Source organism: Erithacus rubecula, assembly GCF_903797595.1.
Source record: "Erithacus rubecula genome assembly, chromosome: 6".
In the NCBI taxonomy this organism is placed as follows: Eukaryota; Metazoa; Chordata; class Aves; order Passeriformes; family Muscicapidae; genus Erithacus; species Erithacus rubecula.
Genome location: NC_136688.1, coordinates 59,927,265 through 59,997,650, shown reverse-complemented (window position 1 = coordinate 59,997,650; position 70,386 = coordinate 59,927,265). Strand labels below are relative to the sequence as shown.

The 70,386-nt window shown below is 53.2% G+C and overlaps 2 protein-coding genes across 2 annotated transcripts; one reads left to right on the top strand and one right to left on the bottom strand.

Moving 5' to 3' along the window:
• Positions 1–27,693: 27,693 nt before the first annotated feature.
• KLHL28 (kelch like family member 28) lies at positions 27,694–42,164 on the bottom strand. Its single transcript, XM_079307859.1, has 5 exons — positions 42,052–42,164; positions 38,328–39,223; positions 33,650–34,093; positions 30,094–30,302; positions 27,694–28,997 (listed from the first exon to the last, which is right to left on the bottom strand). The coding sequence occupies exons 2-5, from the start codon at positions 39,221–39,223 to the stop codon at positions 28,834–28,836; spliced, it is 1,713 nt and encodes a 570-aa protein (XP_079163985.1). The 5' UTR covers positions 42,052–42,164; the 3' UTR covers positions 27,694–28,833.
• A 232-nt stretch (positions 42,165–42,396) lies between these two features.
• On the top strand, positions 42,397–70,078 carry TOGARAM1 (TOG array regulator of axonemal microtubules 1). The gene is made up of 19 exons (XM_079309102.1): positions 42,397–43,881; positions 48,420–48,555; positions 48,999–49,133; positions 49,700–49,996; positions 51,124–51,740; positions 52,624–52,820; positions 53,802–53,902; positions 54,508–54,588; positions 54,851–55,014; positions 55,779–55,950; positions 56,084–56,218; positions 57,557–57,662; positions 59,029–59,134; positions 59,452–59,687; positions 60,336–60,491; positions 65,201–65,327; positions 65,470–65,588; positions 69,358–69,605; positions 69,877–70,078. Exons 1-19 carry the CDS (start codon positions 42,496–42,498, stop codon positions 70,047–70,049), a joined length of 4,692 nt encoding a protein of 1,563 aa, XP_079165228.1. The 5' UTR covers positions 42,397–42,495; the 3' UTR covers positions 70,050–70,078.
• Positions 70,079–70,386: the final 308 nt, after the last annotated feature.

Sequence of the window (70,386 nt, the reverse complement as noted above, 5' to 3'; positions counted from 1 at the left end):
GGAAGATCATGAGAAGTGGAGTGAAAACCTCCACCAGACCTGCTGGGCAACACTCTCCTCATCCCTTCCCCATCTTTTCCCTGTTTTCCCTCACCCTGCAGTGACCCTGGACCCTCCCAGAGGGACACACTCACACACCAAAGGATTTATTTTATGCATTCTACATTTTATATAGAGGAATATTCATCGACTGCCTCATCCTTGGATTCCCTCCCTCCCCTGGTGCCTGCAGCTCCCTTTCCCTGCAAGCACCCCTGTGAATCTCTGGAAATGCTGCCCTGCCTCACCCTGATCATTGCCAACCTTTCCAGGCTGATTATTCCTTGCCAAGGTTTCATTTTGTCCCCTGCAGCTGGCAGTGGCACAAAGCTCTGCCCCTGTGCTTGCCACTCCTCCCTCCCCATCAGCCAGGACATAAATCTCACATGTGAGGCACTGCCTTTTAATAATAACAAAAATAATATTTAAAAAATAAAAAATTGTCGTTTTTCTCCACATTAACACATTCTGGAAAACATCCTTACAAATATCTCAGGTCCACACCCATTAATCTGCAACAAAACTCATTAAACAGGATTAAGTCGTTTAAATGAGCAAATGTTTCTCACAGAACAGGTTGAGTTGAAGGAAATTAAACTCAGATCATCCTTGATGCCCCTTCAGCACCCACCCCTCCCAGGGGTTTATCTGCTCTTCCAGCTCTCAAGGAACTCTCTGGGAGTTTTCCTGTGAAGGAAAGCAGTGAGTGCAGGCATTGGGAAAAGCAGCAAAGCAGAAAAAAAGGTATTTTCTGGTTGTTTTTCCAGCTGGTTACACACAGACCCGTGGAGAGAGCTGATCCAGGAGGGTTCAGCCAGGAGGCTGAAGGTAAAAGGAACATTTCCAGGAATAATGGCTCTTTCTGTGGCTGAGAAGGTTTTTTTTATTCACTCAGTGCTGAGGGCAGTGCTCCCCTCAATCCCACAGCTTCTCTTCACTATGAAATGGGAAATTCTAGATCTGGATCCCTTGGAAAAGCTGCACATAGACCCAGTTTTTGTAGGTAAAATCAGGATCTTCAGAATGCCCATAGGCTGGGATGGAACACCAGAAAACTACCACACATATACATAATATATTGAGTATATATTAATATATTTAATTTACTTTTATGTATGTATTTTATATTTGATATATTTACTAGAATATTTCAGTTGGAAGAGACCTACAACGAGTGGCCACAGTTGGACATTGGGGCTGCAGCACCTGGGACAGTGGGAGGTGTCCCTGCCATGGGATTCAAAGTCCCTTCCACCCTAAACCAGTCAGGAATTCTGTGTTTTTATGTGTACACCACCACCTCCCCCCTCTCCAGGAGCTCCCCAGCTAAAATCTGAGCTGGACAGAGAAAATCTCCACTCAGCAGTTCCCCATTGCTGTGCAGAGCTGGGAGGCTGCAGGGAGCCAGGAGACCACGGGATCACAGAGTTAATTCAGCTGGAATGGGCCATAAACCACCCAGGAAAAGAGGAGTGTGCCATGGCAAAACCGGGGCTGTATGTATTCCAAGAGTGGGCAGAGCATCCATTAATTAATCCCAAAAGGTTCCTGGGAGTTGCTGAGATGACTGTGTAAAGTGTTAGTAACTCCTCAGTTATTATTTTCCTCGGTTTGTCTCCACGACACATAAATGTTCTGATTGAACACTTAATGACCACAAAACACCTGAGCAGCACTTTTCCCCTAATAATGACACTTCCCATGTTCCTTATGGCCATCAGCCTGGAGCTGAAAAAGGCTGGAATAATCCCATTATCTATTGCAGCCGTTTAGTCGTAGCAATGGAGCATGAAATAAACACTTGAGATCATTAGCCCTGCTAGAGCAGCACAGCAGGAGCTGTAATCACCTCTAATCCACCTCAGCCTGGGACACGCCTCATGACAAACCCCCGAGGCAGCTGGATCCAGCCTGGGGTGCCACAGGTGCTCCTGGAGAAGGTTTGGGGAGAGAAGAGGCTGAATTTGGTCCAATTTCCATTGTGCTGCCCTTCCCCAGGGGACAGGGACAGGAGGAGAGGGGACAGGCTCAGGGTGGAACCAGCAGCAATTTCCCCATGGGAAGGGAGCTCAGGGACTGGCAGTGCCCAGGCAGGGTTGGATCCCCATCCCTGGGGTGGCACTCAGAGCTCTGGGCTGGGACAGGGTGGGGATGGGCACAGCTGGGTCTTGATGCTTTGGGGTTTAGCTTTGATATTTTTCAAACTCTCTGGTGACTGGTGTGTAACTCTGGAACTTCATGTTGGTGTTGGTAAGTTCTGTTAGTTCTGATCACAGGGTGGTTGGACAAGACAAAAAAATAATCCCTTCCCAGCTGGAGAATCAAGGACACCCAGTCCCCAAAAAGCAGAAGGGAAAAGGAAATGGAAAAGGGGAAAGGTTAAGGGAAAGGGTTGAGATTTCATAGCCTGAGGCTGTGGTTGGGCAATTGACCCCAAGATGAACCAAAACTTATAAAAGTGTAAATTCATGACCAGGATCCATCTGGGGTTTGATTTGGGTGCAGCCCTGGCTGGGCTCTTGCACTGCCCAAGGTGAATCCTTTCAATAAAAACTGATTTTATTCCTTTTGCTCTGCCTGGTCTCTGTTCCAGCTCAGCCTTTCCAGGCAGCAGCTCAGGAGGGCTTTTCCAACCTCAGAATTCTGAGATTCTTTTCCCTGTTTTTGTTGGATATTCCCCCAGCTCACAGCCTGCTCCTTCCATGGGAGAAGGTGACGCCAGCACCACCAGGGAAAGTTGAATTTATTGATGCAGCAAGCACGAAACAGCTTCAGTTCATTAAAGCAGAGGGAGGAAAATCAACAGTGGCAAAGCAACTGATTCACCCCAAGAGCTGCTCCCCTGGCTCCCTCCTCCCCCTCACCACAGTGCCCCCAAATTTCGGGTGGTGACACAGGACTGTGGCCACTCCCTGTGGTGCCAGGTTTGACATGTCTTGGGTTACAATCCAGGATGTGCCCAGCAATGTGAATTCTGTCCCATCTGCTGACCCGGCTGGGGCAGTGCCCCTGATCTCCTGGCACACATTCTCTGCTCATGGGCCATCTTTAAACCAGCTGGGCAATCATCTTTATCTTCCCACAGCCCATCCTCCCTCCAGCAGATATCTCCTGTTCATGGCCACTGAGTCCCAGGGCATGGCTGATAAAATTTCATCATCCCACTGGGAGATGCTCCAGCCAGGGCAGGAGCCAAGCCTTTCCTACCCAGAGAAAAACTGACATTTGGGACACCAAGGCACCTTCTTTCCACTGGATTCCAGAGGAAAACCAGACCCTTGCACATCATCCCTGGAGCTTCAGAGGAAACTGCCCCTTCTCCAGGAGCACTGCTCCAGCTGAGCCACATCTGCCCCTGCAGGAGGATGCAGCACCATGGAATGGGACTGTGCCACCACCCTGACTGACTGACTGTGCCAGCTTGGATTCTGACTCTGGCAGGGCTGGGATTGTTCTGTGTAATACTGTATTGCTAGTTTAATTGTCCTAGGAAAGAACTGTTATTCCTATTCCCATATCTTTGCCTGAGAGCCCCTTCATTTCAAAATGATAATAATAATTTGGAGGGAGGGGGTTTGCATTCTCCATTTCAAAGAGAATCTTCTGCCTTTATTGGCAGACTCCTGTCCTTCACACCAGGACAGTGTCCCTGGCAGGCAGCACTTCCCTGTTGTTTCATACCCATCTTTATTTCTCCTTTTCTCCACCCCTGGGTGCCCATGGTGGCTGCCAGAGGACTCCACAGCCCCATTTTCCCCTGGGAGAGGAGGTGCCAAAACACCCAGAGCAGCCTGGAGCAGGGGCTAATCCAACCTGAAAGCTTTGTCTTCCTTTTTTATCATCACTCTTCAACAGCCACCCGGCGATAATGAGAAAATTGCATTTGCCACCGAGGCTGTTGGAGGCACTCCAGGACAAGAGAATATTTCAAGATGTGTTCAGTGAAATGGATGCAAATGAGCTGCGGATGAAACTCGAATTGTTCCGTCTTGTTGGGTGGAAAATGTGACAGCTCCCATTGAGGATGGCAGGGATGAATTTGGGGAGGGAATTTGGGATGGGCAGGCTGGAGAAAAGGAGGCTCAGGGGGACCCTGCAGAGTCTCTGGCAGGAGGGACAGGGATGGGACAAGGGAACAGGCAGCACCAGGCCAGGTTTGTGTTGCATATTGGGAAAATTGGGAAAATTCCCTCCCAAAAGGGGCTGTCCAGGCTGGCACAGCTGCCCAGGCAGGGCTGGAGTCCCCATTCCAGGGGGATTTAAAGCCCTGTGGCACTTGGGGACACAGGGCAGTGCTGGGAATGGTGTGACTCAATGGGCTCAGAGGGATTTTCCAGCCTGAACAATTCCATGATTCTGTGATTCCATGAAGTTGTGATTTAGTTCCAAACTGTGCAGAAGTCAGACCTTCCCCAGCACTGTGGTTTAGGTGGGAACTCAAATTTGGTGCCCAGATCAGCCCTTGGCTGTTTAATTGTCACCTCTTCCCCCAGATCTGCTCTGGGCTGGACATCAAACCCACTGTGGGTATGAATTTGGGAGGAGCACCCTGTCCCAGGCAGGGCTCCCTGTGCTGCAGTAATTCCATCCCAAACCATGGAAAATATTCCTGTTCCTGTGCTCCCTCCAACCCCATCCCTGCTAGGGCAGCAAATGGCCAAAAAAAAGAGATTGGAACCCATTTCCATCCAAAAGCAAGGCTGATGTGTCCCATGCCACATTAAATATCCAGCAGTGGGAAGGCAGCATTCCATGGAAATGCCCCCTCTGGAGTGGAAGGGAGCAGGGTTTGTCAGCTGTGCACAAATGGCAATGTCAGGGCAACTGCAAGGGGAGCTGTTCTCCCCAATTCTGAAATGTCTCACTGGAAGGAAAGCACTGGCTCAAGATTTGCATATTTTATTGTCTATATTATATCTTTTAAATTAAATATATTTTTATTTATTTATGATATTCCATTTCTATTAATAATTACTCTTCAAACAGGCAGGAAGCATCTCCCAAGGCAGGGGCTGGAGCAGGGTGGGATCCCAACAGCAGCAGCCCCAAAAACACCCCAAGATTATCCAAAACATTGCATGGTGAGGTAGCAGCAAAAATTGCCAGAACCTTTGGAGGTTTTTCTTCCCAGAGCAGAATAAAGGATCTCCCAGGGCTGCCTGTGACATATCCAAGGCATTTCCATGGATTCCCTGGCTCACACAGGAGCAGGATCTCATTACCAACGTGCCCAGCGAGTCCCAAGGGAGGGCAGAGGAAAACAGAGCCCAGGCCAGGGGAGCAGGGATTAATGCAGATTTTGGGGTGAATCCCACAGGGCTCAGTGTGCTTCCAGCCCCAGCCCCTCCCCTCTCAGAGCAAAGGCAAGGAAGAAAAGGGTAAATGACATTTTACTGCATTTTTAAAGTGAAACTGCACGAGGAAGCAGGAAAAGGAGCAGAACCCAGCCCCTGGCAAACCACAGTGAGCTGGGGAGGACATTTAGTGGTGATTTCCCTTCTGGAGGGAAACAATATCAGAGATCTGCAGGGCCTGAGATTTGCATCTTTCCCTCCCTCATCTCCATTCCCCCTAAATCTTTTATGGGACCATTAGGAAATGTAGTGCACTACCAGCTCACCACAAATAAACTTCTGCCCATTAGCCAGAGCCTGGGGCTGTGCAAGGAGCCAGACAGATCCATCAGAGCCCTGAGCACAGATCTGCTCCAGCACAGCCTGGGCTGGGGAAAATTCAGCTTTTCCCTCTGAAATCCAACCCCAGACCTGACCCACAGCTCAGTCCCATCAGCTCCTTCTCAATTACTGCAGGAAAAGCTAATTGCAGCTCAGAGCCCAGTGCAGTGGCAGGAAAAACAGAATCCTGGGGTGGGTTGTGTTGGAAGGACCTCAAATCCCACCCAGTGCCATGGGATTTTAAGTTCCTTCCAATCCAAATAATTTTGGGAGGAAACAGTTCATCTTCTCCATGAAGAAACATCCCCAAACAGGACTGAGCTCCGATTTCCTGAATATTTTAAACCAAAAATTCTAATTTTTACTGCATCTCCATCAGGGTGGGGTTCTTGTGCCCTGCTGTTCACAGGGTGCCCATCCCAGAATCGTCATCCCAGACTGGTTTGGGTTAAAGGGACCTGAAATCCCCCCCTGGATGGGCAGGGACCCCTCCCACTGTCCCAGGTGCTCCAGCCCATCCAGCCTGGCTCTCCTGGCCCTGGGCTGCACGTGGAGCATGGGATGGTTCCAGGAGGGGTTGAGGATCACCCCAGGCTGCTGCAATCCCAGATTGTCCTGCTGGATCTCCCAAAGCCCAGCTGGGGCTGTGCTGGGTACCAGAAGCTCTGCCCCATCTGAGGGGGGAAGCAGCACCAGGATTTATTCAGGTCCTTGCAAACAAATCTTCATTAACTGCTGGAATTTGCACATGGAAAATCCTGTTCTCTCAAGTGCTGGGTTCAGTTTAATGAAGAGAAATGAGGCAGCCAGCACAGGCAGAGCTGGGGCTGAGGGATTTCCTTCCCTGGGCAGCCATTCCCTCCTCCCACCTCACTCCTGCAAGCCATGGTCAGTGTCACAAAATCAGGGAATGTCCTGAGCTGGAGGGACCCACAGGGACCATCCCAGCCCCTGTCCCTGCCCAGACCCCCAACAATCCCACCCTGGGATCCCTGGTGTCCAAACTGGAGCTGTGGCAGCCTCAGGGCTGTGCCCATTCCCTGGGGAGCCTGGGCAGTGCCAGCACTTCTGGGGGAGGGCAGAACTTTTCCTAATTAAAGATCCTCCCAGAGCTCTGTCCAAAGCTGGTGATGCCACCAGCCCCAGGGCTTTGTGCTGTTCCCATAAATCCATGGCTGCACCTTCCCTGGGCAGTTTGGAGCCCTGGCTGAGCTCCTGAGGACATGGAAACCACAAGTTTGTAGCCAGCTTAGCATCCATCATCCAGAATAAAGAAAAAATCACAGCATTATCTTTGCCTCATTTTCAATGCAGTCGGCAAGAGCGATTTCACTGCTCCAGGCCAAGCAAACTACACACGGTACAGGATTGCAGATAAAATATTGAGCTGCATTCAAAATTCACTTTCAATTTTAATGCATTTGAGCTTGAGCTGGCAATTCATGGGGAAAGAAATAATGGAGCTGAGCACCACGGTTGGATGTGCTCAGTGCAGAGCCTGAAGGGCAAACGGCTCCTTGGAGCTGCTGCTGCTCCCTCTGCTCCCCATGGAGACAGGAAAACTCCAGGGATGGAGCCCTCTGGAGCCAGGCTGGGAGCTGGGAATGATCCCTGGGGAGAAAAAGGGTCCAGGGAGAGCTGAGGGCACCTAAAGGGATCCAGGAGAGCTGGAGAGGGACTGGGGACAAGGGATGGAGGGACAGGACACAGGGAATGGGACACTGCCAGAGGCAGGGATGGGTGGGATATTGGGAATTCCTGGCTGGGCTGGGATTGCCAGAGCAGCTGTGGCTGCCCCTGGATCCCTGGCAGTGCCCAGGGCCAGGCTGGACACTGGGACAGTGGGAGGGGTCCCTGCCCATCCAGGGGTGGCACTGGAGGGGATTTGAGGTCCCTTTAACCCAAACCAGTCTGGGATGATGATTCTGGGACGGGGACCCTCTGTGGACAGTAGGGTACAAGAATCCCACCCCAATGGAGATGTAGTAAGAAGTAGAATTTTTTATTTCAAATAGTAGTTGGAGCTCAGGCCAGTTTGGGGACGTTTCTTCATGGAGAAAATGAACTTGTTCCTCCCAAAATGATTTGGATTGGAAGGAACTTAAAATCTCAACTCCACCCCTGCCATGGCAGGGACCCCTCCCACTGCCCCAGGCTGCTCCACCCCAATGTCCAGCCTGGCCTGGGCACTGCCAGGGCTGCAATGATGCTGGAATGGTGCTGGAATGGGGCTGGAATGGTGGAATGGTGCTGGGATGGTGCTGGGATGGTGGAATGGTGGAATAGTGGAATGGTGCTGGAATGGTGCTGGGATGGTGGAATGGTGCTGGGATGGTGGAATGGTGGAATAGTGGAATGGTGCTGGAATGGTGCTGGGATGGTGGAATGGTGCTGGGATGGTGGAATGGTGGAATAGTGGAATGGTGCTGGAATGGTGCTGGGATGGTGGAATGGTGCTGGGATGGTGGAATGGTGGAATAGTGGAATGGTGCTGGGATGGTGGAATGGTGCTGGGATGGTGGAATGGTGGAATGGTGCAATGGTGCTGGAATGATGCTGGGCTGGTGGAAAGGTGTTGAAATGGTGCTGGAATGGTGGAATGATGCTAGAATGCTGGGATGGTGGAATGGTGCTGGAATGGTGGAATGATGCTGGACTGATGCTGGGATAGTGCTGGAATGATGGAATGGTGGGATGGTGCTGGAATGGTGGAATGATGCTGGACTGATGCTGGGATAGTGCTGGAATGGTGGGATGATGCTGGGATGGTGCTGGAATGGTGGAATGGTGGGATGGTGCTGGAATGGTGGAATGATGCTGGAATGGTGCTGGGATAGTGCTGGAATGGTGGGATGGTGCTGGGATAGTGCTGGAATGGTGGGATGGTGCTGGGATAGTGCTGGAATGGTGGGATGGTGCAGCATCCCCAGCTGGGAGGGTCTCCCAGGCTCTCCCAGCAGCTCCCAGTTGGGATCCGAGCCCCTCCCCTCCTTGCACACAGCCAGCCCCTGCCAGCCCTCTGATGGAGCTTTCCCTTTTTTTTTAATTGAAGCATTTCTCATGCCTGCTCACACACCTCTTCCAGAGCCCTGATATTTATCTAACATATTGAAAAATCATTTTAATTTTCAGGACTTTTTTTCCTCCTCCCTCCCTCCCTGGCAACCTGGCAGAGATAACAAAGCCATGAACAAGCCTCATTCATTTCATGCATTTCTGAACATCATGGCAACCACTGTCAGAAAATTTAATCATGTTGCTTTCATAACATTTATTTTGCATATTTCCGCCGCCGCTCCGTGGAGCGTGGCCGTGGCAAACACGCCTTGCCTGAGGCACAGGCAGGATTCCATCCCAGTTTGGAACTGGGAGGAGCTGCAGGAGTGAGAACTGGGTGGGAATGGGGAACTCTCACTGCATGCTCCTCCTGGTGCTAAAGAGGAGCCAGGAACCTCCTGCTGATCCTGCTGGTGTGGCAGGGGATCTCCAGAGAGTCATGGAATGGTTTGGGTTAAAGGGGCTTAAATCCCCCCAGTGCCACCCCTGGATGGGCAGGGACACCTCCCACTGTCCCAGTGTCCAACCTGGATTTGGACATTCCAGGGATCCAGGGGCAGCCACAGCTGCTCTGGCAATCCCAGCCCAGCCAGGAATTCCCAATTCCCAATATCCCACCCATCCCTGCCCCTGGCAGTGTCCCATTCCCTGTGTCCTGTCTCTCCCTCTGGGATACAATCCTGGAGCTGCTGCCTCTGGTCTGGGACACGGGGCTCACATCAGCTTCACTTGCCTGCAGTTAGCAGCTGATAACAAAGGAAACGTTCTGTGCCTGCAGCACCATCTGTGCGCTCCCCTGCTCAGCACCACTGATTCATTCCCTCCTGAAGAGCTCTCTGCACTTTCTGAGGACCTGCAGGTACCAGTCCTCACTGCCAGAGCAGCTTCCCTTCCAGGCAATTCATTTGCCTTTGACATTTCCGAGTTCTCCAGCTCCATAAAATTCATTTCTGACTGGTTTCATGTAAATCAAATTGCTTGAGATTTCTGCCTTCACGTTGTAAGTGATCACATTAAACCACGAGATGCTCCTGGCCACAGCCAGACTAAAAATGAGATTTTGTACAGCTGTTCTTTTTGGTTAAAATAGTTGTCAGGATTTTTTGTGAACGTACAACTTTGTCATTCCAAAATGATTTTTCCATACAGTGTTTTGGTGAGATCCAGCTTGGAATATGGCATCCAGCTCTGGAGAAACCAACATCAAAAGGAGCTGCTGGAGACAGTCCAGAGGAATCCAGGGAGCTGCTCTGGACCAGGCTGGGAGCTGGGAATGTTCCCTGGAGAGGAGAAGGGTCCAGGGAGAGCTGAGGGCACCTAAAGGGATCCAGGAGAGCTGGAGAGGGGCTGGGGACAAGGGATGGAGGGACAGGACACAGGGAATGGGACACTGCCAGAGGGATGGATGGGTGGGATATTGGGAATTGGGAATTCCTGGCTGGGCTGGGATTGCCAGAGCAGCTGTGGCTGCCCCTGGATCCCTGGCAGTGCCCAGGGCCAGGCTGGACACTGGGACAGTGGGAGGTGTCCCTGCCATGGAATGGGATGGGATTGGGATGGGATTTGGGGTCCCTTTAACCCAAAGCATTGCAGGATTCTCTCCTGCTGTTGCACAGAGCTCCCCCCTCCCTCCTGAGCTGCAGCCCAGGGATGCTCCAGTGCCTGGAGGGGCTTTGGCAGCTGTGGAGAAAGACAGACCTGGGGTCACACCTGGGGAAACTCCTTAGGTCCAGGAGCACCTGGACCCTCCCTGTGATCCAGTGGGGTCACCCCACGGTGCACCCCGTGCCCAGTGGCCCCAGTGCAGCCCCTGGTGCCCCAGCTCCCCTCCCACTGCTGCAGTCCAGGCTGCCTGGGGCTGCTTTGGTGTTGCTGCTGCCTTTAATTACACAGAAAAACATCTCCTTGAGCTGCAGGTAATTGCAGGAGCAGCCTGGGCACTCGGGAACTTGGGGGAAATAAATGCAGGAGGCTAAATTAGTTCCAGCATTTTTAAGCTGCAGCAGTGCAAAGGCAAAAAAAAAAAAAAAAAAAAAAAAAAAATTTAAAAACCCAACCAACAGCAGGAGCAACAAATATTCCCAGAGAGCCTCGTTTGCTGGAGGCAGAGAGGGAGGAGGGGGCTGCAGGAGGAACAGGGAATTCTGGATTCACTTTCCAGCCAGGTCACAGCAGACCCCAAATCCAGGGTCTCCAGTGCCTGTGGAACCTACAGCTGCAGCCCCCCTGCCCTGTGCACACATCCCCTGCTGCCTGAGCCACCTCTGGCAACCAGAGCAGGTGTCTGGGTGGGTTTTGTCCCTGGGGTTCCTCCTCTGCCCCAAGATCCCCCCAGAGGGACATGAGGTGGTTCAAACCCTGGTTCTCTCTGAAGCAGCCAAAGAGAGATTGCTGGAGATGGTTTTCTCTTGTTCCAAGGATTGTTTATTGTTTCTTATCTCAGGCACCTTTAGCCTGGCCAGCAGGGTCTGCTCAGCCTGGCACCCATGGTGGGATCTGCCTGCTGAGGGCAGGGCTGATCTTAGAGAGTTTGTACTACGTGTTACATGTTTACAAAATGTTCCCAATACAATACAATTTTATTAAATGGCCCAGCCCTGACCCCATCCAATCCAAGAGTGCCAACGTGTCACCCAGCATGGATGACAGGGAGAAGAAGGAGGAAAAGGTGTCCACCCCCCAAATTCTCCATCTTGGCCACGTGTCCCTTATCATAAACATTCAAAAAAATCTATTTATCTACGTTCTAACAATCTAATTTACACTTCACTAATTTTGGCAGCTTGTTTCCATTCTCCTTGTGCTGACAACTTCCCCCAGGGGTTGGAATTCAGCACCTGTGACACCAGGGTCTCACTCAGAGTCTTTGAGACCCTCACCAGGGGGGTTTTGAGACCCCCAAGGAGGCCAGGGGTGCACCCTGGGCTCCCCCAGGTTTGAGCCCAGGGAATGCCTGGGTGTGCTCTGGGGCTGGGGCTCCTCCAGCCTCAGGGACCCTGGGGCTCTGTGCTGAGCCTGGGGCAGGGGCTCAGGGGGCTCAGGGGGCTCAGGGCAGCCTGAGGGCTCTGGGAGGCTCTTCCAGCCTCAGGGATCCCTGATTCTGCCTCACTGCCCCCTCCCCAAACGCTCCTGGGGGGGATTCCCTGCAGCTGCTGCTCCTGGGTTTTGCCATGGGGGGCTGGAGGTCCAGGGGATGCTGGAGCATCTCCCCTGGGGCAGGGGGGCAGTGGTGTTGGGAAGGATGAACCAGGAAAACTTTATAAATATGATTGCCTAGCTAAAGATTTTGAGAATATGGAAACCATAAGGGAGATTGACAGGAAAGCATCTTTGAGATACCAAACTTAGTCACTAAATAACTAGGAGACAATGGGGTGGAAAGTAATCCCCTCTGGATAGAACAATGCCTTCTGCTGGAGAGCAGCTCCAAAGGGCAGAGAAGACTCTGCTGGCTTGGCAGAAGGGCTCCAAAGAGCAGTTTTTGGGGTTTAAATATAACACATGATGGCAATGTAATGATTTTTATAGTCTGTGTGTAAATGCTGCAGGATTTGTATCTTGTATTAGACTGGTTAGTGGAAATTAGAATAGTCAACATAGAAGGAGATTTATTGTATTGTAAATGGGAAAATCACTCTCTTTTCTGTCTAACTTCCCTCTCTTCCCTCTCACCACCCCCACTCTCTTTCTGCCCTTTTCACCACACCCTGTGCAATAAACCACAAGTTTCCAGGCCTGGCTGTCAGAGATCTCTCCTCTGTCCCCACCATGCTGGCACTGTCCCCTGGTGTGTCTCCCACTCAGGGACACTGAGCATCCCTCCCAGGGGAGCTGGAGCTGGTGCCAGGGAGCAGCAGAGTGAGCTGGGGCAGTGTGCAGGTGTGCATCACATTATGCAACACTGGGATCACACACCAAGCACCTTTCTGCTTTCTCTTAGTCATGTTTTGGGGTAAAACACCCCTGAACATGGACTCTGACTATGGAATCTGATTCCTGGAGGGCACAGCAGCCCCTCAGGGCTGGCAGGGCTGGGCTCAGGGGCAGAGAGCCCAAAAACACCCCCAAACTGTGTGGGTCTGCCAGGGTGCAGCAGGAGCAGCTGCTGGCTCCAGTGGAAGCTTTAATTGTGCTCCAGGCTGAGCTGAAGGAGCCCAGGCTGAGTCCATTTGTCAAAGATCACAATGGCTTTTTTCCCTTAACCAGGCTCCTGCAGCAGCACAGTCCATTAATTCCCGTGGCTGCTTTCCCCTGCAGGCAAAGAGAATCCCTGAATGATTTGGGTTGGAGGGACCTCAAATCCCCCCCCAGGGACACCCCAGGGACACCCCCACTGTCCCAGTGTCCAGCCTGGATCCAGGGGCAGCCACAGCTGCTCTGGGAGCTCCAGCAGGAATTCCCAATTCCCAATATCCCATCTTAATCTCCCTCCTTTCAACTTAAACCCATTCCCTGCCCTTCACTGCTGTCCCTCTCAGAAATCCCCTCTCCAGCCATGCCATGATGCTTTCATGGCTCCCAGAGCCACCAAGAGCTCTGATTCCCCAGCTGAGCCACAAAGAACCATCAGACTGAGCAGGCACATTGCTTTTGTTCTCCTTTCCTGCAGATTTCCCCCAGAACAGACAGAGGCAGTGACACTGATTACTTGGTACATCATTAATATTTAACAGCTTGCCATAATAAAATATTTAAACTCAAATATATTGATTTTTAGCACGTTAATACAGTTGCAGCACAAACAGGATTAGCAAGGTCTCATATGCAGAACTTTAATTAAATCCATAAACCACCCTTTTTTTAATAAGCTCCCACACAAAACTTGACTTCAAATAAATGCTTTAGAATGGGCACAGAGGTTCTGCAGGACTTGGAGAGGTTTTTTTGGGACCTGAGCACATCCCAGAGTTCCTGATGGGAATTCCTGCCTCCCTGGGAACCCCAGCTGGCATTTCAACCTGCTCCAAGCCACCTCAGTGTTGTGTCCAAGGAAGAAATGGGAGTTTTATTGATGAATAACAACAGTGTGGCAGGGCCTGAAGGAGCTGGGCTGTGAGGTGCTCCCAGCCAAACCCAGCCTGGGATTTTGTGGCTGCCCAGCACAGGGAATGGGCTCAGGGATCACCTTCCATGGGGATTTATCCTCACCACCTGCAGGACACCCCAGCTCTGGCAGTGAAATATCCATTTTCTGCTGTTCCTGGAAGTTTTTCTGTGCTGCTCCCAGCAGAGGACACTCAGCTACAAAGGCAGCAGCCACACTCAGATTAAATCATGAAGCTTTTGGGGGCAAAAAGGCAATTTTAGCACCCTGCATTTCCCTGTGGCAGCACCTGGGACACCCAGAGGTCACAGGAAAAAGTCAGAATGTTTTTCTCAGTCCTGTTCCATCAATCCAAGCTGCTGAGGGACTTTCCCAAGAAGTTTCCCATCAAAACTCATCCCTGAAATCCTTGGCTCTCACCAGTGCCTGTGTGATGTCAAATCATCCTGCAGGAGCTGAATCCCAGCCATGGGATTGGGCTCTGGCCCCTGAAAAAGGGACAGGACAGAGGGAAAAGACCCAAACTGCCCCAGGGGATGTTTGGGTGGGAAAATTCCTTCATGGAAACCTTGTCCAGTCCATGATGGGTGAGGTGAACACCACCCTCAAATCCCTGAATTCCTGCCTCACTTCTCACCAGCTCTACACCAGAAATATTATTTCTACATTTCACTTTGCCTTTTCCAGGGTTGGGATTTGTGGTTGTTTTTTTTGGTTTGGTTTTTTTTTTCTAATAAAACAAAACAGTGGGGGAAAAAATGACCTTTTCAGGTTTTAGATGTTCTGGAAAAGAAAAAAAAACAAAAACCCAACTAAGTGATTCTGCTTTAAAAGCCATTAAAATGTTCCAATGGAGGAAGCTCAGGGATCTGTAATTATTACCAGTGGCAGGGGTTATTTTTCCTGCTCTTGTTAGAACCTTCTTCACAACTAGCAGCCTCCTTCCTGCCAAATGAGATCCTCTGCCATTGCTTCAGGGTTTGCTGTGAGGAGAATCAAATCCCTGCAGCTGGGAGGGAGACAGGGCCCAGGTTCCTGTGGGGCACAGCAGCTCTGGGTGCCCCAGTGAGGAGGGTGGGGGGCTCAGCTGTGGCCCCCCAATCACCCAGCACCATCCCAGGTGGGATTTCAGTGTTTTCCCCACAGTTCTCATGGTTTTTCTCAGTTTTCCTCCAGGATAGCAGGAATACCCACTGGGCCCTGAACCAGCAGCTCCACTGGGAGCTTTGCCAGGAGAGCCCCACCTGGCTGAACCTGCTGGTGACCCTGCAAATCCTAAAAACTCCTATGCAGCCCTGAGCAGCTCCCTGCCAGCACTGGGACAGCAAATCCCAAATACCCTCTGCCCTAAAACTGCTCAAACCAGACAGGGACAGTCAGGGGCTGCTGAAAATGCAGCATCCACCTCCCAGCACTGCAGAAATCACTTGCCAGTGCTCGGCTGTGAAATGGTGAATCTGCCCTGGCTGGGTTTGAGGGGATCAGGAATGTCCCTGAAACCTCTGAGAGACTCCTCCAGGTAAATCCTGGCTCCTCATTAGCAGCCAGTGTCATCAATCCAGGATCCAACCTGTGGATCTGCTCCATCAATCCAGGGCACAGGCCATGGATCTGCTCCATTAATCTGGGATCCACACCATGGATCTGCTCCATCAATTTGGGATCCACACCATGGATCTGCTCCATCAATCCAGGATCCACACCATGGATCTGCTCCATCAATCCAGGATCCTCACCATGGATCTGCTCCATCAATCCGGGATCCTCACCATGGATCTGCTCCATTAATCTGGGATCCACACCATGGATCTGCTCCATCAATCCAGGATCCTCACCATGGATCTGCTCCATTAATCTGGGATCCACACCATGGATCTGCTCCATTAATCTGGGATCCACACCATGGATCTGCTCCATTAATTTGGGATCCACACCATGGATCTGCTCCATCAATTTGGGATCCACACCATGGATCTGCTCCATCAATCCTGGATCCACACCATGGATCTGCTCCATCAATTTGGGATCCACACCATGGATCTGCTCCATCAATACAGGGCACAGGCCATGGATCTCCTTCTTTGGTTCTGCTCCATGCCTCTGGGTTCCACACCATGGACCTTTTTTTCCTCAGTCCTGTTCCACCAATCCAGGACTCATGGTCATGGAACTCCTTCCCTGGTCCCACTCCATCAATCCCAGGTGGATCTCCTTCCTCATTTCCACTCTATCAACCCTAGGCCCCTTCCCATGGACCTCCTTCTTTATTTCCCCCCAACCATTCCCAGGTCCATCCCACTATCTCCTCCCTCATTTCCTCCACCATTCCCAGGTCCATCCCACTATCTCCTCCCTCATTTCCCACACTGTTCCCAGGTCCATCCCATGATCTCATTCCTCATTTCCCCCATCAGTCCCAAATCCATCCCACGATCTCCTCCCTCATTTCCCCCATCAATCCCAAATCCATCCCATTATCTCCTCCCTCATTTCCCCCACCGTTCCCAGGTCCATCTCATTATTTGCTCCCTCATTTCCCCCACCGTTCCCAGGTCCATCCCACGATCTGCTCCCTCGTTTCCCCCACCGTTCCCAGGTCCATCCCTTGATCTCATTTCCCCCACCGTTCCCAGGTCCATCCCATGGTCTCATTTCCCCCACCGTTCCCAGGTCCATCCCACGATCTCCTCCCTCATTTCCCCCACCGTTCCCAGGTCCATCCCACGATCTGCTCCCTCGCTTCCCGCCCATTCCCGGTCCCACCCCGCGGTCTCTCCCGGCCCCTTGTCCCGGTGCTCCTTGTCCCTGGTCCGGGATGCAGCCGGGCTGCGGTGGAGCTCTGCCACCACCTGCAGGGCTCCCGCTGCTCCGCCTCTGCCCGGCTCATTCCCGAGCATTCCCCATCCCCGCAGAGGGTCGCGCACAGCCCGGGCACTCCCGGCCCCGGGAATCCCAGAAATGTTGATGGTGCCACCAAAGCCAGCCGGGGTGCCGGGGTGGGATGGCATGGGACAAACCTGCCCTGCCCGCTCCGGACCCCAATCCCAGCCCCAATCCCCGCAGGGCCGGGAACAGCTCCGAGGAGATGGAGCCCGCTGAGATTCCACTTCTTCCAGGGAAAGCCGGGGAAGGACGGGAGGTGGCAGGGGATGCCCGAGTGTGCCACCCGCACACCTTTGCCGTGCCCGGAGTGCCCGCAGGCTCCTGAGCTGTCGGGATTCCTGATTTCCTGGGAATTCCCCATCCTACCGCAAGCTTTCCCTCCCGTCTCCGAGGGACCCACACGGACAGCACCTGAACAGCCCTGTCCTTCCCTTCCCTTCCCTTCCCTTCCCTTCCCTTCCCTTCCCTTCCCTTGCCTTCCCTTCCCTTGCCTTCCCTTCCCTTCCCTTCCCTTCCCTTCCCTTCCCTTCCCTTCCCTTCCCTTCCCTTCCCTTCCCTTCCCTTCCCGGGGGTTCTGGGAGCCACGGGCAATCTTTCCCAAGACATTCCCTGCTGGAAATCAACCTCCTGAATGCATCCCGCATCCATCCCATACCCACCCCATACCCATCCCACACCCACCCCATACCCATCCCACACCCATCCTGGATCCCATACCCATCCCACACCCATCCCGTATCCATCCCACACCATCCCACACCCATCCCACACCCACCCCATACCCATCCCACACCCATCCCATACCCATCCCATACCCACCCCATACCCATCCCATACCCACCCCATACCCATCCTGGATCCCACACCCATCCCACACCCATCCCACACCCATCCCGCACCCATCCCATACCCATCCCATACCCATCCCATACCCACCCCATACCCATCCTGGATCCCACACCCATCCCACACCCATCCCGCACCCATCCCGCACCCACCCCACAGCAGGATCCCCCTGCCCTCATCCCCGCCCCGGGCCGGGCGCTGTCTGCAGAAATCCGGGCTGAGTTTTTATCATTCAGCACAACCTCATCAGCTCTCATCCCCCAGCAGTGACCTTACGCTAGTGCGTTAAGCCTACAGAAATAGCATTTGTAATTAATCTATTTCCATAAGATTAGCATGTCAAATGTCACAGGGATGCATGTAAGATCCCGTCGGAGCCTCAGATCCTCCTGTCCGAGTGGCTTTGAGCCCTGGCGGTGTCAGCGGGGGCGGGGGCTCCCCACGGACCCTCCCCCGCCCCGGGATGCGGGTTTCGGCTCGGGGCTGCCAAAATCCCGGTGCTGCTCCATCCCCGCGGCGTGGGCCGGGCCAGAGCGTCACCCTGGGACAGGGGACAGCCCTGCATGGCCGGGGGGAGCGGGCACCCTCACCCCTCCTCTGCTCCCAGCCCTGTCATCGATCTTCCCTATCCTATATCCTATCCTATATCCTATCCTATATCCTATCCTATATCCTATCCTATATCCTATCCTATCCTATCCTATATCCTATCCTATATCCTATCCTATCCTATCCTATCCTATCCTATCCTATCCTATCCTATATTCTATCCTATATCCTATCCTATCCTATTCTGTCCTGTCCTATCCTATATCCTATCCTATCCTATCCTATATCCTATCCTATATCCTATCCTATATCCTATCCTATATCCTATCCTATATCCTATCCTATATCCTATCCTATCCTATCCTATCCTATCCTATCCTATCCTATCCTATCCTGTCCTGTCCTATCCTATATCCTATCCTATATCCTATCCTATCCTATCCTATCCTATCCTATCCTATCCTATCCTATCCTATCTTATCCTATCCTATATTCTATCCTATATTCTATCCTATATTCTATCCTATATCCTATCCTATATCCTATCCTATCCTATCCTATCCTATCCTATCCTATCCTATCCTATCCTATCCTGTTCTATATCCTATCCTATATCCTGTCCTATATCCTATCCTCTCCTATCCTATATCCTATCCTATCCTATCCTATATCCTATCCTATAACCTATCCTATATCCTATCCTATATCCTATCCTATCCTATCCTATATCCTATAACCTATCCTATAACCTATCCTATATCCTATCCTATCCTATCAATGGATCACATCCCATTATCCCATCCCATTATCCCATCCTACTACGCCATCCCATTACCCCATCCCATTTTCCCATCCCATTTTCCCCATCCCATTTTCCCATCCCATTTTCCCATCCCATTTTCCCATCCCATTATCCCATCCCATTACCCCATCCCATTACCCCATCCCATTTTCCCATCCCATTTTCCCATCCCACCCAGTTCCAGCCCCGCCTCCCCAGGATGAGTCGATGCAGTCTCTGACCTCTCCCACCTCACCACGGCTGCATCCTCTATAAACCAGCAGCAAAATCACTCCAGGAGAGCCAGAGGGATTTGTTTCATCTTCCTCTCACACAGAAACATCTTGTACTGAGTCCTTCTTACCTGTAAGGAAAATCCCTTTTTCATTCCAGCACAAAACATTTTTAAGTTTAATTCTGTGTGTTCTCCCAGGGGTTGGTGGGAAACACCCCAGATCCCACCAGGGCTGTGCTGCCAATCCCAGGAATTCTCTGCTCATCCCAACATTTGCATTTCAGCTCAGCCACAGCTGCTCTGGCAATCCCAGCCCAGCCAGGAATTCCCAATTCCCATTATCCCACCCATCCCTGCCCTCTGGCAGTGTCCCATTCCCTGTGTCCTGTCCCTCCAGCCCTTGTCCCCAGCCCCTCTCCAGCTCTCCTGGATCCCTCCAGGCCCTGCCAGGGGCTCTGGGCTCTCCCTGGACCCTTCTCCTCTCCAGGGAACATTCCCAGCTCCCAGCTTGGCTCCAGAGGGCTCCAGCCGTGGAGCAGCTCTGGGGATTCCTCTGGAGGAGGTGATGGAAGTTTTCATTTGGATTTTTAAACTTTTATGGCAAGATGAAAAATCTCCAATTTTCTAAGCACAATTTTCCTCTCAGAAGTTCCCCCTTTAATTGGGTTCTCTTTTGAGTGCAGCACTTTCCTTTTGAGTAATTAAAAACTATGACCATTGCTAATTAAATTTAATAATTAAAAAGGAGTTTTGAAAGCAGGTTCCTCAAATAAGGCCATTTATTTCTTTTCTTTCTGCAGAATAAAAGAATTTTTCTATCATCAAATCCTCACTGAAGGTGATTCAGGGGGGAAATGCTCCCCTCTCTTTCCAGAGGGGGATTATCCCTAATCCTGGATTCTGGCACCTTCTCCAGCCCAGGCTAGGCCAGGTCACCCACAAGCCACCCCTGCACCCCTTCTGTCCCTGCCCTGCCATGTCCCCATCCCAAACCCCCTTTCCATCCCTTTGATCCTGCTGCAACATCCCAGAGCAAATCCCAAACCATCCCACATTGTGTGCATATCCCAGAGAAATCCCAAACCACCCCACAGTGTGTGCATATCCCAGAGAAATCCCAAACCACCCCACAGTGTGTGCATATCCCAGAGTAAATCCCAAACCACCCCACAGTGTGTGCATATCCCAGAGAAATCCCAAACTATCCCACATTGTGTCCCTGCCCCAGGGTAAATCCCAAACCATCCCACATTGTGTGCATATCCCAGAGAAATCCCAAACAATCCCACAGTGTGTGCATATCCTAGAGTAAATCCCAAACCATCCCACAGTGAGTCCCTGCCCCAGGGTAAATCCCAAACAATCCCACAGTGTGTTCCTGCCCCAGAGTAAATCCCAAACCACCCCACAGTGTGTGCATATCCCAGAGAAATCCCAAACCACCCCACATTGTGTCCCTGCCCCAGGGTAAATCCCAAACCATCCCACATTGTGTGCATATCCCAGAGAAATCCCAAACAATCCCACAGTGTGTGCATATCCCAGAGTAAATCCCAAACCACCCCACAGTGTGTGCATATCCTAGAGTAAATCCCAAACCACCCCACAGTGTGTGCATATCCCAGAGAAATCCCAAACCATCCCACAGTGTGTGCATATCCTAGAGTAAATCCCAAACAATCCCACATTGTGTCCCTGCCCCAGGGTAAATCCTAAACAATCCCACAGTGTGTGCATATCCCAGAGAAATCCCAAACCATCCCACAGTGAGTCCCTGCCCCAGGGTAAATCCCAAACCATCCCACAGTGTGTGCATATCCTAGAGTAAATCCCAAACAATCCCACATTGTGTCCCTGCCCCAGAGTAAATCCCAAACCACCCCACTGTGTGTGCATATCCCAGAGAAATCCCAAACCACCCCACATTGTGTGCATATCCCAGAGAAATCCCAAACAATCCCACAGTGTGTGCATATCCCAGAGTAAATCCCAAACCATCCCACATTGTGTGCATATCCCAGAGAAATCCCAAACAATCCCACAGTGTGTGCATATCCCAGAGTAAATCCCAAACCACCCCACAGTGTGTGCATATCCCAGAGAAATCCCAAACCATCCCACAGTGTGTGCATATCCTAGAGTAAATCCCAAACAATCCCACATTGTGTCCCTGCCCCAGGGTAAATCCTAAACAATCCCACAGTGTGTGCATATCCCAGAGAAATCCCAAACCATCCCACAGTGAGTCCCTGCCCCAGGGTAAATCCCAAACAATCCCACAGTGTGTCCCTGCCCCAGGGTAAATCCCAAACTATCCCACAGTGTGTGCATATCCCAGAGAAACCCCAAACAATCCCACAGTGTGTCCCTGCCCCAGGGTAAATCCCAAACTATCCCACAGTGTGTGCATATCCCAGAGAAATCCCAAACAATCCCACAGTGTGTCCCTGCCCCAGGGTAAATCCCAAACTATCCCACAGTGTGTGCATATCCCAGAGTAAATCCCAAACCATCCCACAGTGTGTCCCTGCCCCACAGTAAATCCCAAACAATCCCATTCCCATTCCTGTTCCCGTTCTCATTCCCATTCCCACTCCCATTTCCCATTTCCATTCCCATTCCCATTCTCATTTCCCATTTCCTTTCCCATTCCCACTCCCATTTCCTATTCCATTCCCATCCCATCCAATCCCATTATCCCATCCCATGAGCAGGACCCCACTCCAGTCCTGGCCTGGCCACATCCAGGCTCCTCTCCCAGGATTTCCCCCCTTCCCTCCATCCATCCCTTTCCCAGCTCTCTCCCTGGATTTGGAAGGATAAAAGCAGTTTGCTCCTGGCTGGGCATCAGCCTGAGCTGGGTTGGTTTGATCTGAATCCCCACAAACCCCTCGGGAAATGCAGGGGAAATTTATAAATTATCATCTCCAGCTCTCCAAATTAATCTGCACAAATATGTAAAGTACTTCTTCATTTAGGATTTAAAACAAGCAGGAAGGCAGAGACAGCCCAGCACACGCTTGGTGCATGCACGGGCACAGCTCCAAAGGTTCCCTTGGAATGCCAGTGCCATGTGGGGATGGAGCAGGAGCTCCAGAGGAAGAGGCAGCCCTGGCACAGGTGCCCAGAGCAGCTGTGGCTGCCCCTGGATCCCTGGCACTGCCCAGGGCCAGGCTGGAGCAGCTGGGACAGTGGGAGATGCCCCTGGAGTGAGATGGGATTTAAGGTCCCTTCCCACCCAAACCATCCCAGGATTCTGTGGCTTTTTGAGAATCATTTCCCTTTCTCCATGCGAGCAGGAGAAGCAGATTCCAAGCAGTGCTCCCGGGGCTGTGCTGAGGGCAGGGAGCTCCCATGCAGCTGGGAGAGCACAATTCCCAAAATGTGATCTGCAGGGAACTGAGGGATGGGGCAGGACAGGAGAAAACAGCCTCAGGTTGCACCAGGGGAGTTTAGATTGGATATGAGGGAAAGCTCCTTCCTGGAAAGGTTTGTCCAGCCTGGCACAGCTGCCCAGGGCAGGGCTGCAGTCCCCATCCCTGGAGGGATTTAAATCCACACCCTGTGCCTGTGGCACTCGGGGACATGGGCAGTGTGGCCCTGGCAGTGCTGGGAATGGCTGGGCTCCATCTCAGGGGGCTTTTCCAAGCTCAATGATTCCCTGATTCCATGGCAGAGCACCTGCCATCCATAGCCATGGACCTAAGGGAGAAATGCCCACACACAGCCTTGTTTGGATCAACTGAACCCACAGCAGCAGCAATTTCCCCATGGGAAGGGAGCTCAGGGACTGGCAGTGCCCAGGGAGGGTTGGATCCCCATCCCTGGGGGTGGCACTCAGAGCTCTGGGCTAGGGACACGGTGGGCATTAGGCACAGCTGGGACTCCCAGGGACTCTGGAATTCTGTGAGTGCCCCTCGGGCAGGGGTTGGGGGGGCTCAGGGGGTCAGGGCAGCTGGGGGAGCTGGAGCACCCTGTGCCCGTCCCTGTGCCTTGTCCCTGTGCCCATCCCTTGCCATCCAACAGTGTCATCCAACAGCGACATCCACCAGTGACATCCAACAGTGACACCCTGTGCCCATCCCTGTGCCATCAACAGTGACATCCAGCACGGTCAGACAGTGACACCCAGTGCCTGTCCCTGTGCCAGACATCAGTGACATCCAGAGCCTGTCCTTGTGCCACCTATCGGTGCCATCCAGCAGGATCCAGCAATGACATCCAGCGGGATCCAACGGTGCCATCCAGCGGGATCCATCGGTGCCATCCAGCGGGATCCATCGGTGCCATCCTGCGCGGTGGGACAGTGACACCCAGTGGCTGTTCCTGTGCCAGACATCAGTGACACCCGAGAGATCCGTCGGTGCCATCCCGGGATCCATCGGTGCCATGCAGGGCAGTGGGACAGTGCCATGCAGAGCGGTGGGACAGGGACATGCAGAGCGGTGGCACAGTGACATCCAGGGCGGTGGGACAGTGCCATCCACAGCGGTGGGACAGTGCCACGCAGGGCGGTGGGACAGTGCCATGCAGAGCGGTGGGACAGTGCCATCCACAGCGGTGGGACAGGGACATGCAGGGCAGTGGGACAGTAACATGCAGGGCGGTGGGACAGTGACATGCAGGGCGGTGGGACAGTGCCATGCAGGGCGGTGGGACAGTGACATGCAGGGCGGTGGCACAGTGACATGCAGGGCGGTGGCACAGTGACATGCAAAGCGGTGGCACAGTGCCATCCCGGGACCATCAGTGCCATCCCGGGACCATCCGTGCCATCCCGGGATCCATCCGTGCCATCCCGGGATCCATCCGTGCCATCCCGGGACCATCAGTGCCATCCCGGGACCATCCGTGCCATCCCGGGATCCATCCGTGCCATCCCGGGATCCATCAGTGCCATCCCGGGATCCATCCGTGCCATCCCGGGACCATCAGTGCCATCCCGGGATCCATCCGTGCCATCCCGGGATCCATCCGTGCCATGCAGCGCCCGCCCGGCCCCGCTGCAGCCCCGCCGGCAATCCCAAGGAACCAGCGGCTTTTCCTCCCCCCAGCGCAGTGACAGCGGCTGCTCGGGCCGGCCCCGCTCCTCACAATTCCCGGACGGAGGGACAAGGCACGGACGGGGGCTGGGGGAGCCTCAGCCCGGCCCGGGGCTGCGGGGCCGGGGCACCGACACCGGCACCGACACCGACACCGACACCGACACAGACACCGACACCGGCACCGACACCGGCACCGACACCGACACCGACACCGACACCGACACCGGCACCGCCCGGATCATCCCCGGTACCTCATTGAACATCCCCGGCACTGGCACCGGCACCGCCCGCACCATCCCTGATACCGGCACCAGCACCCGCAGCGCCCGGATCCTCCCGGTACCAGCACCGGCACCTCCCGCATCCCCCGGCACCGCCCGGATCCTCCCGGTACCGGCACCGGCACCTCCGGCATCCCCCGGTTCCGTCCGGGCCAGGCTCTGCCCGGTTTCCTTCCTCTGGGGATGGAGGAGTGAAATCCCTCCGGCTGCTCGGGCAGGCTGAGAGCTGGGAATGTTCCCTGAGGAGGAGAAGGGTCCAGGGAGAGCTCAGAGCCCCTGCCAGGGCCTGAAGGGATCCGGGAGAGCTGGAGAGGGACTGGGGACAAGGGATGGAGGGACAGGACACAGGGAATGGGACACTGCCAGAGGCAGGGATGGGTGGGATATTGGGAATTGGGAATTCCTGGCTGGGCTGGGATTGCCAGAGCAGCTGTGGCTGCCCCTGGATCCCTGGCAGTGCCCAAGGCCAGGCTGGACAATGGGACAGTGGGAGGTGTCCCTCTGAGGTTTTCCTGGAGCCTCCTCTCCTCTCCTCTCCTCTCCTCTCCTCTCCTCTCCTCTCCTCTCCTCTCCTCTCCTCGTCCTCTCCTCTCCTCTCCTCTCCCTCCTCCTCTCCTCTCCTCTCCTCTCCTCTCCTCTCCTCCTCCTCTCCTCTCCTCTCCTCTCCTCTCCTCTCCTCTCCTCTCCTCTCCTCTCCTCTCCTCTCCGCTCCGCTCCTCTCCTCTCCTCTCCTCTCCTCTCCTCTCCTCTCCTCTCCTCTCCTCTCCTCTCCTCTCCATCCCAATTCTCCCAGCCTTTCCATGGACATGTCCCATTTTCCAGAGCAATAATAAGTGTTAAAATCCCAGTGCTCTGATCCTGTGTGTGCTGGAGCTTGTCCATGTGCACTCATAACAAATGAAAGCAGGGTGGGGGTGAGAAACCAGGATTTGATCATAAACAAGCTGGAAAGGAGGGGGAGAAGGGGCAGCAGCCATGGAATGGGGACACTCCATGGAATGAGGTGGGAGCAGCTCCAGAGGCTCCAGCACTGAGCACCAAAGCCAGGATTTGCCAGGCTGATTTCACTGAACAGCTCCACATCCAGCACGGCCCAGCTCTCATCCTGTGCAACTCAAAGGCCACCTCTGTATTCAAAACAAAATCAGGATGTTGCTGTTAAAAAAAAAAAAAAAACACCAAAAACCAACCAGGTAAATCCACAAAACCACAGGGATCAGTTCTTGCTCCCAAGCAAAGCACTCTGGCCAAGCCTGAGTACAAAATTCCCTGTACAGTTATTAAGTCCTGCTAAAAATCTGAGTTTTCCTTGGGTTGAAAACACACCACACCACACAAGGCAAAAGTAAAAATAGGAATTATCATGCAGTTCTTTGTGTTTCAGGTCCATGGGAAGAACTGAAGGCAATCTGGGATGTTTTGCATTGTTTCATACAGTGAATGGGGATTTACAGATGGGAAGTTCACTGGAGCAATGTTATCCCCCACAAACAATATTTGTAACATGGACAAAAATTCCAACACTTTCTGGAAGAAAAGCATTCCTAGGAGGAGAGACTGGCAAGCAGCTTGTAGATTATCACCTTTTAAAAAGCAGAAATTCTGAGCTGTATGGACACAAATAAACCCATTTAACCTTTGTAAAGTGCAATTTGAGAGATAAAAACTGGCAAATTTGGAATTGTGACAGCTGCAGGTCATTGGTTTTGCAGCTCCCAGCCAGACATTCCCATGGGATTCCTGAGTTTTCTCACAGCTTTTCCTGATTTTGTGTCTGGTGTCCTTCTGCCCAAGCACTGAAGGGACAGGAGATTTAAGGAATTTAAGGGACATGATTCCTAAGCTGATCCATCTCCAGGAAAATTCTTTAGGCATCTCTCCTGCAGAGTAAATGAAAGTTTCTGCTGCTCTTTCCAATGAGGCAATGCCACATCCACAGCCAGGGGCAGTCTGGGGCATCATCACCTGCTCTGAGCCCATTCCAGTGGGAGAATTCCCCATGGAAAGGGGGGAACAGGGTGGTCTTTAAATCCCTTTTCATCCCAAACCACTCTGGGGTTTATCATTCCCACTGCCTGGGGGAAGGGAATGAAACATTTTGCAATTTTCAGTGCTTTGACTTCCAGAAATGAAAGATGTTGATATAAATAATCACCATAATAATAATTATCCACCATAATATGGAATTTTTGTTTTGCTTTAGAAGTTTTTTTAGTGATGGGTTTTGTTGATTATGGATTTTTTGTTGTGATCCATCCCTGGCAGTGCCCAAGGCCAGGCTGGACATTGGGTTTGGAGCAGTGGGACACTGGGTGGGATTTAAGGTCCTTTCCAGCCCAAACCACCCTGGGATTCCAGGATTCCTTCTCCTCCCTCATTCAAACGTGCACCTGCAGCCACAGAGCCCCTCCTGTCCTGCCAACAGATGCCCTGGAATAATTCCATCAGGTTTTTATTGCTGTCACTGGAATGAGTCCCTGTGGGTCAAATTAACAATTCCAGCATTTTCAATTTACATTTAAAGTCCTGCTGAGTTCCACCAAATCTGAAGACCTGCAGGATTTTATGGTCTGTGCAAACACCTGGGATATCTGAGCCATGTTTTATGGTGACAACTCCCTCCTGTACTGGTGAAATCCCAGTGACTGGAATGGAAGAACTGGAGCAGCCCTGGCTGCAATAGCTCTGCAGGAATTCAGGATTAATCCAGAACACTCAACCCTCCTCATTTAGCATAATCATAAATAAATTGATATTAAAGCAACTATTTCAAATATCACATCTTTCAAAATAACACTGTAGGGGCTTCAAAAACAAACACCAAACATGTTAAAATAAAAGGAAAGGAAACTCTGGAGGCAAAAAAAATCTTAGTGCCAGGCCTGGCAATGGGCAGACAGCACAGAAATTTAAGGTAATTTGGATCAGAAGACAACCCAAAATGTGCTACATTAGCTAAATTCCCTGTTAAATGATGGCTCTAACCCAGAGCAGCACCTTCTCTCTGTCTGGCCCAGCTCTCACTGAGGTCAGGGCTGTCTGACTGACTGTGGTTAACCCCAGGAGCTGCCCCTCAGCAGGACTCACATGTGGGATGAGCCCTGTCTGAACTCCCTGCACTGCTGTGGGAGGCAGAACTGCCTGAAGAATCTGGGATCTCCTTTTTGTGAGAATGGGAGCAATAAAACCAATGTAAAATACCCAAGAGGGAGCTGCAGGAGCAGGGGGGATGGAGCAAAGAAGAAACCAAACCAGTGGAACAATCCAAACATGCTTTATGCACTGAAATCAGGAACAGCCTCGGGGTACCCCTACATTTAGCACCACTGTGAGATGGGAACACTCAGAGGAAGCAATCACACAGCCTTGAAAAAAGGGACACAGGAGAAGGAAAATGGGCTGGCTTGGAGGTTTGATTGGGTGTCATGCTAGCAATGCTGCTGCTGTGATTTCTCCTCACATTCCAATTGAAAGCACACAGCAAGACTAAGTTCATCTAGCACTGGTTTCTCCACATGAAGAAAACAGAAGGGAAAAGTTAAAAATGCAAATTCTCTCCATCAGATCCAAAAACGTCCCGAGGAGGCAAAAAATTTGCTTTGTAAATGTGTCCAAGGATCATCCCAGCCCTCCTAGCAGGAAGCAGGCAACAAAGGAGAGTACAGGCAACATCCTATGGCATTTATTATGTACAAACCTTGAGATACAGAAACAAGGCAGCCCTTGAGTTACTGGTCATAAAAAACCCCCCGTGCAGACACAGCTGGGGCCAGCACCCCCACACTCACCCTGCACTCCCCAGCTTCCCCCAGCACGGGGAGCTCCACATTCCAGAGGAACAGACAGAAGCTCTGGGAAGGGTTGGATGGACCAATTCCCAACTGGATGCCAGCTCTCTGCCAAACCCACTGCCAGGAGGGGCAGCTGGCACCGAGCCCTGCACTGTGCCACGGAGGGGACAAAGGGAGCAGGACAGGGCTGCTCGAGCTGCCTGAGCAGGCTCAGGGCTGGGCTCAGGGCCGGGATCAGAGCCAGGATCAGAGCCAGGATCGGCTCAGGCTCAGCTCTGGGCTCAGCAGTCTCAGCTCCGTGCTCAGCAGTCTCGGCTCTGCCCAGCTCAGCTCCGTGCTCAGCAGTCTCAGCTCCGGGCTCGGCAGTCTCAGCTCCATGCTCAGCCCCGCGCTCGGCAGTCCCGGCTCTGTGCTCAGCTCAGCTGCAGCAGTCTCAGCTCTGGGCTCAGCTCCGGTCTCAGCAGTCCCGGCCCCGGTCTCAGCAGTCCCGGCTCCGGGCTCAGCTCAGCTGCAGCAGTCTCAGCTCCGGGCTAAGCTCCGGTCTCGGCAGTCCCGGCTCCGGTCTCGGCAGTCCCGGCTCCGGTCTCGGCAGTCCCGGTCTCGGCGCTCAGAGCGCCGCCAGGCCGAAGTTGCAGCGGCAGTAGAGCATCCCGGCCGAGTCCAGCCAGGAGTCGGAGATGGGCTCGTAGCGCTGCACCGTGTTCAGGTAGGAGGAGCCCGAGTGCCCGCCCACCACGTACAGCTGGTTGTCGATCACGGCCGCGCCCACGCCTGCGGAGACACACGGCATCAACCGGGGCATCAACCGGGGCACCGACCGGGGCATCAACCGGGGCACCGACCGGGGCACCGACCGGGGCACCGACCGGGGCACCAGCCGGGGCACCGACCGGGGCACCGACCGGGGCACCGACCGGGGCATCAGCCGGGGCACCGACCGGGGCACCAGCCGGGGCATCAGCCGGGGCACCGACCGGGGCATCGACCGGGGCACCGACCGGGGCACCGAGCGGGGCACCGACCGGGGCATCAGCCGGGGCATCGACCGGGGCATCAGCCGGGGCATCAACGGGGGCATTAACCGGGGCACCGACCGGGGCATCAGCCGGGGCATCAGCCGGGGCATCAACGGGGGCATCAACGGGGGCATCAACGGGGGCATCAACGGGGGCATCAACGGGGGCATCAGCCGGGGCCATCAGCCGGGGCACCGACCGGGGCATCAGCCGGGGAATCAGCCGCGGCGGCGGCGGAGACCCCGCGCCCGCTGAGCCTCGGTGCCTGAAGGCAACGGGCAGCCCCTCTGCGCAGCTCCCACTCCCTTCTGTGCTCTTACCACCCCTCCTCCTGTCCCAGTGCCCGTCAGGGAGACTGTGGGGTGGAATCAGGGAATGTCCTGGGCTGGGGGGACCCACAGGGATCATCCCAGCCCCTGTCCCTGCACAGACCCCCAACAATCCCACCCTGGGCATCCCCACCATCCCCTGGGGAGCCTGCGCAGTGCCAGCACCCTCTGGGTGGGGGAAGAACCTTCCCAAAATCCAGCCTGAGCCACCCTGGCCCAGCTCCAGCCCTTCCCTGGCTCTGTCCCTGTCCCAGAGATGGGAGCTGCACCACAGCCCTGCACCCGAGTCTGCACACCAACAGCATCCAGCAGAACAGTGACCTGCAGAAATTCATCACTGCTCAAACCACTGAAAAAACAGCAGCTAGAGCAGAATTACCACTCCCTCAAATTCCTGTTACAGCTCAGCCTTAATAAACGGAACTTGGAGAAACCACAACCCTTTCCCAGAGCTGAAGTGACCCTCAGCCCCAGGAGTCCCTGCAGCTGTCCAGCTCAGGGCTCCTTTCTGCCGTGTCCCACCTGTCCTGGGCTCCTTCATGGGCCGGCACACCGTCCACTGGTTCTGGTGGGGGTCGTACCGCTCGATGCTCGACAGGTGGGACACCCCATTGTGTCCCCCCACCACGAAGATGAAGCCCAGCATGACCCCCACCCCAAAGTTGATCCTTTTGTCAGCCATGGAGGCCACGGGCTCCCAGGAGTTCTTGCTCGGATCGTAGCGTTCCATGCTGGAAAGGAAACACAGCTGGGAGCTGGGAGCTGGGAATGGGGATTCACCCCTGGGGTGTGACAGGCACAGCTGGGAATGGGGATCCTGGACATTCCTGGGGTGTGACAGGCACAGCTGGGAGCTGGGAATGGGAATTCACCCCTGGGGTGTGACAGGCACAGCTGGGAGCTGGGAATGGGAATGGGGATTCACCCCTGGGGTGTGACAGGCACAGCTGGGAGCTGGGAATGGGAATGGGGATTCACCCCTGGGGTGTGACAGGCACAGCTGGGAGCTGGGAATGGGGATTCACCCCTAGGGTGTGACAGGCACAGCTGGGAGCTGGGAATGGGAATGGGAATTCACCCCTGGGGTGTGACAGGCACAGCTGGGAGCTGGGAATGGGGATTCACCCCTGGGATGTCACAGGCACAGCTGGGATTTAGGAATGGGGATCCTGGACATCCCTGGGGTGTGACAGGTACAGCTGGGATTTAGGAATGGGGATTCACCCCTGGGGTGTGACAGGCACAGCTGGGAGCTGGGAATGGGGATTCACCCCTGGGGTGTGACAGGCACAGCTGGGAGCTGGGAATGGGAATGGGGATTCACCCCTGGGGTGTGACAGGCACAGCTGGGAGCTGGGAATGGGAATTCACCCCTGGGGTGTGACAGGCACAGCTGGGAGCTGGGAATGGGAATGGGGATTCACCCCTGGGGTGTCACAGGCACAGCTGGGAGCTGGGAATGGGGATCCTGGACATTCCTGGGGTGTCACAGGCACAGCTGGGAGCTGGGAATGGGGATTCACCCCTGGGGTGTGACAGGCACAGCTGGCTCTGTCAGGCAGAATTACCACACAGGAATAATGGAATACAGAGGAAAGGGCTGGAGCTGATGGAAAATTCTGTTGGTACAACCCAACAGCACCAGAAATTGTGTTATCACCTGGGAAGCACCAGCCACATCCCAGGGCATTTCCACAACCAAAGCAGCCCAACAGTGCTGCCAAAAATCAGTTTAACCTGTTTTTATAATATATTCAGTCAAAGTTGGACTCAATGATCTTAAAAGACTTTTCCATCCCAGATGGTTCTGTGATATTTCCCCTGACACAGCAACTGGTTCAGCCTCTGCCATGTCCTCCCTGTCCCACTGTCCTGGATCTTCAGCTCACACCCTGAAACCAAGAGGCTCTTTCAGGATGCCTGGTGCAGTTTTTTAAAATAAAAATAAAATATGCATACCATAGAAATAATAGTCTATTAAAATAATATTATTAATATAATAATATATTGAAATAATATAATAAATTATTATACTAATATATTAAAATAGTATAATATTAAAATAATCTACTAAAATAATCTAATAATCTATAAAAATAAAAATTCTGTGGGAAACTGAACACACCACAGAGCTGAAGTGCATTTCTTTGGATAACACAGTAAATCCAAAGCTGCCTTGAGGTTGGCCTGAAACAACATTCAGAGAGAAGCCTGTGGAGAGTGTATTTATATTCCTCAGGAAAAGCAGCAAAGAGGCAGGAGAGGCTTCAGGATCCAATGAAATGGATTCTGGTCATTGTTAGTGTTTTTGGTCACTGTGCAGATGTCAGTCACCAGCACACTGATGGCTCAGGCTGTCCCTGCCCCAGGGCAGCTGCAGGAGCACAGAGGGACAGGACAAAGGGGAGAGGAGACCAGAGTTTGGGAAAGGGGCTTCATGGCCCAGTGTGAGCCTGACTGAGTGCCAGAGCTCAGGGGAGCCATGGCATGGCTTATACTCACCCTCCAACCATCAATAAAACCAAAACCATTCCCAGAATGAGGAACACCTGAGCTGGAAGGATCAAGGAGCCCAAGGATCCTTTTCCTAATAGAAAGAACCTTTTCCTGAAAGAAGCTTCTCCTAATACCCAACCTAAACCTGCCCTGACTCAGCCTGAAGTATAAAAAATGCAATTCATCATGACAATGCCTGCTACCACCCTGTTAACATTCACTGTGTCCTTTCCTGGGAGCACAGTTTCATCTTTACTCAGCTCTTGCACTTGTAGTCTATTACTGTGCTTCCTGGAGGGACATGCAGCTGATTTGTTCCCATTTTAATGATTCCTTTGCATAACTGGGTGTCCTGGACATCCACAGGGAACAGAGGAGTTGAAGAGCTTGGTGGTACCAGGAAACTCCTTGGGAATGCAAGGTCTGAAACAAGGCCTGGAGTCAGACCTCTAATCCCCATCCTGAATTCTGCTATCAGCAGTAACACTAAGATCCATCAGAGGATCTTAAATTTTATTTAAATAAAATAACTCAGTATTTATTTTGTGTGTAGTAAGCATGGGAAAACTCCTATTCCCCTCAAATCAGGACTTTCATGGCAAAACTCCCTAAAAATTTTACAGGCTTGAGCTACAAGGCTCAGGAATATGCAGCATGTCTTTGTTTTTACCTTTTTAGTAAAATCATCTTTTAGGTGATCTAAAAAAGAGCCCAAGCAAGGTGGAACACACCAAGTGAAGGAAAACCATGGATTTCCTGTTTGAATGATGGGATTGATGTGAGAGAACAGGGATTAATGAGGCCCATGGAGATTATTGAATTGGCTGCCTGGGGGGGCTGGTGGTGCCCAGGTGAACATGCACTGTTCACATGGACAAGGATTACAAAGCCTGCCCAGGGGGGTTTGCTGGTGCTCAGGTGGGCACAAGGTCACCCCAGCATGTACCTGTGCAGGTGGGCAGGACAAGGATTAAACAGGCTGCTCAAGGGGAGGTTTGCTGGCACTCAGAGGGGTCACCCCAGCACACACCTGCTCATTTGAGGCAGAACAAGGATTAAAAAGCCTGCCCAGGAGGGGGTTGTTGGTGCCCAGGTGAACATGTACCTGTCCAGGTGGGCATGACAAGGATGAAAGAGCCTGCCCAGGGGGGGTTGCTGGTGCCCAGGGGGGGTTGCTGGTGCCCAGGGGGGGTTTGCTGGTGCCCAGGGGGGTTGCTGGTGCCCAGGGGGGGTTTGCTGGTGCCCAGGGGGGGTTGCTGGTGCCCAGGGGGGGTTGCTGGTGCCCAGGGGGGGTTTGCTGGTGCCCAGGGGGGGTTTGTTGGTGCCCAGGGGGGGTTGCTGGAGCCCAGGGGGGGTTGCTGGTGCCCAGAGGGGTTGCTGGTGCCCAGGGGGGGTTGCTGGTGCCCAGGGGGGTTTGTTGGTGCCCAGGGGGGGTTGCTGCTGCCCAGGGGGGGTTTGTTGGTGCCCAGGGGGGGTTTGTTGGTGCCCAGGGGGGGTTGCTGGAGCCCAGGGGGGGTTGCTGGTGCCCAGGGGGGGTTGCTGGTGCCCAGGGGGGGTTGCTGCTGCCCAGGTGAGCACGTACCTGTTCATGTGGGCAGGCCCATAGCCCCCGATGGCGTAGATCATCCCATCCAGCACTGCAGCAGCGAAGCAGCTCCGTGTCCTGCTCATGGGGGCCACCAGCTGCCACTCCTTGACCTTGGGGATGTACTTCTCCACACTCCTCAGGTAGGACTGGCCGTCGTAGCCCCCCAGGGCGTAGAGCTGGCCCGCCAGCACGGCCACGCCCAGCGTGCTGCGGCTCTCAAACATCCTGGCCAGGGAGCTCCAGGTGTTGCTCTCGGGGTCCCAGCACTCCACTGAGCTCTCGTGCTTCCTGTAGCTGATGCCCTGGCACACGTGGGTGGCAATGCCCCCCACCACATAGAGCTTCTGCTCCAGCACACACACCCCAAACTCATAGCGGGGGATGCTGAGAGGGGCCAGCCCGATCCACGAGTCCGTCTGGGGGAAATACATCTCCATGCTGAAAGGGAAGGAGAAAGGCATCAGCTGCAATGGGACTGATGGCAATGTGACCAAAAGGGAGGAGAAAGTACACACAAAACACCCCAAACAGCAGCTGCAATGGGACTGATGGGAATGTGACCAAAAGGGAGGAGAAAGTACACACAAAACACCCCAAACAGCAGCTGCAATGGGACTGATGGGAATGTGACCAAAAGGGAGGAGAAAGTACACACAAAACACCCCAAACAGCAGCTGCAATGGGACTGATGGGAATGTGACCAAAAGGGAGGAGAAAACACCAAAAACACCCCAAACATCAGCTGCAATGGGACTGATGGGAATGTGACCAAAAGGGAGGAGAAAACACCAAAAAACACCCCCAAACTCATAGCAGGGGATGCTCAGAGGGGCCAGCCCAATCCATGAGTGATTCTGGGGGAAATACATCTCCATGCTGCAGGGGAAATACAACCCAAAGGGAGGAGAAAACACCAAATAAAACCCAAACATCAGCTGCAATGGGAACTGCTGGAAATGTGACACACGGGGAGGAGAAAATACAAAAATAAAACAAACCAAACTGGCCATGGAAATGGAAGAGAGGAAAGCAAATTAGAGAGAGGGAAGTGCACATTTGTATTTACAAATACACATTTAGAAAGTACAGCTTGCAGTTTATAAATATGTATTTTATGTGCAGTCTATAATTTAAAGAAATGTCAACGTAGCACAAACTAACCTGAAAAGTTTGTCTTTGAAACAGCTCATTTGTTTTAAACAGCATTTAAAATCTTTTATTTAAATCCTGCATTTAAACTCTACATTTGCCTCCTACATTTAAACCCTACCTTTAAATCCAAAAATGTAAATCCAAAAATAGCATTTTCTTTTAATTATACTCAGTGAGAACACAGTGGGTCTAGCTTGTCCCATATAAAGTCTAGCCAATCTACCTGAATATTTAATTAAGAAATTACCTAAATAATTAAGAGGCTATCTGGCACAGAGGAAACATGATCTGTTCAAAAACCATACAGGAGCATGAGGCCCCTGGAGAGCTAGAACTCCAGAAACAGGAGCTGCTCCAACACCAGAGAACAGAACACAGATTAAATATATTCTAAGTAATTTTGCTATTATGAAGCACCAAAAAATTGAAAATAATCCAAAATATATTGGTAGGATTCTTCAAGTCATTGAAGAAGGTGGGAAAAATGCAGAAGAATATCAGAGAATGACTTTATTCACTCCAACATTTTTTATGAAATTAAACCCCCTTTATTTTTTTAAGTCTATAAACCAAACAACTCCCAGCCCTGACATCTGGTTTAATATCAGTGACTATCACTGGGTAAATTAAATGACTTGGATATCTCTGAACACAGGGAAAAGAACACAGAGCTCTCCCCAGGTTTTGAAATGTGTGTCCCTCTGCCAGCACAGAAAAGGATCTCCCAGAGTATCAGCACTCACCCCTCCAATCATCAATAAAACCAAAATCATTCCCAGAATGAGGAACACCCTGAACTGGAAGGAACAAGGAGCCCAAGGATCCTTTTCCTAACAGAAAGAGCCTTTTCTGAAGGAGCTTTTCCTGCTACCCAACCTAAAGCTGCCTGAGCCAGGCTCAGTATACGAAGTGCAGAATGGAGCTGTGGGAGCAGCCCAGGGGAGTGCCTGGCCCAGGGAGCAGAGCTGGGCTGCTGAACATCAGGGCTCTGTGGGACCATGAGTACATCCACATGGGTTTGTGTCCAGCAGCACACACAGTCCAACCTGCAGCTCAGGGAATGTTCACCCATGTTCTGAGCAAACCCAGCCACACCAGCTTGAGGAACAATGTTGTTTTTCTCTCTTTTTTGTTCTTTCTGCTGCAGGCTGAGCCTCAGGGACTCTCCAGGAATGGAGGAGGCTGATTCTGGAGTGCAGGTGAAGGAGGGAGGGGCACTCAGCAGTTCCAGCACAGACACAGCAGCTGGGACTAAACCACCATCATACCATGAGCCAGAACTCCTTCAGGAAACCCCAGGATCCCTGAGGCTGCAAAAGAGCTCCAGGATCAGGGTCCAGGCTGTGCCCAGAGCCCACCTTGTGCCCAGCCCAGAGCTCTGAGTGCCACCCCAGGGATGGGGATCCAACCCTGCCTGGGCACTGCCAGTCCCTGAGCTCCCTTCCCATGGGGAAATTGCTGCTGGTTCCACCCTGAGCCTGCCCTGGCCCAGCCTGAGGCCGTTCCCTCTCCTCCTGTCCCTGTTCCTGCAGCAGAGCCTGACCTGGGGCTGTGCCCTCCTGCCAGGGACTTGTAGGGAAAAGTCCCTCTGAGCCTCCTTCACTCCTCTATGATTAAGTCTATTTTAATTCCAAGAACTTCTGAATTATCAGGAAGCACATTACTCAGACAGCAAGGTAATTTTTATGATTTGTTTGAAATAAATTATGTAAAATGAAAATACCTGGAAGGAAAAATAAGAACTGTAGCAACTTAATGAACCACGTTATTAACTCAATCAATAGAGTGAAAAAGCTTTCAGAGTTGTTTATTTTGTTTGCACAGGTGCAAACAAAACCCCCTAACACTGCATAAAATAAAAAGCACTTGGGGGTCATCCTTGTTAAAAAAAACTGCTGAAGAGTTTTTGTGGAGGAAAAGAACAACCACAGTCTGCAAACTCTGGAGGGACTCCCAGGTCTCTTCCAGGATCAGTGAGTGTGTTGGGAAGGATAAGGATGTGACAGGAGGGTCTCACAGATACATATGTATAACACAAAGATCTTGGAATGTAGAATCTGAAGAAGGAATGGAAATGAAAGCAAGTTTTGATACAGAAGAAAAGAACTGCTGAGCCAGTCTTACTGGATTACTAGAAAGAAAAGGGTAAAATGAGTTGGAAGGGGTTTTTATGGCTCAGAGCAAAGGATAAATCCATCTCAAACAAAAGATGCTTTACCAAGCAAGAAAGATTTCAGGGGCAAACAAGAAAACCAATGTTGCAAGTAGAAAAAATTTTCCACTGCAAGGAAACTGAGAAACAACTTTTAGCTTCAACTGTAACACACTAACTTTTTGTGATTGGAAAACAGTAACATGAGTTTGGTAATTTAGTAGTCACCACAGGTTATAGGCAACAGTAAAGGGGTTGTTATGTGTAGAAGATGTTACACTCCCTAAAGCAAAGCCCTGGGATGCCATCCCATGAAACAAAGAAATTCCTTCAAACAACCCCCCCTTACCCAAAAACCCCGTTATCTCTTAGGATTTCTATTGGCTCTTAAAGTCACACGTTAATTGGTTCTTTTCTCACTTAGAGTTTTAAGATAATTGGTTAGTTTGTAAGTTGTAGTTTTTATTGGTTAGAAACTCAATCATCTGGAAACCTATATAAAGTGTTTCGTTATCTGATATAATTAGACCGTTGCCAGCATCCCCTTTGAGGACAATAAAGTTATCCTTGGGATTTGCTGAGTGATCTCAAGCCTTTGTTCTTCACTAGTGAGTAGCTGAGGGCTCTGCATCCAGGGTTCAGAAGTACCTGGACTCAGAGCTGCAGACCCTGGGGTTGGAAAACACCCAACCCTAAAAAACAGCTACAGTTATGTGTAAATGTGTGTAAGCATTGTAAGCAGTGGAGCTGGATACAGCTGAGCTCTGGTCCCCAGGAGCCCTGAACTGCTGCAGGAGCCCTTGTGACCCCTGTGCCCCCCTGTACCCCCCTGTGACCCCCTGTGCTCCCTGTACCCCCCTGTGCCCCCCGTGCCCCCCACTCTCACCTCTCCAGGCAGGCGAAGAGCCCCGCCTTGCCCCCCTGTACCCCCCTGTACCCCCTGAGCCCTCTGTGCCCCCCTGTACCCCCTGTGCCCCCCTGTACCCCCCTGTGCACCCTGAGCCCCCTGTGCCCCCCTGTACCCCCTGTGCCCCCCTGTACCCCCCTGTGCACCCTGAGCCCCCTGTGCCCCCCTGTACCCCCTGTGCCCCCCTGTACCCCCCTGTGCACCCTGAGCCCCCTGTGCCCCCCGTACCCCCCACTCTCACCTCTCCAGGCAGGCGAAGAGCCCCGCCTTGCCCCCCTGTACCCCCCTGTGCCCCCTGTGCACCCCGTACCCCCTGTACCCCCCGTACCCCCCGCTCTCACCTCTCCAGGCAGGCGAAGAGCCCTGCCTTGCCCCCCTGTACCCCCCTGTACCCCCCTGTACCCCCTGAGCCCCCTGAGCCCCCCGTACCCCCCTGTGCCCCCCGTACCCCCCGCTCTCACCTCTCCAGGCAGGCGAAGAGCCCCGCCTTGCCCCCCACGGCACACAGCACCTTGGGGGCGCAGCGCGGCCGCGCCTGCAGCGCGCTCTGCTGCGACAGTCTGTGCTCGGGCATGAAGTGGTACTTGAGGGCCTCGTTGAGCAGGTGCTTGCAGGTGTGGTCGTCCCTGATGAGGTGGTTGGCCTCGTAGAGGCGCGTGAGGAAGCTGACGCTGAGCAGGGGCAGGCGCACGCGGTGCAGCAGCCGCGCCAGGTGCTTCTGGCGCTCGCGCGCGTCGAACTTGACCCAGGCCTCCAGGGCGTGGAACACCGTCTCCTCCGTCAGCACGTTCAGGCAGTCGTTGGACACGATCTCGTCCAGCTCCGAGTGCCTCAGCTCCAGGAACTCCTCGGTCTGGCACACGTCCTCGAAGTTCTGGCAGATGAACTTGCTGGCGGCCAGGCAGAGCTCGCGGCAGCCGTAGGTCTCGGCGAAGCGCCAGATGCCGATGCAGTTGCCGGGGTCCAGCTGGCTCTCCAGGAAGGCGCAGCACTCCTGCACCACCAGCCTGACCTGCAGCAGGTTGGCGGCGGGCAGCAGCGCCTCCACCGTGTCCTGCGAGATGAGCACGGTGCCGGTGTAGGCGTACTCCACGATGGCCTGCAGCGCCGCCTCCTCCACGCACTGGAACTCCACCTCGGCGTTCTCCTTCTCCGACAGGCTGCCCGTGAACATGGCCTTGAAGTAGGGGCTGACGCTGGCCAGCACCACCTTGTGCGCGTGCACCTCGGCCTCGCCCGCGCGCAGCACCACGTCGCACAGCTCCCGCTGCTGCCGCAGCACGTTCAGCCCCTGCAGCAGCTGCTCCGAGTGCAGCGGCGCCAGCTTGGCCAGCAGGAAGGGCGGGGACGGGTCCATCTGCAACACAGGGAGGCTCAGTCACCTTCTGCAGCTGGCACCTGCCACACCCAGCGCTTACACCCCCTTTGGGCTTCCCACTGACCACTCCTATCCCCGCTCAACCCTCACCTGCTACGCTTTAGCACAAGTTAAACCCAGCACCTCCAAACCTTCATTAATAATGCTAGATTCAACTCAAACCCAACCCTATCGCTTTTTTATTTGCTCTGGAGTAAAATATCTGTGATCTGATTGCTGGGGTGTCTGCAGGGCCAGGAGCTGGACTGATGATTCCTGTGGATCCCTTCCCAATCAGATATTCTGTGATTCTACATCAAGGGTTTGAGACAACTCAACAGTGGCTGAAACAGAAACAAACACACATAACTAAAGAATACGACTGGCTTATTTGAGGCAAAGTATTGAAAGTTCTTAAACTCCTTTTGTGCAGTTCAATTGCTGCCTGCTCAGTGCTCCTGGGGAGCAGCCCAGTCCTGCTGTGCCTTTCTCTGGCCAGGCTGTGGCAGGGAGCAGCTCCCCAATCCCAATCCCAATCCCATTCCTCCCCAACCACCCCACAGAGCATTGGGCTGGAGCAGGTTCCTGTGGATGCCCAGAGGAGCACAGGAGGAACAGGAGACACTCACCTGACCCAGGGAATCCCTGCTGGGAGAGCTCAGAGCTGCCCAGGTGAGCAGGGACAGGCTGAGCACCCCAGAACTCTTCCCCCTGCAGCACTGGCAGCAGCCCACGCTCCCCGGGACTCCAGGAGTGCCCAGGGGAGGATGCTCCCTCCTCCACAGCTCCTCTTCCCCAAGTCCCCACGTGCCTCGTGCCACTGGAGAGCGGCTCCCTGCTCTAATTGCAGCTCCCTGAGCACTCCCGGTGCAGCAGCTCTTTGTTCAGCCCCCAGAGCTGCACTGCTGAGGGGTGGGGATGTGTCAGGATCCCGGGCCACGGGGAAAGAATCCCATTGTTCTCCAGGGAACACCGCAACCACCCCACTCCCGAGCCCAGCAGCTGCTGATTGGCTAAATGATCTGCGAGATCTCGCTTCTTTTATCTTAATAATGAGTTCATCGTTTGCACAGCTCCTTAAATGACACCTCACTTGCAGGGCAGCCCACTTAGGAGTGCTTAATTTGAAATAATCAAATGGGCTGCCAACGTTTAAACGCAGAATACAATAGCAGTGACAGGGAAGGGGCTGAAAAACCTCTTATCCACAAAGGGAAAAATAAGCTCTCCTATTATCACTCTATACTGGAAATAAAAACTGAAAAAAACCTAATTTAAGCGCATCTGCAAAAGGCAATATCATAGCCAGCAGTATTTTCCCCATCACAACTTTGCAGCACAAACTACACATAGAAGAACTAAAAAAAAAAATTTAAAAGCTGTCCAGCATCAAAAGGAATGCAATTCCCTTTGGTGTTTGTGCTCACTTCCTAATTTCATCATACAAACACACAAAAATCAGGAAACACAAGACACCACCAGACGGAAAAAGGAATGGTCACAGTCCCGCTGCAAAGCCTGCCAAAACACCGATAAATAACTATATTTAAAGTATTCTACATCAACAAAGCTTCATGCACCACCCGGGCAGAACTTCTCACCACCCCCTGCACTCCCTGCCAGGCTCGCCCATACCGTGGATTTGCTGTTATTTATTTTATTTAGCAAGAAGTCACGGCTGGAACACGAGGCAGCCCAGCGCAGCGATCTGTGCCACCCCCGGGCTGCCAGATCCTTCCAGCTGGGCTTCAAACTCACCCGCAGGAGCAGCGGCGGGGGATGAGCACAGCAACCCCCGAGCAGATCACAGAGCACAGCAAACCCCGAGCAGATCACAGAGCACAGCAAACCCCGAGCAGATCACAGAGCACAGCAACCCCCGAGCAGATCACAGAGCACAGCAAACCCCGAGCAGATCACAGAGCACAGCAACCCCCGAGCAGATCACAGAGCAGAGCAACCCCCGAGCAGATCACAGAGCACAGCAAACCCCGAGCAGATCACAGAGCAGATCACAGAGCACAGCAAACCCCGAGCAGATCACAGAGCAGATCACAGAGCACAGCAACCCCCGAGCAGATCACAGAGCACAGCAAACCCCGAGCAGATCACAGAGCAGATCACAGAGCACAGCAAACCCCGAGCAGATCACAGAGCACAGCAACCCCCGAGCAGATCGCAGAGCACAGCAAACCCCGAGCAGATCGCAGAGCACAGCAAACCCCGAGCAGATCGCAGAGCACAGCAAACCCCGAGCAGATCGCAGAGCACAGCAAACCCCGAGCAGATCACAGAGCACAGCAAACCCCGAGCAGATCACAGAGCAGATCACAGTGCACAGCAACCCCCGAGCAGATCACAGAGCAGATCACAGTGCACAGCAAACCCCGAGCAGATCACAGAGCAGATCACAGTGCAGATCACAGAGCAGCGGCGGGCCCGGCCCGGCCCTGCCCCGGGCTCGGGGACAGCCCCGAGCGCCTCCGACTCCCGGGGACAGCGAGAACAGCACAACCTGGAATTCCGGTCCCGGCGGGGCGCGGGGCTCTGCACCGCGTCCCCGCCGAGGGTCCCTGCCAGCCCAGAGCACCGCGGTGCCTCTCCGCTCGCACCGGGGGCTCCCGGCGCGGGGCGGGCCCCCCGCGCACCGCTGCGCTGGCACCGGCCCGGGGGCGCGGCGGTGCCAGGAGGCGGCGGTGCCGCGGTGTGTCGCGGTGTGTCGCGGTGTGTCGCGGTGTGTCGCGGTGTGCCGCGGTGTGTCGCGGTGTGTCGCGGTGTGTCGCGGTGTGTCGCGGTGTGTCGCGGTGTTCCCGCCGCCCCGCTCTCACCTGTGCCCGGGTGCCCCAGGCCCGGCCCGGCCGCGCCGCCGCCTCGTTCCGCCGCTCCGCCACCGCCCGCTACGTCACTTCCGGCCGCCCCGCCCCGCGCGCCCCGCCAATCAACGGCCGCGCGGCCGCACACACCCACAGCTGCCGGTACCCGGGCGGTACCACAGCGCGCACCGCGCAGGGGGGATCCCCGGGTTCGCTTCCCGGCCGGTTTGGCTCCAGCTCCGTCCCCGCTGCTCTCTCCCGGCTCTCTCCACTTCTCCGCCACCGCTTCCGCGCCGCGTCCCCCCCGAAGCGGCCTGAGGAGAAGGCGGGAAGGCCCGCGTGTCCCCCCGCTGGCCGCGGCGTGGTCGGCGCCGCGCCGGCGCGGCACGCGGCGCCCCCTGGCGACGGCGGCGTTGCCGGGCGGGGCCTGAGGGCCGCCCATGGCCGCGGCCTCGGGCCATGGCGGAGCCGGCGCCGGGAGCCGCCGCACCGCGGGGCCGCGGCCGGGCCTGGCAGCGCGGCGGCTCCGCGCACGCCGGTGAGGACGGCACGGAGCCCTGCGGGCCCGCTCACAACGATTCGGACGCGGACACCCCTGGGCGCGCTTTGAACGGTCCGGACACGGATGTCGCCGACCCCATTTGCAACGGTTCGGACACGGAGCCCCTCGGTGCCGCTGAGGACGGGCTGGGCACGGAGCCGCTCGGCCCGCAGGAAGACTCGGAGCCGCCCAGCCCCGCTCAACACGGCTCGGGCTCGGAGCCGCCCAGCCCCGCTCAGCACGGTTCGGGCTCGGAGCCGCCCAGCCCGCGGGAGGACGCGGCTCTCCCGGCGGGGCCGGAGCTGCCGCTGGTGCCGCCGGAGCTCCGCGCGCGGCTGCTGGACCGGCGGGACTACCGCGGGCGCGCGCAGGCCGTGGAGCAGCTGCGGCGGGCGCTGGAGAGCTGCAGCCCGGCCGCGCTGGGCTCGGCTCCCGCCGCCGCCCTGCTGGGGCTGATCGCGCTGCTGGACGCGCTGCTGCACGACCCCAACTTCGCGGTGGCGCGGGGCGCTCTGGAGGCGACCCGGCTGCTGGCGCTGCGCCTCGGCCGCCGCGTCCCGGCCGTGCTGGCGCCGCTGGTGTCCGCGGCCGCGCGGGCGCTCGGGGACGCGCAGCCGGCCCTGCGGCGGGACGGCGGGCGGCTGCTGCTGCGGCTGATGGCGGCGGCCGGGCCGCGGCCCGTGCTGCGCCTGCTGCTGCAGGAGCGGCTGCTGCGGCACCGCAGCGCCCGGCTCCGCGAGGAGCTGCTGCGCACCTGCATCGCCGCGCTGCTCACCTACCCCGCCGCCGAGCTGGAGCTGCCGCGGCTGGCGGCCGCGCTGGCGCCCGCGCTGCTGGACGCCAAGCGCAGGGTCCGGCACGCCGCCATGGAGGCGCTGGCCGCGCTGGCGGCGGCGCTGGGCCCCGGCGGCGGCGGCGCGCTGCTCCGAGCCCTGCAGGGCGTGGAGCTGCGGGCCGGCGGCGCGGGCGCGGGGCGCGCCCTGCAGGCCCGCCTGGCCCGGAACGTGCTGCCGCGGCTGGGCGAGCAGGGGCTGGTGGAGTACGGCGTGCCCTTGGTGCCCTCGGGCGGGCGCTGCCGCGGGCCGTGCCCGCCGCCCGCAGCCGACACCGAGTGGCTGCTGATGGGCAGCAGGAGCCGCAGCGCGCACGGACACTGCGGGCACCCCGCCTGCCGCGGGCCCCGGCGCGGACACAGCCCCCGCAGAGTCCTGAGCGCCGGCAGGGGCAAAAACAAGCTGCCCTGGGAGAGCGAGCTGCCCGCCGACAGGGACGGTGCCGCGGGAGGGAGCACGGCTGTGCAACAGGTACGGAACTCTCTGGTACCTTTATCCCCGAGGCCTTTCCAAAAAGCAGGATGGAGAGTTGTCGGAGGCTTGCTAAGTGAGAGTGTTTGTGAGCTGTGACTTCTGTTCCGTGGAGCTGTACACTCAGATCACTCTGCGAAAGTGAATTTGGGAATTCCTTATGTCAGATTCAGCTGAGCGATTTACCACATCACTTGTCACTTCCAGAAAAATACATTATTTTTCTTGAGGTTAGCCGAACTACCTGAGACACTCGTTAGGTCTGACGGTAGTGACAGTAGTGACTGGCATGTCAACAGTGGCAGGTGAACCCCTGGGAATGCACACAAAAGTGGGGACAAGAGCTTTTATTTGTATGTTTGTGTTTGAAAGCGTGGGACTGACTGCACAGAGTGTTTTGCTTGGGGGAAAACAAAAACTTCAGCTCAGGCTCTGGAAGGAGATCTCCAGGATGGGGTGAGCCAGGGCTCTTTGGGATAAAGCTGGAGCTGCCAAGTGCCTGTGTGGCTCTTGCTCCTTGGGCTGATCCAAGCAGGAGAAATGTAGGTCAGGCTGGAATAATGATTCTGGTTGAGTTTGGATGCAATCACCTACTGACCACGTCAGCAGCTGGAATGGGGAAGAACCTCTGGAAAGTTGTCCAGGTTCTTTTTCCTTTGTGGTTCTGTGACATGTTTTGGACACCACACATCTCTGTGTGGTGCTTTTTCTGTTGTGTTTTGGGGGTTATTTTAAAGTTGACACGTTTGATTTATCACAACTTGATCCCCTGTGAGGGAGCTGAAGCAAACAGCTCCTCAGGAAATCAGAACTGTGCAGAGGAGACTCCTCAGTGCCACATTTACACACTCGGATTTTAATGCTCAGTTGCTCAGTTGCTTGTTGCTGGGCTGGGTGAGGTCATGGACAGTGAGTGCTGCTCTGCAGCCTGGCTGTGGGGCACAAAATAAACTCACTTCATGTTTCTGGACTGTCAGACCGTGAAGTTCAGACTAGACTTGAATGCTCATCTCTTTCCTTGGTGTCTGTGTTGCCTTTCCTGAGGCTCCTAAAGACATCTGTGTCTTCCTGAGCTGATGAATCAAATCCCTGGGGATGTCTACAAAGAGGGCTGGGACAGCAAGATGTGTAGGAAACAGCTCTGGAGCAAGAAGGGTTTCCTTTTTGGAACAGTTTTCAGTATTAACTAATACAGCTTGCAAAAAAATAAACCAATCAGCAGTGCCAGTGTTCTGCTGGCAGGTTGGGCCAAGCCCTGTGCTGCTGCTGTTTTTCTGTAGCTGTGAACAAAAAAGTTAATACAGGCACCAGCACCTGGCTGGGGTTGGAAAGGAGGAACATTCCCTGCTTGGAACAGCCCCTCTTCAAGGAGGTCAGAGAGGGGCTCTGGAAATGCTCCTTTTCTGAAAGGAATGAACCTTTTGTACATGTGGTTGTGGTTTTTATCTCTAACTGGGAGGAGTTGCCAGCCCTGTAGGGAGAGAGAGAAAGCAAGGGTTCTGTTTGGTTGGTTTGTAAAGTGCATTTGGAGGTGGGGTAAATCATAAGTTCCTGCAGTGGTTTGGGTTAAAGGGACCTCAGATCCCCCCCAGAGCCCCCCTGCCATCCCAGGGACCCCTCCCACTGTCCCAGTGTCCAGCCTGGCCCTGGGCACTGCCAGGGATCCAGGGGCAGCCACAGCTGCTCTGGCAATCCCAGCCCAGACAGGAATTCCCAATTCCCAACATCCCACCCATCCCTGCCCTCTGGCAGTGAAACCTGATTTGGCACAGGATGAACTGGAGTCCTGTTGGCCAGACCCCAGATACTATAAAGCAAACTTCAAACACCTGTAATAGTAGAATATTTCCCTGGTTGCTGTGGTTGTCAGCTTTTCTGCTCCTTCTTCACATCCTGATCCTTTGACACATCTGACTGAAACTCTGTGGGGCAGGGGGCACTGTTTGTCCAGTGAAGGGTGTGAGGGAAGGGCTGGAGCTTGGCCAGGGGGGGCTCAGGTTGGATTTTGGGAAGGTTCTTCCCTCCCCCAGAGGTGCTGGCACTGCCCAGGCTCCCCAGGGAATGGTGACATTCCCAAGGCTGCCTGAGCTCCAGGGGGTTTGGACACCAGGGATGCCCAGGGTGGGGTTGTTGGGGGGCTGGGCTGGGTGAGCCCTGTTGTGGGTCCCAGCTCAGGATGTTCCATGGTTCTGTCTTGGATCCATGAAGGTGAATTGTGTTTTCAGTGTGGGAATGTGACCCTGGCTGGTGTTCCCTGGACTGAAGACATTCCAGGAGCTGTGAGAGTCAAGCTCTTGTCCCTGGGCCATCCAGCAGCCAGGATCTGTGGGGGAAGTTAGCCCTGGATCTGCCCTTAACTCCCTCAGTGAGGAAAATGCATTTATCATGCTTAAATCTCTGCTAGTCAACTGGTTTCTGTACATGTCAAATATTAATTATTAATTCAGACATTCCTTTGAAATGAATTTGCTTAAAAATTAACTTTTGGAGTCATTCTGTGGCTGAAGGGATGCAGGGCAGTAGCTTAATGTTCAAAGCTGTTTTTCTGCCAGCATTTTTAGGGTCATGTTACAGGGTGATTGTCCAAGGCTGTGTCTAGACTTTCCTGATCAGATAAGGTGTGAGCAGAACATGTGTAAGTTAATGTGTACTAAGAATAAAAGGCAGATAAGGCACATGGACCTCAGGGTTTGTCTGGCAGCCCCTGTGGGAGCTGTGGGTTCTCCATCCCTGGAGGGGTTCAGGTGTTCAAGGGCAGGTTGGAATATTGAATATTCCAGTGTGAATGTTCCCCCAGGGACACACAGACCCTGTCCCTGCTGCTGGAGGTACCTCTGGGTACCCAGGGGCTCCCTGTGGGGGAAACAAGAGCATTTCAACATTTCACTGGACATTTAGACCCTTTCACAAAGTTCATGTGGACTCTGGGATCTCCCCTCACTCTGGAATTCTTCTCATTTCCATATTGATCTGATAACTGCAGAACTTGATAACTCAACTTAGTGGAGGTCTCTGAGTGTTCACATGGCCTAGGAAATCAGATTTATGGAACAAAACCTCTTGGTTTTCCAGGGATCAGGGCACAGAGGGTGAGCAGGGTGTGGGATAAAGGTGTCCCTTCCTTGGGTGTCCCTGTGGGACCCAAGCCCTGCTTTTTCTGGAGCTGGGGGAGGATTCTGGGGAGATGTTGTTGTGTCTTTGTTGGTCCCTGTGTGGGAGAAGGTTGCTGATGCTGCTGGTGTTGCACTGGGAGCACCTTTGGTGCATCCCATGGCCCAGCTCCACAGGGGAGGGGTGCAGGGGGGGAATGTTTGCCTGGTTTGGGTGTGGGGCTGGGAGCAGCCTGGGACAGTGGCAGATGTCAGGGATGGGATTTAAGATTTTCTTCCCACCCAAACCATTCCAGGATTCCATCATGGGTCACTCTCAAGGGCTGGGCTTTGATAACCAAATTACCAATTCCTGTGATAGATGGATTCAGGTGTTCTCCAGCATTTGTGGAATTTAAAGGAATCTGAACTCTTTGGGGAAATTCCTTTGCTAGGATCTGTTATCTACTCCAGGGAAACATCTGGCAGCTTTGGGTTTGCTTTATTTCCCACCACCCCCAAGCCTGTGTTTAGTGAATTTGCAGTGCTGTAATTGTAATTTGTGTACAAGGCAGCAGAGTTTTCACTCCTGGAGCTGGGATGGCAGCAGCTGAGCAGTGTTGGAATTGACTCCTCCTGCAGGTGTTGCTGTATCTATGGAAAAATGGGGTGGGAGCTCATCCTGTACCAGCTCCTAAGCAGAAATCCCTCTGTCCCAGCTGAAATCAGGCTGTGCTGGCTTGTACAGGGAATGTTTCATTATGGGCTGAGGGTCCCTGGATGGAATGATGTTTGCTGATTGCAGGAATGGGAATGCCAGGGTCTCATGTCTTATATCCCAGCTTGTAACAACCTGGAATAAACCACTGCAGCATTTTCCTGCTGTTCTTTTCATCCTGTGTCCCTCAGAAGGGAGAGCAGGGTAAATACAGCCTGGGAATGATTTAAACCACTGGTTTTACTAATTAAATCAGAAATTTATTTAAAGCATGACCCTTTCTTTGTTAAGTATTGGTATTATTGAGATTTTCTCCCTACCTGTAGCCAGTTCTCAGTAAAAGCTGCTGCTGTTGCCAGGTGCAGTTTTAGACTGAATCTGGAGAGTGAGGTTTGCAAGAAACTGTTCCACCCTGGGATTTTGGGATTCTGTTAAACACTTCTCCATCTAAGGCACATAATTCAAAAGACCAGTATTTATTTTTTTTAATTTAATTTTTAAAATAGTGCAATTTTCTACCAGTTCATTTTGTTGGGATTTTTTCCCCTTTCAGTGTGAGTAGTTTTAACCTGTATTTTAGCAAGACCTGCAAAACAGCTAAAATGCTTCCTAATGTTGAAAATATTGAAATATTGGGCAGGTATGAAAGCAAAGCTTGTGTCAGAATGTTTGTGACTGTGCTGTTTGCATTTCATTTCACACAAAACAGTTTGTTTTGCTTTTCCCTACAGTTGGCTGCATCCAATGATTCCCTTCCCTCCCCGAAGCTCCAGGGAGTCCCAGGCAGTGAGGATTTGCTTTCCAGCAGGAGCAGAGCTGCCAGGACTTTGTTGGAGCTGAGCTCAGAGCATTGTTCCCTGGCTGCTGGTGAGTGGGGCACAGGCAGTGCTGCAGCTTTTAGTGTCTCAGGAGGCTCTGAAAAGGCTGGGCAAGCCCAGACCTGGGGATTGTGTCCCCCTGGGCTCTGTCCTTGTCCCTTGGGGCAATCCTGGCCCTGCCAGGGCTGCTCCCTCACTGTGCTCTGGGTTTTAGGGCACACACTCAAAGAGGGGATTGTTCCTGGGCTTCTTTTGCCCCTGCAATTCCCAGCTGGAGCAGTGCCCTGGAGGAGCAGCCAGTGCTTTTCCCTTTTTCCCCCTGAGCTGCTTTGTGAGGTTGCTTAGAGACTCTGCAGTTAAGTCCTTGGGGTGTATTTGAGTTCCACACTCAGAGCTACACAGTCTGTGCTCCCTCTGCAACCCTCTTGGATGTTCTCTGTTGGGCACCATGTGTGAGCTATTGATGTGGCTCTTTGTGTTCTCTTTTGCAAGGTGCTCTGGGCTCTCATCAGCCCCAGATCTCAGGGAGAGGAGGGACACTGGGATACCCACAGGCACGTGGGAAGAGTGGCAGTGTGGGCTCTGATTTGCAGTTTTTGGGATTAAATAATTGTCAGCAGGACAAAGGTACGTGGCTTCTTCAGTGGCAGAACATTTCACTTTGGAGTTGTCACTTTGGAGTTCTCTTTGTTCCTTTGCTTCCCTAAAAATGGAAACTCTTACTGGGAGTTGTTCAGTCCCTCTCCAGATGGCTCCTCCTTCCTGTGATTTAATTTGTGCTTGTTAATTGACAGCCCACCTTTGATCTCAGGCTGTGTCAGAGAAAAGGGGAGGATCCTCTGGGAGGATCACAGCAGTGTTTGATCTGCTTGCATCACTCTTATTTAAATGCAGTTCTGCAAAACATGCCTGAGAAATCCTTTTAAGGCTTAAGCTCACATTTGGAAAGGAATGCAATTTGCAGAATGAAGTTGGTTGATTTGTCTGCTTGCTTGGGCAAAACCTTCAGGCTCTGGCTGCCTAGTGGTGCATTATTTCATGGGAAATTATTCTTGTGATAGATTATTTCATTGGGCATTATTTTTATACTTCATTATTTCACTGGAAATCATTCTTACAGTGTATTATTTCATTATAAATTCTTATTGCAAGACCCAGTTACCACAAGCACTGTTCTCTTTTCCTTTGCTCAGTTTGTTCCAGCCTCAGTTTTTCCAGCAAGAGCCAGAGAAGTTTTTGCACTCAGGCAGAGCCCATCATGTCCTTCCAAGGTCCCAGTGCCAGCCAGGGCACCTTCATCCTGCCCTCCTTCCCCTTGTCATCCCCCAGGAGCAGCCCCAAGCACCTCTCCTGTCCTGCTGCCTCTCCAGGGAAGGGCCAGGGGGATCCCAGGGGCCTCTCCAGCTCCTGGCCTCTCAAGAGCTTCCAGGGGCTGCCCAAGCCTGGCTGCCAGAAGCAGCTGCTCAGCCACAAGCCAGGAGACAGCACAGGTGGGAATGTTCTCAGTGTGATTAAAAGGGATTTGGGGTTTATTTTGAGGGATTTTTCGGTGGTCAGAAAATCCACAGTGGCAGGAGAGAGGGAATTGGGCAGGGCCTCAGGTGCAGTTAGGATTGGAAGGGATTTATTGATTTATTTACTTATGGCTTCACTGCTCACATCCCTGCAGGCTTCTCCTCAAAAGTGGAGCCTTTGCATTGTCATAAAGCAAAATCTGCTACAGCTCTGCTCCTCTGGATGTCCCAGGGGAGGGTCTGTCTTCCAACTAAAATAAACCCAAGTGGAGCACTCTGGGGAAAGGCAGCACAGAAATAAAATGTTACTGCTCTACCCCAGTCAATCCATGTGCAAGGAAAGGGAAACTCTGCATTTTGCCTTTTTGCCTCTCCTTTGGATCATGGAATCCCAGAATGGTTTGGGTTGGAAGACACCTTAAAACTCATCCAGTTCCAGCCCCCTGGGTAAAAATATCATTACTCTCTGTTCAGGTTAAAGTGCTTCCTAATCACTCAGGAGGTTTCTGAAACAAAGCAACATTTTCCACACAAGGTTTTGCACTGATTAAAGAAATTTATTTGAAATTTCATCTTCACTGAGGCCCACATTTTTGTGCATATATAAAAACTTTCCAACAGAATGCTTTGGGAATTTCCTGCCCCTGGAATGTGACTCTGCCTTGTAGATGTATTTATTGCTTGCTTTATTGTTGCATTTATTTTTTGTTATTGTATTTATCACTTGCCACATATTTTCCATATGCATTTTGATTTTTTTTTTTCTGGTTCTTTGGAGTAACTTTTTGTTACAGCAGCTTCCATGGAAGTTTGGGGATCAGTGTTTTTCTCTTAATGAAGAAAGTTAATTACTTTTTAAAGGAGCTAAGGGCATGTGCATGGACTTTGATGATATTTTGATTCTATGTTAGTGTGCACATGCAGGAAACACTAATTTATATTTTCTTAAAGGAAGGAGACACTAAAAGTGGAATGAATTGGTACCTGAGCCTGCACAAGTGTGTTTCTAACACTCATTCCATGGCAGAAGGAGTTTTGTAGGTACAGAAGTGACAGGTGAAGTTTGTCCTGGCACTGTCCCTGACAGTCCCTGTGTGTTCCAGGGGACAGCCCAATGGACAAGCAGCTGGAGAAGAATTCCCTGCAGCTGGAGAAGAATTCCCTGCAGCTGGAGAGGCATTCCCTGCAGCTGGAGAAGAATTCCCTGCAGCTAGACAAGCCCCCTCTGCAGCTGGACCAGTCCCCCCTACAGCTGGAGAGGCATTCCCTACAGCTGGAGAAGCCCCTCCTGCAGCTGGAGAGGCATTCCCTACAGCTGGAGAAGCCCCCCCTGCAGCTGGAGAGGCATTCCTTGCAGCTGGAGAAGCCCCCCCTGCAGCTGGAGAGGCATTCCCTACAAGTGGAGAAGCCCCCCCTGCAGCTGGACCAGCCTCCCCTGCAGCTTGACAAACATTCTCTGCCCCTGGAGAAGCATTCCCTGCAGCTGGACCAGCCCCCCCCAGCCCTGGAGAGGCATTCCCTGCCCCTGGAGAAGCCCCCCCTGCCCCTGGAGAAGCCCCCCCCGGCCCTGAGGGCTGCCCTGGGCAGGGTCCCGGGGGGGCTGCGGGGGGCCCGGCCCGTGCCCCCCCTCCCCCGCCTGCCCAGCCCCCGGGAGCCCCCGGGCTGCAGGGAGGGCACGGGGCTGGCCCAGCTGCACCTGGAGCCCCAGGACCAGGAGGAGGTGGGTGGGTGTGATAAATGCTCCTTTACCAGTTTAACCCTGTGACCCCGGGATGGGCAGGGCTGGCTGGGTGGGTGGAAGGTGCCTCCGCCATGGGACAAGGGAGCTCCAAGGGCCCTTCCATCCCAAACCAGCCTGGCATTCTGTGACTTCCTGGCTTTGCCTTTCTGCCTGTACCTTCCATCCTCTGCTGCCCACTGGAAGAAACTTGGGGTGTTCAATTTATAACGTGAGAAATATTCAGTAAAAAGAGAGGAGAATGCTGCAGCATAAAGCTCTAATAATGATAGATTTTCCTGCTCATTTGAGTAGGATCTCTGCTTGCTGAGCACTGATTGTGTGATTTAGAGGAGTTAAGATGGGATCTTGGGCAGGAATTCCTGGCTGGGAGGGCCTGGGATGAACTCCCAGAGCAGCTGTAGCTGCCCCTGGATCCCTGGCAGTGCCCAAGGCCAGGCTGGACATTGGGGCAGGGGGAGGTGTCCCTGCCAGGGCTGAGATGGGATGAGCCTTTGGTCCTTTCCAAGCCATCCCATGGTTCTGTTTCTAGGATGTGCAGATTTGCTGGGAAAAGCCTGAGATCCCACTGTGTTCTGGCAGACACCAAACCTGCTTTAATCTGCTGAGAAGCACAGAGCAGTGGATGTGTTTTAGCTGATAAATCCCCGTGCTCTGGAAAGGGCAGCTGGGACACAGCACTGCTGGGAAGCTGGATTTGCTCACAGTTGTGAATAAAACCAGCAGAGGGATCATTATAATCCCACCCAAACGGTGTGAGGGGTGATGTGCAGCCCCTGGGCTGAGCTGGACACTCACAAACAGACTTTATTTAGCTGAAAGCAGCTCTTCCCTTGCACTCAGCGCTGTCTTTCCCGCCGTGCAGATGCGGAGCTGCCTGCGCTCCCTGCGGAACAGCGCGGCCAGGAAAAGAGCCCAGCTGAGCAGCAGCCTGGCCGGGGGGCAGAGCCCCGGGGGGACCCCCGGGGGCAGCCCCGGCTGGGCCCGGGGCACGGGGGGCTGCGGGCGCGGCCCCTCCCCCGGCAGCGCCCGCCGGGAGCCGCCCGCCCGCCGCAGAGTGATGTGAGTGCTGCCGACGGGCACACAGCACAGACACAGACACAGACACAGAGCAGGGCTTGGCTTCACTGGAGAACGGGACAGCCAGGGGACACTGCCCGCGGGACTCTCACATTTGTGGAGCACAGACACACAGCAGGGCTTGGCTTCACTGGAACAACGGGACAGCCAGGGGACAGTGCCCGCGGGACTCTCACATTTGTGGAGCACACAGCACAGACACAGACACACAGCAGGGCTTGGCTTCACTGGAACAACGGGACAGCCAGGGGACATTGCCCGGGGGTCTCTCAGATTTTTGGAGCACACAGCCTCCTTTTATCCCAGTTTCCCATCTGCATTTCCCTCTCTCTTTCCCCATGGGCTGAGGCACTTGAGAGGCACAGACTGCCCAAACACCTGATACCTGAGATTCCCCTCTCATGTACAACCACACCTTTTCATTTCTAATTCTTATACAATTCATTATTTTCCCCATTGCTTCTTTCATCTTCCAATACCCAATTCCATTTACCAGCAAACCTGCAGTTTGTTTGTAAAGACAAATCTCTTTTCCCATTCATCAGTCAGTGGGATCCATCCCATTGGTTCTTTTATCTCTCAGTGCTGGTTTGATCTAAAAGCATTTTCCAGGTGAGTGTCTCTGCTGGACACTGGGCTGGGAACAGCTCATCCCTGGAAGTGGCAGGAGGGTTTGGTCACTCTCCTGCCAGGTTGGAACCAGCACCATCAATCCCCAGGCCAAACAATTCCTTACTTGATGGGTGTATCCTAAATTTAGTCCTAGTGGAAGGTTTCCTCATCAGGGTGTTTTTCATAATGGACCTGCTCATCAAATAATTCCCCCTGAATTCAGTTTCTGCTCAGTGGGAACATTTGTGGGAATACAGGAAAGAGTTTTACCATGAAGAAACTGAAATCTGTTGTTGCTTTTGGCTGGGCTTTGTGGAGAGTTGCACCTATAAAATGTGTTTATCTGAACAGGTCAGACACTTTCCCAGTGCTTGGCAGCAAATCCCACCCTGCAAAAGAATGTCCAGCAAGGCCCAGTGACACAGAGGGGGCAGAGCATCCCCCCAGCACAGGTATGTTCTGTCAGCTCTCACCTGGGGACCACAGAGCCCTTGGGGTGGCTGTTCTCACTTGGGCACTGAGCTCCTCAAAGGGAACAAAGGGAACTTTTTCTTCTTCTGGGGCCAAACTGGGACTTGAGGGTGCTCAGGTGAGGAGTTCCAGGCTTGCTGATTTCCTGTGGGAATGGAGGTTGTTGCTGCTGTGTGTTTTACCCTCCCAGGGCAGTTCAGCTCCCTGAAATGGGCAGGGACCAGCTGTGTGGGATGATTGGTGTTGAATCAGTTTTGGCCCTGCTGGAAGGAGGAGAGGAGCTGAGGGAGCTGTGCCCACAGGCTGTCCCTCCATCCCATGTCCCCAGTCCCTCTCCTGGATCCCTTCAGCCCTGCCAGGGGCTCTGAGCTCCCCTGGATCCTTCTCCTCTCCAGGGAACATTCCCAGCTCCCAGCCTGGCTCCAGGCTCATGTCACTGGGTGTTCTGCAGATCCTCCTGGCTTCAGTGACAGTGTCCTGGCTCAGGAAAGGGATCAGTTCAGATGGGGGTGGCATTTTAGGAGGATGAAACACATCCCAAGGCATGACCAACATGATTTCCAGTCAGTGCTCTTTGTGCTTTCAGGCTCTGCAGAGTCAGTGCCTGGTTTTGCTCTGAAGAATGATCTGGGTTTCACATCTGAAGATGTTCTTGTTGTTGGCCAAGGTACTGCAGACCCAAAATCATCCCCTGTGTCCCTTTGAGTCATGAAATGAGGGAAAATGTGCCTGTGTAGAGTGGGAAAGAACAAATAGAGTGTCCAATGTTTTAGATTGTTCACAATCCCCAGTTTAATGGGAATATAAAGAATTGTGCTTGACAGTGTTGCAGTTCCTGGATAGACAGTTCCAGTCCTGGCATCCCTGCAATGAGATGCTGTGATCCCTTCCACCCAAACCCCTCTGTGACCCCATGTTGTGCCCTCCAGGTGTTTTTGGGAGCCCTCCTGCCCCAGCTGCCAGCCAGTCCCTGCCCTGTGTGGCCAATGGGGATGGCCAGGCTGCCAGGGAGGGGGCAGAGCCAGCCCCAGGGAGAAGCTTCCAGCAGAGCAGCACTTCCCATTGCCAGAGCCCTGCAGGGAGTGGAGGAGAGGTAAGGACTGCACAGCCTGCTGCTTCCCATCCTGCAGAGGGACTGAGCCCAGGACTGCAACAGCCAAAGCCATTGAGCTGCTGCTCCTGGTTTTCCTTTTGGTGCCACCTGGATGGCAAATGGATGTGCCAGGAGCTTCCCACTGTGCTCAAATCCCTGCAGGAGGGAGGAGGGGAGCTGGGAAATGCCCTCCCTGCCTCCCTCAGCATGTGCAGGTGAGGAAGGAGGGATTGGCTGGCTTGGATCAGCTTTTGTTTTCCCCAGGGATGAATTAACCCAGCTCCAATCAGTTTTTCATAAAAGCCTTCCTGAATTTTTGCCCATCATCTGGTTTCTGAGGAGTGGTGCTGTTTGTTAAATACTATTTACAAATGTAAGTGGAGCAAAATTTATCTAGGTGGGATACAAAGTTAAAAACACTGAAATGAAACTCTTTCTGCAAGCCTTTAAAATAGCATTTGAAGAATATTAAAAGTTGAAGTTAATGATTAACAGTGTCTTAGTTTTCTGATTTCCACTGAGGATGTGAACCCTTGGCAGGATCAAATTCAAAGGAATAAGCAGATTCAATTTACTAAACTGAATTTGAATTTAACTACATTAAATTTATTTGCTGAGTTTTCCTGAGACACAAAAGGTGTCATAAAGACATGAGAGAGAAGGCTCAGATCACAGAAAATCCTGATTTTCCATGCTGACCTTGGCCAGCATCAGGAACTGGGGAATCAGTTCTGGGGTAACTTATGCATGATCTTTTTTTGCAGGTAAAAGTGACCTTGTCAAAATCTGCTCAGGAGAAGCTGAGGAGGAAGAGGAAAGACCAAGAGCACAACCAGAAAGAGCAGCAGGAAGGCAAAGCCTTGGAAGGGAAGGAGGAATTCCCCTGGGAAAGGATTAGACTGAGTATGAGTGAACCAGAGAAACTCACAGCAGAAAGTGAGGATGAGGGTTTGTCTTAAATGAATATTCCTGTTCAGTGCTGCCCAAGGGAAATTGGGGCTGGCAGTACTGGGGTTTGACTTGGTTCTGGTTGGTTTTATTGTAGTTTGGACATTTCCTTCTTTCCTAGGCTTTAATCTCTCTGGGGATTTATTGACATCACCAAGGAATGGATCTTTGTCCTTAGAAAATGTGGCCTTGAACCCTTCCCTGAAAAGAACATCCAGTTTGAAGAGGTCAAAGTGTCCATCCTTCCTGGATTCTGGTAAGCTGGAACAGTAAACTCTTAAAATATTTGGGTGGGTGGTGTGGGACACATCCAAAATACAATTTATTTGTGCAGTGGACAGTCCTGAGGTGCTCTGAAAGATCAGTACTGTGGGGCTGGGGGGATTTAATTGGTTTTTGGGGATTCAGTTGATCATTTTTCATCTGGAATCTGTTAGGGAGATTCATGAAACATCTCAGAGGGTTTTAGCTTGATCAGGATCTGAAATGATACAATACTGAACAGCAAACTGACACCTTCCTGTCCCCAGAACCCCTTCTCTTACATTTTGGCACTGAATTGCCTTTAAAATAAGCAGTAGAAAAATGTTAAGAGTAGTTCCTAGTGATGGTGCTCAAAGGTGGCCAGAATTTCTCAAGTGTCTCTTCAAGGTTTGTGATGTTTTTAGCACACTGTGCATCTGTTTTTCCATTAAACAACCACTACCTTTGTGTTTGTGACTCTTAAAAGTGAAGGTTGTGTGCAAAATTGACTTTGCATGAATGAAACTCTTGTGAGAATTAAGGCTCACTGTTTAAAATTTTTAAAAAGTTTAATAAGGGATAAAAGAGACAATATCCAGCACTGGGGTGCCTGGCAAACTGCCAGAGCACACATTTGGCTTAAAACAATTTTCTTGTGTACCTTTTATCATTGCACTGGTTACAAGCATGTTCATAAGGTTGTACACATTCAAACATTCCTTTGAGTTCTTTTACATATTCTGGGAATTCTTTCAGCTATGTTCAACCCCTGACCCATGTGCAATAGCATAGATTTGATTTTTGGGAGTCACAGGTGATCACAGAGTCTGTTTATTGGCAAAGGATTCAAATAAATCCATATTCATAATAACAGCCCCTCCCACCCCCTTCCTATGGTAATTAGCTGGAATAGCTGTTAAGCATTGATTGACTTCTTAAATTAAGTCTGGGGTCGTTTTTGGGGGGAGGGGTCTGAAAAGGAGGAATTAGGGTGAGTCTTCCTCCCCCTGAACTCTTGACCTTTTCTATCAGTGACAACACAAACGATTTCTGGGGACAGTCCAGTTTTCCACAGAATGGGTTCTGGTTCATTCTCTGTGTCCCTTTGGATCTGCTCACTAGTTTCATCTTTTCCCATTGTAAGCACAGCTGAGCAAACATGAAATGCCAGACAGTCAATTATTCAAGTTTCAGATAACTGCTCCCTTCTCCCTCCTAACCTTTGTTCCGAGTCAGTGTTTCAGGTGTGTTTTTGGCTGAGCTGTCCTGCCTGAGCACTCTGTGGCCCTGGCCTGTCCCTGGGGGCTGGGTGCTGCTGGCAGGGCAGTGACACAGGTGTCCCTGTCCCCAGAGGTGCTGCAGAGCCCCGAGGTGCTGGAGCCTGGTGAGCTGCAGCCCCTGCCCCGGCCCGAGGCAGCGCTGGCAGAGGCACTGACACTGCTGGCTGAGCACGACTGGTGGGGATGGGATAATGGGATAATGGGATGGGATAATGGGATAATGGGATGGGATAATGGGATGGGATGGGATGGGATAATGGGATGGGATAACGGGATGGGATAATGGGATGGGATAATGGGATGGGATAATGGGATGGGATAATGGGATGGGATAATGGGATGGGATAATGGGATGGGATAACGGGATGGGATAATGGGATGGGATAATGGGATGGGATAATGGGATGGGATAATGGGATGGGATAACGGGATGGGATAACGGGATGGGATAACGGGATGGGATGGGATAATGGGATGGGATAATGGGATGGGATAATGGGATGGGATAATGGGATGGGATGGGCACGACTGGTGGGGCTGGGATGGGATAATGGGATGGGATAATGGGATGGGATAATGGGATGGGATAATGGGATGGGATGGGATAATGGGATGGGATAATGGGATGGGATGGGATAATGGGATGGGATAATGGGATGGGATGGGCACGACTGGTGAGGCTGGGATGGGATGGGATGGGATGGGATGGGCACGACTGGTGAGGCTGGGATGGGATAATGGGATGGGATGGGATAATGGGATGGGATAATGGGATGGGATAATGGGATGGGATAATGGGATGGGATGGGCACGACTGGTGAGGCTGGGATGGGATGGGATGGGATGGGATGGGATGGGATGGGATGGGATGGGATGGGATGGGATGGGCACAAACCCTGCAGAGGGAGGGGAAACATGCAGAATGTCCCACTGGAAATATCCTATTCTTGTTAAAAAGGCTTTGTAATAAATGGGGTTAGATTTAGCTAACGGGTTGGAAATGCTCCCGTAGAAAAATCAGAGTTTGATTAACAAACTCTCTGTTCTGGTAGAGAAGGGGGGTTGCACCTGGAATAACAAAAGGTGTTATGAGAATCCATAGGAAAAATACGTAAACTGTCCAAAACCAGAAAAATTCTATAGATAAGTAATAGACAATTTGTTAGGTAAAATGCCATTTCCCATGAGAATCCATGGAAAAACTGTGTAAACTGTCCAAAAATGGAAACAGTTGATAAGCAGTAAAATGCCATTTCCTAACCAATGAATTGAATGGCAAGGAGGTTATGAACAGTTAAACACAAAGTCCTGAGCTGTGTAAATATGAGCTGTGACATTAAAGATGGGATTTTCTGCATGAAGAATCAAGTCTCATCTGTATTGTGACATAAAGTCAAAAATAGTGATGGGGACTGGGAGTGAGAGGAGGAAAATGGGAGGTTCAGTCAAGTTGGAGATGAAAAATGAGGTTTGTTAATTCCACACTTGAATTTTTTTAATGAGACTTCAAATGGATGGAATTTAATGTTATTTTTGCACCCAGGGAGAAGAAAATTGAAGGTCTGAACTTTGTCAGGTGCTTGTCTGCCTACCATGCCCCTGTTCTGACTGCAAAGCTCCATGAAACAACTCTGGCTGTGGCTCAAGAGGTTAAGTTTTCCTATCAGAATATTCCATTGGCTCTCTGTGTGTATATTTGTATTTTATAGCTCTCTGGAGTGATTTATGCTCAGCTCTGGTGAGTTTTCCTCAGTCTCAAGGATGATTTGAGACTCAGAGGCTGAGAAAATGTAGATTTTAACTTTATAGTTTTTTTAATTCTCACCCATTGTGAATCAAGTTAGAAATGTGTTTCTCAGTTGCTTGCAATGTTACTTAAAAATGACAAAGGGCAAACATGAATATTTATGTTAAAGTCTCTCTGATAAACATTATTCATTGTTTTTTGGGTTTTTCCTGTGTGCAGGTCAAGAATTTACGCTCAGGTGTTTCTCGAGCTGCTGTGGTCTGTTTAGGGGATTTGTTCACCCACCTGAAAACCAGCATGGACCAAGAAGTAGATAATGCAGTAAAAGTCCTTTTGCACAAAGCTGGGGAATCCAACACTTTTATAAGGGAAGAGGTAGACAAGGCACTGAAGGCCATGGTTAATAATGTGACTCCAGCACGTGCACTTTGTTCTCTTATAAATGGAGGGCAAAGGTAATTCCTCTAAAGACTTTATATAGAATATTGTGAATAGAGTCAATTTATCAAATGTAGGTTTTTTTAAAGTAGATAGAAATTTGAAAATCCAGCGGGGGCTGCAGGGGCAGCAGCGGGGGCTGCAGCGGGGGCTGCAGCGGGGGCAGCAGCGGGGGCAGCAGCGGGGGCTGCAGCGGGGGCTGCAGCGGGGGCTGCAGCGGGGGCTGCAGGGGCTGCAGCGGGGGCTGCAGCGGGAGCTGCAGCGGGGGCTGCAGGGGCTGCAGCGGGGGCAGCAGCGGGGGCTGCAGGGGCAGCAGCGGGGGCAGCAGCGGGGGCTGCAGGGGCAGCAGCGGGGGCAGCAGCGGGGGCAGCAGCGGGGGCAGCAGCGGGGGCTGCAGCGGGGGCTGCAGGGGCAGCAGCGGGGGCTGCAGCGGGGGCTGCAGGGGCAGCAGCGGGGGCAGCAGCGGGGGCAGCAGCGGGGGCTGCAGCGGGGGCTGCAGCGGGGGCTGCAGCGGGGGCTGCAGGGGCTGCAGCGGGGGCTGCAGCGGGAGCTGCAGCGGGGGCTGCAGGGGCTGCAGCGGGGGCTGCAGCGGGGGCTGCAGTGGGGGCTGCAGGGGCTGCAGCGGGGCGCAGGCTGCGGGGCCGTCCCAGCGCTGTGTCCCGCAGGCACCTGCACTCGGCCGTGAGGAGATGCTCGGCGCAGCACCTGGAGGAGCTGGTGCGGCGCCTCGGCCCCGCGCGGCTGCTGCGGGCACGGCCCGCGGCAGAGAGACTGCTGCCCGCCATCGCCCGCTTCGCCCAGGACAGCGCCCCGCACACCCGGTGAGGGCGGGACACGGGGAACAACGGGGAACAACGGGGGATGGGGACATGGGGACAGCGCCCCGCACACCCGGTGAGGGCGGGACACGGGGACACGGGGAACAATGGGGGATGGGGATATGGGGACAGCGCCCCGCACACCCGGTGAGGGCGGGACACGGGGACACGGGGAACAACGGGGGATGGGGATATGGGGACAGCGCCCCGCACACCCGGTGAGGGCGGGACACGGGGACACGGGGAACAATGGGGGATGGGGATATGGGGACAGCGCCCCGCACACACGGTGAGGGCGGGACACGGGGAACAACGGGGAACAACGGGGGATGGGGATATGGGGACAGCGCCCCGCACACCCGGTGAGGGCGGGACACGGGGACACGGGGAACAATGGGGGATGGGGACATGGGGACAGCGCCCCGCACACACGGTGAGGGCGGGACACGGGGAACAACGGGGGATGGGGACATGGGGAACGGGGACATGGGAAACGGGATGGGGACATGGGGAACGGGGACATGGGGGACAGGATGGGGATATGGGGAACGGGATGGGGATATGGGGAACGGGGACATGGGGGACAGGATGGGGACATGGGGAACGGGATGGGGACAGGAACATGGGGAACGGGATGGGAACATGGGGAACGGATTGGGAACGGGATGGGAACAGGATGGGAACGGGATGGGAACGTGGGAAACGGATTGGGAACGGGATGGGAACAGGCTGGGAACATGGGGAACGGGATGGGAACGTGGGGAATGGGAACAGGAACAGGAGGAACGGGATGGGAACGGGCCGGGAACGGGATGGGAATGTGGGGAATGGGCTGGGAACGGGATGGGAACAGGATGGGAACGGGATGGGAACAGGATGGGAACAGGCTGGGAACATGGGGAACGGGATGGGAATGTGGAGAATGGGAACAGGCCGGGAACGGGATGGGAATGTGGGGAATGGGCTGGGAACGGGATGGGAATGGGCCGGGAACAGCCTAGGAACATGGGGAACAGCTCTGGGAACAGCCCTGGGAACATGGGGAACAGTGCACTGGGAACATTGGGAACACCTTGGGAAGAGCCCTGGGAACAGCCTGGGAACAGTGCACTGGGAACATTGGGAACACCTTGGGAAGAGCCCTGGGAACAGCCTGGGAACAGTGCACTGGGAACATTGGGAACAGTGCACTGGGAACATTGGGAACACCTTGGGAAGAGCCCTGGGAACAGCCTGGGAACAGTGCACTGGGAACATTGGGAACAGTGCACTGGGAACATTGGGAACACCTTGGGAAGAGCCCTGGGAACAGCCTGGGAACAGTGCACTGGGAACATTGGGAACAGTGCACTGGGAACATTGGGAACACCTTGGGAAGAGCCCTGGGAACATTGGGAACAGTGCACTGGGAACATTGGTAACGGTGCACTGGGAACATTGGGAACAGTGCACTGGGAACATTGGGAACATTGGGAATGCTGCACTGGGAACATTGGGAATGCTGCACTCAGCCAGGGGATCCAAGGAGCAGTCAAGGGGCAGTGAGTGACCTGAATGGGGTCATTTGGATGGATTGCAGTGTGTAGCTGCTGGGATAGGCTGTCACTGCCTGTGGGTCTCTGTGCCTGGCATCCCTCTCAGCAGGGTCTTTGCTGGTTTAGAGTCCCTGTTCTTCCCAGCTCCAGCCCTGCAGGAAAGGCAGAAGCTGCTCTCTGAGGTTCTCAGGGTTGTTTATTCTTTATCTCAGGAATTCTTTCTCTGAGTTGCAGAGGTCTGTGAGCACGCTGCTCAAGGCACACACTGCTCTGCCAGAGGGCAGGTTTTATCTTTTATACTATAAATTACATACCTAATGTTTACAATCACTTTCCAATACATCAGCCTTACATGGCCCTGTCCAGTTTGCCCTCACACCAATCCAAAAGTGCCATCCTGGCTCAGAAAATGGATGAGAAGAAAAGACATACCACACCCAAAATCCTCCATCTTAACTCTAAACTTCTTATTATAAACAATATTATTAATTCACTTTTCTACCTTCTAATAATCTAATTTACACTCTACTTATTTTTTGTGACTTGTAATTCTTCCTGCAGTGATTCCCAGGGGCTTAGATGCAGTCCACAGGAGTGCTGGGTGCTGTGCCAAGGCCTCTGAGACCCCTGCCAGGGGGTCTGGAGGCACCCAGGGAAGCCAGGGGACCTCCCAGAGTGTGGTTCCAGCTTCAGGCTGCTGCAGGGTTCAGGTAGCTCTGAGAGCCCCTGAGGCAGAGGGTCAGTTTCTCAGCTAGCCAGGAAAGGCTCTGAGCATTGCTGTAGAGGTTCTGAAAGTACATTTATTTCTTCAAAGGGTTCTACCAGCAAAATCCAGTTACACAGTGGATGAGGTTAGACCCCAGAGCAGGGCCCTGGCATCTGCTGCCCTGAAGGCAAAGAAACCCTCAGAGCATGCCCCCCTCCTCCTGGTCTAAACTTCTGTTATCTCTTAGGATTTCTATTGGTTCTTAAAGTTGTTAAATGATTGTTTTTTTCTTACTTAGAATTTTAAGGTAATTGGATAGTTTGTAATTTGTAGTTTTCATTGGTTAGGAACTCAATCCTCTGCAAAGCTGTAAAAACCCCTTATTGTATTAAGTAATTGGATTTTTGTATGTGGACCCCTTTGAAGAAATAAACATTCTTTGGAATTTCTGCAGCAAGATCTCAGAGTCTTTTGGCTGGCTTGGTAACTGTATTGCTGCAAGGACTTTTCAGAGCCATCCAGACTTGTAGCTGAAAGCTTGAAAACCCCACCTAGCCCCAAACAGTTAGAACATAGCACAGCAAGGGCTTTTTATAGATTTCAAGGGGATTATTATTACAAAGCACATCAGTCTCAACAGGCAATGGCAAAGCAATGGCAAAGCAGTAGCAGTAAGCAAATGGTTAAAAGCCACAATGGCTAAAAGCAACAGCTCTCCCCAGTACTAACTCTTATATAGAATTTTTCCAACAAGCTAAAATGGAAGCTCAAACCACCACTCCTTAACTTATTGGAATCCTAATTTCTTAGCACACTGAGTTATGTATAAACTACTCATACAACCCATCTTGTTCTATCTGAAAAATGTCAGCAATATTCTTACTACAGCTCTGTTATGATTAATTCCTGTCTACAGCTGTGAGCCTGAAGCCTGAAAATATCAGTATGTTTCAACTTTCACTAAAACTCAAGCTACTACTGTAGAATCCAGACCTTTTACTTACTACAGCTCCTACTAAAACTTACTAACTTACTTCTACTTTATGTATAAGTAGCTTAATATACTCCAATACATCCAAAAGCTTCAATGCAATCCTTGCACCTTAATTCCTCCTTGGAGGATTCAGAGAATCCCCTAACTCACTGACTCAACAGGGAGCAGAGAATCCCCTAACTCACTGACTGAACAGGGAACAGAGAATCCCCTAACTCACTGACTCAACAGGGAGCAGAGAATCCCCTAACTCACTGACTGAACAGGGAACAGAGAATCCCCTAACTCACTGACTCAACAGGGAACAGAGAATCCCCTAACTCACTGACTCAACAGGGAACAGAGAATCCCCTAACTCACTGACTCCAACAGGGAACAGAGAATCCCCTAACTCACTGACCCCAACAGGGAACAGAGAATCCCCTAACTCACTGACCCCAACAGGGAACAGAGAATCCCCTAACTCACTGACTCCAACAGGGAACAGAGAATCCCCTAACTCACTGACCCCAACAGGGGATTAGAGAATCCCCTAACTCACTGACTCAACAGGGAACAGAGAATCCCCTAACTCACTGACCCCAACAGGGGATTAGAGAATCCCCTAACTCACTGACCCCAACAGGGGATTAGAGAATCCCCTAACTCACTGACTGAACAGGGAACAGAGAATCCCCTAACTCACTGTGAGCAGTGGGGGTTGGAGCCTGGGCTGGTGGGAGGTGTCCCTGCCCCTGGCAGAGGTGGCAGGGAATGGGATTTAAGGTCCCTTCCAAGCAATCCTGTGAGTGCAGCCATGATCCCAGGCCTGGCAGGACTGTTGGGATAGTGCCTGGGGCAGGAATCACCTGGGTACCTCCTGCTGCAGGAGGAGAGGGGCTCACAGGGCAGGGAGGAGATGCAGCTACACAGGGAATGCTGGCTCAGATCCACACTTGGATCTGGTCCCTGACAAGGCTGGAGCACTCTGGTTAGAGCCAGCAGAACTGGAAGGCTGTTTTCATTCATTTGGTCAGTTAATTAAAGTGACCCTTGAGCACATCCTCTGGAGGAGGATGGAAGGGGATCTGTTACTCATGTCAACAGCAATCTTAGAGTCCTGGAATCACTGAGATTGGAAAAGGCCTCCAACAGTGACTGGGGACTCCAACCCTCCCTGGGCACTGCCAGTCCCTGAGCTCCCTTCCCATGGGGAAATTGCTGCTGGTTCCACCCTGAGCCTGCCCTGGCCCAGCCTGAGGCCGTTCCCTCTCCTCCTGTCCCTGTTCCTGCAGCAGAGCCTGACCTGGGGCTGTGCCCTCCTGCCAGGGACTTGTGCAGAGCCACAGGGGCCCTGAGCCCCCTTTGCTCCAGCCTGAGCCCCTTTCCCAGGTCCATTCCCTTCCCTGGGCACTCTCCCTGCACCTTTCCAGTTTGGAGTCCCACAGCAGCACTGCCCCAGTGACAGAGGCAGCCCTGGCTGCTGCTCTCCCTGCAGGTACCACGGGAGGAGGATGCTCCTCAGCATGATGGCTCACCCTGACCTGGATAAAATTCTGGAGAAGTTTGTGCCAGCCAAGGATTTGCCTTTCATTAAGGAAACTGTTGACAGCCTACGAGAGAAGGTGTGTGGGAAAGCTCTGGTGCAACACCTGGGGCAGGTGGATGTGTCCTGGGGGCTGTGGCTGTACAGACAATCCCAGCACTGCAGGCAGGTTAATTCCCTGTGGTTCCTTGTTCCATGAATCCCTGCTGTACTTTGTGCAGGGCCTGGGGGAGATGCCCTTGGATACACCCTCAGCCAAGGGAAGGCGTTCCCAGACTGGAAATGTTGGACATTTGAGATCATCCTCTACTTGCAGAGATGCTCCCATCATCCCAGAGAGGTAACGAGCTCCAGGGCTTATCCTGTCAGGAACCTGGCTGAGGAGAGAGCACAGGATCAGCCACACAGGGCTGGGAGAGTTAAACATCCCTGAAGCACAAGGAAAGTCTTGACCTGTGCCAGAGAAACTCCTGAACAGAGTGACCAGTTATATTAAAATGGCTTTGTGAATTTTGAAGTTAATTTGTCTACTGACCATCTATGAAATACACACTGCACACAAAACACCTGGAATTCACAGTATGGAAGCACAGAATCATGGAATGGTTTGGGTTGGAAGGGGCCTCAAAGCCCACCCAGGGCCACCTCCCACTGTCCCAGTGTCCCACCAGAACACGGCCATGGATCCAGGGGCTCGGTGCCCACCCGGGGCTCGGGTCCCACCCAGGGCTGGGGTCCCGCCCGGGGCTGGGGTCCCACCCGGGGCTCGGGTCCCACCCGGGGCTCGGGTCCCGCCCGGGGCTCGGTGCCCGCCTGGGGCTGGGGTCCCGCCCGGGGCTGGGGTCCCACCCGGGGCTGGGGTCCCACCCGGGGCTGGGGTCCCGCCCGGGGCTCGGGTCCCACCCGGGGCTCGGTGCCCGCCTGGGGCTGGGGTCCCGCCCGGGGCTGGGGTCCCACCCGGGGCTGGGGTCCCACCCGGGGCTCGGTGCCCACCCGGGGCTGGGGTCCCGCCTGGGGCTCGGATCCCGCCCGGGGCTGGGGTCCCACCCGGGGCTCGGGTCCCACCCGGGGCTGGGGTCCCACCCGGGGCTCGGATCCCACCCGGGGCTCGGATCCCGCCCGGGGCTGGGGTCCCACCCGGGGCTGGGGTCCCACCCGGGGCTCGGGTCCCGCCCGGGGCTGGGGTCCCACCCGGGGCTCGGGTCCCACCCGGGGCTGGGGTCCCGCCCGGGGCTCGGATCCCGCCCGGGGCTCGGATCCCGCCCGGGGCTGGGGTCCCACCCGGGGCTGGGGTCCCACCCGGGGCTCGGTGCCCGCCCGGGGCTCGGTGCCCGCCCGGGGCTGGGGTCCCACCCGGGGCTCGGGTCCCACCCGGGGCTGGGGTCCCACCCAGGGCTGGGGTCCCACCCGGGGCTCGGTGCCCGCCCGGGGCTGGGGTCCTGCCCGGGGCTGGGGTCCCTCCCGGGTCTGGGGTCCCACCCTGCTGCCCGGCAGCGTCGGCACGGTGAGACGGGACATGATGGGAGATGGGAGGTGTGAGATGTGAGATGATGTGAGATTGAGATTGAGATGTGAGATGTGACGTGAGGTGTGACATGTGACATGTGACATGGGGACAGTGGGGGGCTCGTAGGGTCAGACTGGAACTGGGAATCTTGCACTTGTCTCAGTCTCTTCTGCCTTCACTCAGAGCCAGCATTAACCAACACCAAGGGAACAGATCTTCTCATGTTCAGGCTTGGTTGTTTATTAAATCTTATCTAAAGTACACAAAGCTCAGCAACACTTAGCTAACTGATAGAAGTGAGCAAAATGGAGCAAGATCCAGCTGCTACAAGGTCTCTTACACCTAAACAGTGCTATAGAGAATTAACACTTATATTATTGATACTTTTAACCCAATAACCAAATTCCCTCAGTGACCCTCAGCGTGACACTGACTGACCAACCAAAAACTACTCCTGAAACTGTGAAGAAGAAGGAAAATGAACACCAAAAACATCACAACCCAAATTCCTCCATCTTGTCCCATACCTGTTATTACATTATAAAATCCTCAAATTCCAAACCCTTCCCCATGTGGAATCACACACTTCTATTTAACCACACACCTGTGATTTTAACTCCATCACTCCAATTTGGGAGCTTCCCAAGGCCTCAGGTCACAAGCAGTGTTCTCCAGGGGTCAGAGCCTGACAGCACAGAGAGATCAAACCCCCAGGTTTGTGGGATCCAACACCAGGTCACCAAATTCTTTGAGAAAAGTTTTGGCCCCTTTTTGGAATAAGGATGATTGACAGAGAGCACTGAGGAGCAGGGGGTCTGGGTGGGGCACTAAGGGAGGAGAGGAAGGGAACAGGAGGAAAAATGTGGAGTTTTTCACTCAGAGCACTTTTAAACAGGAGTTCTAAAAGTAGTTTTGAACATTTTTGAAGCCCAGAGAGGCTGTGGCTGCCCCTGTATCCCTGGAAGTGTCCAAGGCCAGGTTGGATGAGGCTTGGAGCACCCTGAGGTAGTGGGAATTGTCCTTGATGATGGCAGGGGAGGAATGGGATGGGCTTTAACATCCCTTCCCATCCAAACCACTCTGTGATTCCATGATTTCTGAAATCCTTGTGCTGTTTTCATGCCACTCTTGGGTAAATATCAAAATATGGAATAGCAGAAAGGATTAATGAAGAACTGTGAAACTGTCTCTGAAGTAGAGTTACAAGTTTTTGTGTCGGAGAAGGTGAGGAATGTACTATGATAAATTTTTCATGTTAAAGCTCAGGATGAGGATCCTGTCCAAAAGGAAAGGTTCTGTAGGAAAAAGAAATATTCAGCAGCTGTAAATTAAAGATAGGTACAATGAAAAGAAGCATAAGCTTGTCCTCCAGCAGTGCCATATTTTGTGTGCAGTGATGGAATCCTGGTGGATGGGTTTGAAACCTTTCTGACATTCCCTGTGCTGAGCAGAGCTATGTCTCCCTAAAAATACTGTCTGGCAGGAAATCTGAGCCTCAGTGAGAGTTCCTGTGCCTGGAGTCCATGGCCCTGCAGGGCTCAGATCAGCTGAGAGCACGGGGTTAAAACAGCAAATGTTTTAACCCAGCAAATAGTGATGCCAGGTATTTGCAAATCCCAGAATCCCAGAGTGGTTTGGGTCAGAAGGGAACTTACAGAACATCTGGTGACACAGAGCCATGTTCTGCCAGGGTGGGCAGTCAGTGCCAGTGATGGGCTTTGCCCCAGGCTCTCAGAGCTCTCCCTGTTCCCACTCAGTGCCAGTGATGGGCTTTGCCCTTTGCCCCAGGCTCTCAGAGCTCTCCCTGTTCCCCAGTCAGTGCCAGTGATGGGCTTTGCCCTTTGCCCCAGGCTCTCAGAGCTCTCCCTGTCCCCACTCAGTGCCAGTGATGAGCTTTGCCCCAGGCTCTCAGAGCTCTCCCTGTTCCCAGTCAGTGCCAGTGATGGGCTTTGCCCCAGGCTCTCAGAGCTCTCCCTGTCCCCACTCAGTGCCAGTGATGGGCTTTGCCCCAGGCTCTCAGAGCTCTCCCTGTTCCCCAGTCAGTGCCAGTGATGGGTTTTGCCCCAGGCTCTCAGAGCTCTCCCTGTTCCCAGTCAGTGCCAGTGATGGGCTTTGCCCTTTGCCCCAGGCTCTCAGAGCTCTCCCTGTCCCCAGTCAGTGCCAGTGATGGGCTTTGCCCTTTGCCCCAGGCTCTCAGAGCTCTCCCTGTCCCCAGTCAGTGCCAGTGATGGGCTTTGCCCTTTGCCCCAGGCTCTCAGAGCTCTCCCTGTTCCCACTCAGTGCCAGTGATGGGCTTTGCCCTTTGCCCCAGGCTCTCAGAGCTCTCCCTGTCCCCAGTCAGTGCCAGTGATGGGCTTTGCCCTTTGCCCCAGGCTCTCAGAGCTCTCCCTGTCCCCAGTCAGTGCCAGTGATGGGTTTTGCCCCAGGCACTCAGAGCTCTCCCTGTTCCCAGTCAGTGCCAGTGATGGGCTTTGCCCTTTGCCCCAGGCTCTCAGAGCTCTCCCTGTTCCCACTCAGTGCCAGTGATGGGCTTTGCCCTTTGCCCCAGGCTCTCAGAGCTCTCCCTGTTCCCAGTCAGTGCCAGTGATGGGTTTTGCCCCAGGCTCTCAGAGCTCTCCCTGCTGCTCCAGGTCTTTGATGCCTTCAAGCCCAGATTCCAGGACTCCAACAGCAAAGTGACCCAGGAGGCTTTGGTGGCCCTGCACAAGATGATCCCAGTGCTCAAAGACAATTCATCACCTGTGATCAACATGCTCATTCCTGCCATTGTGGACAACAACCTCAACTCCAAAAATCCAGGGATTAATGCAGCTGCCACCAATGTTATCCAGGCTCTGTGTCAACACTTAGGTGAGCAATTTCCTCTCTCTTAATTTGAAAGTTTTAATTGTGGTGATCAAGTTGTAAATTGAAAGTGTTACTCTTTCCAAGAGTTTCACAGAGCTGTACACTGTGTAAAAATCATTTGGTTTATTCTGGCCACACAAATCACCTGGATATTGCCCAGTAGTGGTTATTTTTCCATACCATTTCCTTATTTACCTTTTCCCTTATTGGGTTTTTTTCCAGATAATTCAATTTCCCATTTAAGAATTTAACATGTTTTGCTCTTTGCCTTTAGACACCTCCCTGCTCCTGCAGCCATTCTGCACAAAAGCCCAGTTCCTGAGTGGGAAAGCAAAGCAGGACCTGACAGAAAAGCTGGCAGGTAAAGTGCTGTTTTCCTTTGCTTGTTTGCTTGGTTGGGTTCCCTTAATTAGGGAAATTAATTGCAAGGTGGAGGTGGCTCTGTAGCTTCCCTTCTGTCTCAGGAGGTTGTGCAGCTCTTGAATGGAAATCAGAGCTATTGCTGACAGAACAAGGAGTTAGTATTAATATTAGTATTAGTATTATATAGCCAAATGGAAGATCCATAAATACCTGGAATTTATAAATACTTACAAACATATTAAGTATTTAATTTACATTTAAATACCTCATATATTTAAATATCTTAAGGATTAACATTTATAAATCCCTTAAGCATGTAATAATTTTAACATGGCATTGTATTCTCTCTCCCAGTGCTCATCCCCTCGTGCTCTTGCCAGGAATCCAGACTGGACTGGGACCTTCAATCCCCCCAGTGTCC

Coding starts and splice junctions, on each gene's coding strand:
- KLHL28 (XM_079307859.1), bottom strand. CDS start 39,223: ATGGACCCGTCCCCGCCCTTCCTGCTGGCCAAGCTGGCGCCGCTGCAC. Junction 30,303..33,649: donor GGGCCTGCCCACATGAACAG/GTACGTGCTCAC, acceptor TTTCCTTTCCAG/CATGGAACGCTACGATCCGA. Junction 28,998..30,093: donor CATGAAGGAGCCCAGGACAG/GTGGGACACGGC, acceptor GTGTCTCCGCAG/GCGTGGGCGCGGCCGTGATC.
- TOGARAM1 (XM_079309102.1), top strand. CDS start 42,496: ATGGCGGAGCCGGCGCCGGGAGCCGCCGCACCGCGGGGCCGCGGCCGG. Junction 53,903..54,507: donor AGAGCATCCCCCCAGCACAG/GTATGTTCTGTC, acceptor TTGTGCTTTCAG/GCTCTGCAGAGTCAGTGCCT. Junction 65,589..69,357: donor GCTCCCATCATCCCAGAGAG/GTAACGAGCTCC, acceptor GTTTTGCCCCAG/GCTCTCAGAGCTCTCCCTGC.